Here is a 58,332-nt window from a genome sequence, read left to right on the forward strand (position 1 = left end):
ATAGATGTGGCGAGTTGACCGTCTGGTGTAGGATGGAGAACGCTCTCTCACTGATGTCGATATTCATTTAAGAAGCATTGACAAAAGCTGCAAGGATGAATATGCATGAAAAAAGAGGGAGATGGAGGGAGGGAGGGAGAGCAGGTTGGAGGGAGAGTGAGAACTCCTGGTCGCAGTCAACAAGCCCACAGTGTTCACTGCATGCTGATTAAACACTCAAGTGCAGGATGACTAAGTCATGTCAGACAACTGCAGGGTAAATAAGAGTTTTTAATTTACACTTTGCCACATCCAGGAGGTCGTCTAGTCTTAGTCATGGCTGCTGTTTCCACTTGCAGTAATTGGACTAAGACATTTTGACTGTGCAAAGCTGGTTATTTTTGGTTTTGCATGTCACAGTGAGTCATGAGTATATTTGGTTGTGGTTGTCTTCTTTGACACTTTCCCAGCAAGACTTAACTTTGACTTAATGGCTGTCATCTGAAGGGCTGGAAATCGCTAAAAAAAGACAAGGATTCAGGGGGAAATGATCTGGTTCAAGGTGAATTAATCCGGCGCATCAGTTTCAAAAATGTGATAAAAATCCAACACACATTTCCATCTTTTCACCGACGGCCTGCGCGGAAATGGATGGTGTCCAGAGTATAGTTCACATGGGTTTCAATTAGCGGTGTCTAAATGAATTAAGAGGTTTAAAGCCGTTGCTGTTCTAGTGGTGGTATTAACCTGGTGCTTCTCATTAGCCACCCCTGGCTGATAAAGAGAGTAAGGGGAGCGGCGGTGCAGACAGACACCTCTCGCTGACAACGGATGACAGAGTGGATCACACTGCCTCATGAATAGTAATGGTCGCCACCATGTCCCGCTCTCCCCCGTGTGAGGAGTGACGGATTCCTGTGTCAACAGGGCCCATGGCTAGGGAAAAAGGAGTGACAACTGACTGAGACATTCTGGAGGGAGGAAGAATGGAGGGGGAAGAGAAAAAAAATCCAGGCCTGACATGAAGGCACCGTCATAACATTGTTTGGCTGTCAGAGCCACCTCCATTTCCTCCCTGGGAGTGAGTAAATAAACAGAGTTTGCAGGGAAAGGAAGTGAGACTGGATTTTCGGCCAGTGGCCTTTGGGTGCGCAGAGAGGCGCTGGCGCGTCTCAATAAATCAGGCCGAGCAGCCGCTCTTAATGCACTCCCCAAACTATCGATAAGGGAAAGGAGAGGCAAACGCTGCCTTTCTGGGGAGTGATGTCACTGATAACCTGCCGGGCACACACACTTCCCGACTCACCAGGCCCTGGCCAATCGATAGCAGCACAATGCCTCACTTGGCAAATGCATAGGTGAGCAGAATGTGAAATAAGGAGCGAGAGGGGGAGTTGAACAAAGACCAACTTTCTAATGGATCCAGAAGTGGCAGCGCTCGCTGTGATGTCCAGCGCTTTAGACAGGCACCACAAAAAGCTATTCTGAGCAGAGTACTCGGACGTCACACTTCAGTCAACTTTAAAGCCCTGAAAGGAGGATGGGGTGGAATGGCACCTCTGCTCCCAATTGTCGGGATGTAGCCTTTTTGATCAAATCTGTTGTTTTTTGTCGTGTTCCGACACAGGGGAGGGGGGGGTGGGGGGGCTGTTGACTGAAATCTGTGAGCACAGCTGGGTCCCCGATATGTTCATTTGTTCCCTGTGAGCTCCCCTGGCTCTAGATAGAGCTTATAACCCATACAGTTGGTCCAAAAAGGGTCATAGGTCACACAGGTAGCCGCTGTGGGTGGCTGATCTAATCTGTCCATAGGGGCCAATTAAATATCATGTCCAACATGCTTTTTAGTTCAACACAGCCGACCATGGTGTTTTTAAAACCCCAAATCCTTCATCCCGTCTTACCTTTTCTAAACTAACCTCCACTATCTGTCACATTTTAAATCCCATACCCACGACAAAATTATCCCTCAGCATTTTCTCTACCACACAAGGAAACCTTGTCCAAATAATCCTATAAAAATAGCGATAAATGCATTCCTACCTCATGGTGTCTTGCTGTTGGTGCTTACTCCAAATGCCAAATGCCAAACTTTCCTTGTGGCAAAGTCATTGATTAGCCTTTGTCCTTAAAGTCCAATTTCTGAGCAAGTTGGTGCTCTATAGAGAGCATAGCAGAGCAGTCTCTCTTGGCACATAGGGCATGAACAGTTTTTTATTAGCTTCAATTTACTGAAAGTACACTTGCCCTCCAACACAGTCACTCCATATTTATTCAGATACTTGGCCATGGACTCCCTTACACTAAAATTCTCATTTTCTCTTTTTTCTGTTCTTTTTTTCTTACCCAACTGTCAATGATCTGAGGCCATCTTTCACTACTAGCTGGCAAAACTATAGAGAGAGAGAGAGAGAGAGAGAGAGAGAGTGTGGCAACTCTTTTGACCTAGATATGGCATGATTAGCACACCATTGACGGAACATGAAAAAAGTATCACAAATGATATATATTTTTAGAAATACTCCACAGGTTAATGGTCCATTAGAACCGACCCTGGACGACGAACCCAGCTGTCCCCCTTGACAGCGTTTCTGATCTTTCTCAACTTGCTACGACTGCTAGAGATGTCACAGCCAAAAAGTTCCCTTTTGTAAAAGAGCCTGTATATTAATATTGGATCTCCCTCCCACTAGATTTTTCTTATCACACATAAAATGTGCAGCGAGGCTGACATGTCGTGGCGCTGCGTGTCAGACAGCCCTCAGATGGAATGTTTTTCCCTGATCAAACTGAAATGAACTATATTTTCAGGCTATTTGTTGGTACAAATTCAGCCATTCTTCCCGTGGATGTGATACGCGACTTGCGCGAGCTGTCAAAGGCTTACTGGTAGGAGAAATGTGTCCGTGTCTCAAATGAATGATAAAGTGCATGGCAAGAGCTGAAAACTGATGCTATTTGGCAAATAAAATGGTAGCAGTAGTCAAAGATCCGTGGCCATTGAGCAATATTCTTATATAAAGCTTGTGACAGACTGCACTGACGCACACTCCATTAGATAATCTTTGACTCAATTTGTTTCTATATTTATGTCTCTAGTCATTTCAGTCAGTGGAATGGAGGCAGAATGTTCCTTTGAATTTGATTTTCACAGCAGAAAAATGAGAGGATGCTAATCTAAAATTTTAAAGACCATATTAAAAGCAATGCCAAGACATTTACTAGACTGTAATTCATCATATGGCATTAATGTAGGGTTTTTTATTATTTCCGCATTAGTGTGATCACTACACCCGGCGAATGAATCACAGCACTTGATCATAGGTGTTTCTGCACAGATAGAATGTTTTGGGATCGTGTGTGTGTGTGTGTGTGTGTGTGTGTGTGTGTGTGTGTGTGTGTGTGTGTGAGAGAGTGTGTTGGAGGTGGGGTGGGGTGGGGTGCAGGGTGGGGGTGTCATTATAAATTCTGAAAAGCTGAGCACGATTTCCGGCATCAATTATTCAAGTGTACAGCCTGTTTCTGTAATAGCTCTCCCATTGTCCGCTAAACGTCCCAAATCACCACAAAGTCGACATGGAAGAAGACCGAGTGCGAGCTCAGCAGGAAAAGACGGGATGGGGTTTCCTCCCATCCCATCCGTGAGCGATGTATTTTTATTTTTTTTATTTTTTTTAGGAGGCAAGTTGGCACACAATGACTAACCACCTCAAGGTATAACATCCCTGTCATATCCTTTAGTCAACTTCACCTGCCTAGAATACAATGGAGGAACGCTTGTTTAACTTGGAAAAGGGGCGACATTGGTGACAGTTGAACTGAGACTCACTTTTATATTTAATAATAATAATAATAGTTTGTGTCATTGAACATTGGGTGTAAATGCCCATGCCCATTTGTGTTTGTTGTGGGAATATAATGCATTAAGGACTAAGGATAATGCAATCATCATGCCAGAATCAGCTGTCCTCTAACGGGACGGTGACTCGACAACATCAATCCTTAATGGAAACTTCAGGTTCCATAGCACCATGTTTCGACTGCTGGAAGTTGTTCCATTTAATCACATTTAGTTCATACAATCAGTTTTAATCTTGTTTTTTTTTTTTAATCCACTTTGTTTTACGGCTAGATTTTAGACATTGATAGTCAACAGTCATATTTTATTTATTGCCAGTTTAACACGGAGGTTGATGTTCTTTTCAGGGGTTTTACTCTTCTCTGGGAGCCGGACTGCTCCTGGTTAAGGAATCAATTTGACTGGACAGCCTTACAAATTGCATAAAGAGACAAAGTTGTCCTTGGAGTGTGCCACATTTGATTGATGGCTCAACACACTTGCACCGTAAATCCTCCCGACAGAACGGAGACGAATCAGTCGCCTGCTTCTAGCCCCCCCCCCCCCACCCCCACCCCCCACCTCTCCCATACTATCCACCTGCCTCTATCTTCCTTCACTCTCCCTTTCCTCACCAAAACGCTATGCGATTCAAATATATCCAAAACACAGTCAAATTTCTCCCCCCTTTATGTTCTGACACAAATTGTGCAAACGTGTATTGGCAACACATAAATATGCTTATCAGACACTTTATATGTAAATTTGCAGTGAGAATTGAATGACAGTGAGTTTATGTTGTGAGGCTGTTACAAAATTTAAAAAAAAAGCCATCCCCTGTGTAGACTAGATGAAGCTGAACTCCAATAGTCTTTTTAATTTTTTTTTTTTTTTTTAAATCAGCTCTGTCGGCATCCCGTACGATATCATCATCTTGTGATGTGGAAAAACAAGGAGTCGGCAAGCACACTGTTTAAGCCCCAAAGTTAACAGCAGTTGGGAGATAAAACAGCCTCTCTCGGGGCTGTGCTGTGCTGTGCTGAGGAAATGGCAGTCTTCCCTGGGGAGGCCACACCACTGTTTGTTTCTGGAGAAAACACTACAGGCATCTTTTTAAAGCACCCCCCACTAATCAGAAGTGATCCGTTCACATGTGCTATCCACTTTCCCTCGGGAAGCAAAGGCAAAAAAATAAAAACATTTAAGTAAAGTCCTACATACAAGTGAACAATGTTGGGAAATAAACATCCAGAGAGCAAAAAAATGGGCTGGAACATGGGCTGGTATGGAGATGGGGAGCTAAACTTAGTTAAGTTTCCACCTTCAGTTTTCTTTCTGTGTGTGTGTGTGTGTGTGTACGCATCAGTGCAAGAAAAGCAGTTTGCTTCTGTAGAAGGTAAAACATAGCTTGAAGAAGAAATTAAACCCAACAAGAGCAAAATAACCCAGAATTGTCAAACAAAAACATAAAAAAGAAAAGAGATTTGCGGAGTTTCTACGCACACAGTAAGACAGACTGGGCAAACACCTTCCCTGCTTAATGAACACGTGACAACTTGATGAAACGATAGCGCCCGCGGCCTCCGTGGCAAATAGTCAAATGTGAACAAGTGGGTGGGTAGGTGAGTGTGTATTTTTGGCTGTGTTTATAAGAGTATGTTCATGTTGGTGCGTAGGCGCGTGTGCGGGCAGGTAGAACGCAAAATAAGCCATCTGTTCAGGATTCAGCTGAACGCTACCATTCCCCCAACCACTGCTACTTGACAGAGTAAAGGATTTGGAGAGAGTTAAAGTCTAAACTAGACACACGAGGGGGGAATATTAGATTCCTTCTGTTGCATGCATGTTAGTGTCCTCCCGATTTTCATACCGTAACAGATAGGTATAAATAATTAAGCAGCCTGTTCCCCCGAATAGCCGGAGAGCAAAAGAGGAGAGGGAGGACAGAGGAAAATTAACAGCGACCGGCCTGCTTGCGGCATTTTAGAGTACCACAACGTCGTCATAATTAGGTCCTCTCTCTCTCTAGGAATCACCAGGAATTTCTTCCACTAGTACAAATGGAATGCTTCCAGGAATTTTCCCCCTCCCTCCTCTCTCTCTCTCTCTCTCTCTCTCATAATTAAAATAGAGGCTTTGCTATCGCTTAGATGAAGGTGCAGTGTGCTCCATATTCCTTGTCACTTTAATGAGAGCAATAAATGCTATGCTCGCTTTGGCTATTTATACATTTTATGGCACAAATTGTGGCGTAAAGGGCACAAATCAGATAAATGACAGATGAAGGACAGCTGCGGCAACGTCCCTCCATTAAACGCTGCAAATGGCCAACTGTGGCCCAAGCAGTTAATTAGCCAAAGAGGGCCTAATCAGAGTTTTGGAGCCGTGGTCCTCCCCAGGTGACACACTAATAGGAGATGCTTGAGGAGCCACATATGCAATATGGAGTCTGGAAAGGTGATAGTTATTGGTTTTGGGGCTTCTCATAAGAAAGGCATAAATATCCAAGACGCAACTGTAGTTTGAAACTAGATGGAGTGCATACCTCCGCCAACACTATGCAACTGTTAAGATATGCCAGTTCCACATGTCGGATTTCTTTCAGTCTCCATTAGCAACTTGTTTCACATCAGGAGACGCACACACTTTCATGACTGGACCTGAAATGGCACATGAGATCTGCCTCTTAAATTCTAGCCACTTTCAAGCATTTTAGCCGATTATTACAATACCACATGTCCAAGCAGCTCTATATCTGTTCAGTTTCCATTAGGGCTGCCCTTCTACCACTGTGCCAAGTTTTGGAAAAATTGGCAAGGCGGATATGTCTAAACTGGAAAAGAGTTCTCCAGTGCCCCCATGTTGTTTGATTGGGCCAATATTGGAGGGTTTGCCTCTTCTTCTGTCTGCTGATTGGCCACAAAGTTTCATAGTGTTATGTGAATCTGTTCTGAAGTTATATGCCTTTTTGTGGGAACCCGTGCCCACTGCCACGCCCCCCTTTCGGCCAATCACTGTAAGTTATTCAGTTCTTCCTTGCCCCGTGACCAACCTTTCCACAAAGTTTGGTGCAAATCTATTCATAACTTATTGAGATATATGCTGCTAACAAACAAACAGACGGAAAGGGGAGAAAACATAACCCCCGTCCAACTGGGTTGGCAGAGGTAATTAGAGACCGGACTCATCACCATCACTGTTAGGTTTACAGTCTTTAATTGGTGTTGTGCTGAATAACAGCTTGCTGTGTTGTTTGAGAGACAGAAGGTATGGCTGGCATCACCTGGCCTTTTTCCTCACCGTACACCATGCGCAGTGTGGCAGTAAGACGCTGAAGTCAACAGGGGACAGTAGTGAGCACATGAGCCTCTTAGTATGAGGCAACAGTGAAACAGCTCCCATGGAGGCAAACCTTCACTGAGATAAAACACACAAACGCCTGAAGCACCCTGAAGTTAACCAGAAAAGCTTCTCTATGCATATCAAACAGGTCCCCCGAAATAAAACCGGCCGGCTCCTGTTACATAATCTACCAAATAATCAGCCAGCCAGCACATTCCACAGAGGAGAAAGCGTTAGAGGAAAGGAGGAAGACAGGAAAAGGCAAAAAAAAAAAAAAAAGAAAAAAGAAAAATCAAAGTCAGGTTGTCCTGACTGATGATGTGATGCTGTAAACAGGGAATCTTTTTTCTAACAATTAAAGAGTGGGGGGTTATTGATTTCCAATGGGACTCTCGAGTGACTTGCTGGCTGTCACAATGAGGCCCGGGGTAAGGTGACCATGTCTCTGCTCAACGTGATAAACCTGGCATGTCATCAGGTAGGTAGGACGCGGTGTCCCCCACTCCCCCCCCTTCATGCACTCACAGACTGCCGCCACAGCATTTATCCACGGCGGGCTATGGAAGCGCGGGCTGCTTCATTTACTAATGAAGTCGCCAAGGAGTTGGCCATAGCAGCTAGTACATACCACCAAAGCAATGACTGGATCAATGTTAAGAGCTTATGAGCACAACCCTTTAAGGTCCAGGTGCTCGCAAACATACAAATTCAACCCGTGTGACATGCATTTTCTCGGCCAAAGTCAGCGAGTGAATGAATGGCATCGCAGGCATCATGGGAGGTGGTGGCAACCAAGATGAGAGGTCAACTCCAGTCTTACTGCAGTGATAAACAACCATAAATCAGAAGACGAGCTGTCACTGGAGTAGATCCATCACGGGCCAACCTGCGGCGCCTAACACATGCACACACACAAACCCCCGTAGTATGGTGAGGAAAACAGAGAAAAGGCCTATGCAGATTGATTGGCCCTTTTAAATGAGCGGCGGTGGGGTTATGTTGATCGATTCCATGGATAATTGACTGATTCTGGTGTTGTTAGAAGTGGAGTAACGACTACATGTCAGCGCTGTGATGTGACACAGCCTGCGGGCGTCTTAAGTTATGGACACGGCTCGGAAACCCAAGAGGGAGTGGAGCACACAGCAGACGCCCGCAAAGGAAAAACTTTGAGCAGGGAAAAATGTTAGGAGGGGTGAGCAGAGGGGCAGAGTCCCGGTGTCCGCTCGGCCCTGAGCTCCTCGGGTTGCGTTAGAGTGGGCCAAGTCTCGGCAGACAGATCGGGGCATGAGGTCAGGACAGTGTACTTGCTGGAAACACTCAGGAGAAGATATGAGAGAGAGGGAGGAAGAGGTCAGATAAATTCTGAAAAACCCTCATGAGTCAAGAAAAAGCCTGTCCCTGATGGTAAGATTGAGCCAGCTTTATTATGCCAAGGAGGTGGCCACTGAGCAGAGGCAAGGACACTGACGAATAGAATACACAGCGACTTTTAATTATTCTTGGGAAAAGAGCACAAGCCCTTGGCTTGTTTACCACTTTACCGGAAACAACTTATGATTGCTTTGTAATTATCTCCTAGATAATGTAAAATGCCCCCCCTCGCTCCACTCCTCTCCTTTCTGTAACACACCATGCAAAGTGATCAAGCATTCATCATTTAGCCCAAATGTTTGAACTTTTATTGGGGGAGGTAGAGGGAGGCTAATGGATCATGGGCAATGAAGCAGCTCCAGCAATAACACAAATAGGACTTGCTGTCAAAGACACAGGCCAAGGCACGTCTGTGCCGGGATAATCAGTCTCTCTTTTGTCTTATACACTGGAAACCTAACCTTCACCCAAAAAGCACACGATTTCCCCTCTGTGTGACTTAATGAGACATTAGCCCTGCTAACAAATGGCAAACGTGAACATGAAAGTGACTTTCTAGGTAAAGGCTGTTTCCCTGACCATAAGCAGTCCCCAAGTGCAGGTAAAAGACAGAAACAACTCTGAGTCTCCATCTCAACAGCTTGCTGTGGCTTTTACGACAGCCCTCCCAGGGCCCGCGGGATGCCATGTAACGTCTTATTATCCCTCAAACAGATCAGGTAATCTGCTTTTGTTGTTGGGTATTCGACTGTGATAGAGACAATGCCGTTTGTCAAGTCAATTCAACTCTACAGGCTTGTAATTCTATTTAGGTGGAGCACAGCACTTAAAAAGCCGTTGTCTCTTCGCTCAAGATTATGCTGTCAGTTTGTATGTGATAGTTTATGGTTCATTTAAGGTATTTATTTAATATAGAAATAATTCAAACCATTGACTAATAGCTACCTTCATCAAGCAGTACAGAGCACTCCTATCATTTACCCTGAAGCTGGAAGCTCCAGTGCATTTCAATCATATTTTAGCCCATATTAATATGCATCTAGCATTTTTTGAAATACTGATGCCTGTGTTAAAATTGTTTTATTTTGTGCAGCACAGAGTGGGTCGGAGATACAGGATGAAAGACGCAGTGGTGGATGGATAAAGAAAGGAAGTGACGAGCGAGTGCGTGAAGGGGCCCTCTCCCCCCGCCGGGCCTCCCAGCTCAATTAGCTTAGCTCATCCAGGCTTTCTGCTGATGGGGGAAATCAGCAACTCCACACTATACCGTGCAGACCAGGGAGTCTAGCCTTTTAGTGAGTGTGTGTGTGTGTTTGTGTGTGTGTGTGTGTGTGTGTGTGTGTGTCTGTGCTTGTTTGACGTGCACATTTTGCATTTGTGTATCTGTGCGTGTCTGTGTATGTATGTGTTGCTTCTCTCCTCTCTGTTTGACTGGAGCCCCACAGTGCGCTCTGGAACAAACACCTGGACCAATTGGGCTACACTTGCAAAAAAACAAAAAAAAAACCCACTGATAATAATGTCATAAACAGTTGTGGCAAAGTGAATAAGTACAAAAGAGAAATTTAAGTTTGTCTGGATTTACTCTGATCAAAAAAATGAACTGGAAAGAGACGAAAGGCCAAAAACTCTGATATGGATTATGAAACTCCTGCCAGAGAGACTAGGAAAGTTAAATTCCAACAACTCAGTTAAAAAAGATCAGAACTTCTTTTTTATGAATAAAATACAGCTTGACTTGAACTCTCATTCAAGTTAGCTCCAAAAATGATGGGCTCAACAGCAAAGTCCCTAACAAAAAAGAACATTGATTAAAACTTTTTTTTTTTTTTTTTACTCCTGTGGCAATCAAACTCTCCATCGTCTTGAAATATTTTTTTACCACAGCGCTGTCCAAACAGTGAAGGTAGGTGGTCTGCATCTCAGATGCAGCGCATAAATCATTGAGATGGCCCCTGGACGTGCTTCCAGGATGTCCTAAAAAAAAAAAAAAAAAAGGCCAAGGTCTGAGGAGGCAGGCCGTTGCTATGGCACAGCCTCCTGACAGCGGTTGGAGGCTGGGGCTGGGACCTTTCCAGGGAGCCTTTCAGAGACGTGACGCACATGCGTGGCTCGCGGGCAACGGGATGAAAAAAAAAAGAAGAAAAACACGTGACAGAAATTGCTTGGCCAGCGGAACTCAAGGCCAAAATCTATTTAATCACAGAATAAGGACAGTTCAAAAAGCGGCAATGTAATATTTCCTGCATAAAAATTGCCCCTTGCCTCTCTTAGTGACCCACAGCCAGTGCCGACGACACTTTTTATGACCCAGAATACATTTACCATGAGAGCTCGGCGACCACAACCTCATTTCATCCAGTGCTGTAACTCTTCCCAGAAATTAATAAACCCCTCACACGCACTCAGTCTGCCTTAAAATCTAGCCCAGAATGCTGCAGTGCGCCAAGTAAACTAGCTAAAACAAACAAAATAAATACACCGATAATGGTGGCGATAACATCCGAGGCGAAATGAAAGGATGAAGGTCAGTAATTGGGAGGAGGTGGGGAGATAGAAGCATGGCGTGTTTTGTTTTTCTCCTGGCAGGGAGCGGCAGGGGGCCATCTGGGCGCGCGCGGCGGGCTCCGGGGCGGTGTAGGAGCACGTCTGTGCAGAGGTTAAGAAAAGCAATTAATCGGCAGCGGAGATAATCAAAGGAACCTCCCCCTCCAGACACCTTGGTGGGGGAGGAGGAGGAGAAAGAGCGAGAGAGGAGAGGAGCGGAGAGACAGACAGAGACAGAGATGGGGAAAATACTTGTTTACAGGCACTGCTGGCGCGATCAAAAGCGCAGAGGTTCAGCTCTGCCACCGGGGCCCTCCGTTTCAGGTGGAATTGATAACACTTCAGATGTACAATTCAATGTTTGAGAGAGTACTTTTACCTCCCGGTGAGAAGGCAAGGATTTTTCACACTCTAAGCTGCATTTCCTTTCATCTCAGATTTTGCAAGGTATCACCGGATTGTCAATGGTGAGGAAGACATTTTCCCACACATAATCAAAGCATATAGTCTGAAGTACCTGCACTCGCCGTGCTATGAAGTTGATACAGACAGCACAGTGCAAGGCGGTCCGGGAGAATCACAGTAAGCTAATACTGCGATTACATTAACTCATCTCACAGAGACACTGATAAACACTGGAAATTAGGCTGAAAGGCATTTGATCATAAAGAGTATCTCAACACTGAAACCTCCTTTTTTATCAGCTAAAATCCTGACATTAAATTGCATGTAACTAATTTTGTAGTTTCTCAGAGATTCAAAGCTTGTTGCTCCCTCTGGTGGTTTAAATCTCCCTGTGGAATTGCAATATTATTGTGTACTCAGTGGACATTAATGTCATAGACGTGGGAGTCAATAAACATGCTAACAAACCCATCACCTTTCCTTTGTGCCGACTGTCAAACTGCACCGTTGCATCTTTCAAAATGACAATGCAGACAGAGAAAACTGAGGATAGCATCACACTTCTCCTTCTCTGTACAATGTTCAAAGATGCTGAACTGCAGGGCCACAGTTTTAATGAATAGTGTTAATGTCAGACGCAAGCACATAACTAGGCGTTGTGTATTGTGTTTCTCATATGTTACTCTATTAAAAAATCTTACTGTCTTTCTTTCTGTTTCTCAAGAATTCACTAACAGCAACAGAATTGTATTTGAAACCCAAGGCTGTATCTTCAGTTAAAATCTTACTTATTCCCTTTTGGATTGATGTTTGAGGGCCAATTAGGCAAACCATGTTCCTCTCTACCAGTCTGCGCCTAAACCTTCGTACAATAGCCCAGTCGTATGATCAGTATATAGTGTGTAAACATGTTGCCGCAAAAAAATCTGGCAGACGGTTAGCAGGTCAGCGGTGAGTAAGTGGCGGCACTTTTCACAAAGTCTTGATTAGATAATTACCCATCCATATCTTGGCAATATGTTGCGAGGGAACGACATGGTTCTCATTAAACCGCCGACAGGCCCTGTTCCTGTGGGCTGCTATCAAAAGCAAGGTGTTCAGCAGGCACACACACACTTGTTGATTATAAAAAAGAAAAGGTGAGCCAACATGGAATTTAGATATACTCCTCTGACTGGAGTCATAAGAGATGGGAGTAGTAGGTTATAGGCACACAATGACAAGAGGTAAGTTAATTTTGGGGGCCTTCGACAGTTAATTAAGACTTTTTGGGGTGGGTGGGGGAGCTGGGAGGGCAAGACCTGCTATGTAGACTCTAATCTAACTGTACAAATACTGTAAATGTCAAATACCACTTTATTTTTTAGTCTTCTTTAGTCTATTCTCCTGCAGTTGGGAGAACACAATCTAGCTCTCTAGTGAAATGCAGGACTCACATTTATCAACAAACAGACATAGTTTATCTTTTTTTTAATTTCACCACTTTTCCACTGTGATGTGCGCCTCCACCAAACCCGTCGGAGCTACTGACTCATTACACGGGATTTGGAGTGCCTTGTATGGATCTAATACTGTACATAAGAGTGCACACAAAGCAGCTTTCATTTAACTCAGCCTCTGAGTGAGTAGTAACGTAACTTGAGCCTTGCTGTGATGAAACACGCTGTAGGGTGAAGGAGACACACAAAAAAATGCATTAGTCCTCACTACTTCTGAGAGCACGCTGTGTTACCTGCAGCTTTTTGAAACCTCTTGAATGATAGGCTTCGCCCTTTTGAGCCGGACTGCCGAGTGCTGGCACACTTTTTGTCGAGACAAACTGAATACATTGCTTTTGAAGAGCGACGAAGGCCGGGCAGGGATTCGAGTCTGGAATTTTAAAAAGGCATGCACAAAATGTGTGATGAAACTTTCAGCACCACGGACAGCAACCCTCAAGTAGGCTAACAAGAGGGGAGCGTGTGAGATGCAGGACACACACACAGAGAGAGAGAGAGAGAGAGAGAGAGAGAGAGAGAGAGAGAGAGAGAGAGAGAGAGAGAGAGAGAGAGAGAGAGAGAGAGAGAGAGAGACAGAGAGATGTGGTAAGGCAAGAAGCACGGAGTTCATTTGGTAATTAAGTGAACACATCATCCTTTTTCCCTCATGCATTTCAGTGATCTCCATGTCTGCTCTTTCAAAAGTGGAGGCAGTCACCCCACCACATGCACACACACACACACACACACACACTCCTGCGGCAAGACCCAGCTTTTCCCCAGTCTCTGTGTCTTGGGCTGAATAATGTAGGGCCTTTACCCAGCGCTCAAGCATGAGTGGATAATCTGGCCACAAGGACAGGCTGTGTCAACATTTCCCTTTACTTCCTTATTTATTTATTTACCCACCCGCCGTAGGAGTTAGGGAGGGGGAGAGAGGCAATGTGCATGGCTAACAACATGCTGGCCGAGCAGATGACCCGCTTTCTGAAGGTTCACTTTTTACAAGAAAGGGTTTTTAAGGGGAGCTGGCGGTCTGTACCGAACTGAATTTGGGAGACTGCGCACAAGCTTCGTAGGGAGGAGGCCATCGCTCTTTTGGATGATAGAAACGTACACAATCTCTAACTGCAGTATGGGACCTCCTGTTGAAATACTGTCACCTCAATCATTTCTTTGTTTATGTTATGCTAATTGATTTTGAAGGCATTTTCCCCCGATTCTAAATTGACTAACTGAGCATGGAATAGCAGTATGTGACAGATAGGCATGGGTTTAACATGCCTTTTGAACATTTTAAAGGTTTGTTTCCATCATTCGTGAACACTGAAGACCTATATTTTTGAACATCAATGAGCTATGAAAGTTGGAAAAAGCTTATTTTCCACGTCCAAGCTGAACACTTGAAGAATGTATGTGATTACACCTAACGCCTGTATCGCCGAGTCATTCCCCGGACTGAGGATTTAAGTGTCTTTGAGTTTATAAATGTGCGGCTAGTCTTCACAATTCATGTGCCAAGTCCATTTCGCAGTAAATAACAGTGCCGAGGCTTAATGGGTGCACATTTAAATGCCATTCACAACGACTTGCAATTGTGAATAATGTTTGGGAAGGCTTTTGTTTTCCGTGCCTAAATAAGTGTTACAATATGACTCTTAGCATTGCCAATCACAAGCTTGGGTTTTAAGAGCCTAATCCTCTTTAATTCGTGATTACTTGTAATTCAAAACAGTGGCCCGCTAAACCACGAGAGATTTATTGTTTAAATGTCCTCCTCCACTGTATTGCAACCTGGATACCGATAGCAGAGGAATAAATATCCTGTATATATATCCTGAGCTCTCACGGTGGCATTCAAGTAAATTACCATAAAAATCAGTGTACAAATATTTTGGCATCAATCATTGAACATAAATTGCTAAATAGCTTGGAGCCCTCTTAGCATTCATAGAGAATGATTTCATTGGCATTCTTGTAGCAGATGATTTTAGCCTCACACATTCCACAAATTAGAATGTGTGAATTAAGGAGGATTTCATACTGCACCGTAAGTGTATTTTAAAGGCAGAACTGATTAAGTTTGAGGGAAGAGAGATGAATTAGGTAATTATCTCCAGACAGACACCACTGCTCGGCTGCGAGAGCAGGGCCTCGACACTCCAGGATCAAAAACACGCCAGTAGTGCTCAGCGTCAAGTCTCTTTCAACAACAAACTCGCTTCAATCCAAGTTCGCTTTAACCGATTTCAGCACCTACCTGGCAACCTGTGGGTCTCAGGACACTGCGATATGAAAGAGTCAGTGTCTTATGATCTCAGCGTGAAAAGCATCACTCAGCCCACTGGATACAATCATATATTACAGATGATGCATTTGAGTTGCTTCAAAGGAATGCTAAGTTCCTGTTTGCCTCTAATTTATTGATAGAATTCCTGGCATAAGATTTATTTTGTCTACTAGGTTAATTCATTATTGATTTCAAGGGCACAGAGTGGTTGTTTGATCCCTCGCAGAGCTGTGGAAGTTTTCGAAAGGCAACCTTTTAAAAGTAGTTTGGAGACACTGGGACGCTTAGTCGGCTGCTTTCCATTTGATCGGGATTGTAATGTCAAGCAAGTTTGGAATAGGCCTAGTTGCAAAATACACACGAAAAAAGAAGGGGAGGGGGGTTAAACTGCGAGTCCAACGCCTTCTCACAGTCAATCAATTAAAGCAAAATTAGCAAGTTTTGTGAAGTTGCCGCGCGCTGTCTGCTGCCTCACATCATGTGCTGATTCGCTATGAGACTGGCAGGCTTCATATCCCTGCAAGTTATTACACTGTTTATTTGTTTAATCAGAGTATATGCATTACACACATTGGTCAGTCTACTGTATGCTTTGCCGTTTGCAGGCTCAAACTGGATTCATCGTGTTGCATAATCCTGCACAGGAGAGCTAAAGTCGCGTCCTACCTGCTCGTAGCAATTCTCCCAGGTGAGGTTCAGCAGGCAGGAGGAGAACAGCTCATCTTCTGTCCGCGCATAACCGTCCATGGTGTGGCCGCCGCGTCGGGGGAGTCAGTCTGCACAATTCTTCTTCTGCAAAGCGGCTTTCACTGCGTCTCGGTCAGTATTTCTTCCCTCGACGAGTCTCGTCTGCCCCGCTTGCTTCTCCGTCCGGCGCCGTGTAAGCTATCAAACGAACAGCGGCGGTGTGGTAGCTGCTGCTTCCCCCTGTCACGTGGGCGCCTTCTCCCAAAAACATAGTGGGATGCCTCGATTGCGATGGTTCCCAAAGTAGGGGCCGGGGACCACCGGGTGTCCATGAAGGGAGCGGGTGGGGGTCTAGGCGCTAGGATGTGATGCCCCCCCCCCAAGCTAAACGGAGAATAGTTTAATTTCACTGTTATTTCACTCCCGAGTTCACTGAGAGTATGACTGGTTTCACTCTCCCTGCTGCTACCTCACATACACCTACACTATAGACAGGTAACAGTCCCGTGAGTCATATCTAACAACTAAAATCTTCATAGATGTTATTCCTTGACAGTCTTATCAAATGGGAGCTGGTAGTCTGAAGTGGATCTAATTGGGAATTCATTGATTGGAGCTAGACTCTAGCATGTTTCTCAGCTAACACTCACCTGTCCACTTCTCATACTTTACAAACTTTGTGAAGGTGACTGACGATCGGTTTTGTTGAACTGCAGTCCTCATAGGCTATCCGGCTGAACGTCAACAGGTGTGCACACTGCAAACTGAGGTGGGGGCATGAGCCTTTACCCTGGTTTAGTTAAGCGACAGGCGGAGCTTTACAGTGATTTTAGAACAGCTAGCTTTCATACAAGGACAGCTGCTATAGGCTAACATGCAGCTTTACACTTTGGCCAATAACTCTTATCCGTAAGGCCAAGAATTTTGAATTATATGCCTGTTTTTCGCTGTTTCTCCCGCCAAACGAATCCAATTTCAACAAGATTGTGCACACAGTATGGACTTCCTTCCTAGATTAAGGTTTAAACTGCATTCCACTGGACTCGGAACTCGGAAAAAAACGACTTCCGACACGGAAAAGTGCAAAGGAACCGTCGTACAAGTCGGAGTTCCCAGTCGGAAAGTCGGACAAAATTATTTCCGCCTGAGTTGTCCGACATAAGCACGGCTGACGTCACAGCATCAATTTTTACTTAATAAAACTTGATTTTACTTGATATGTAGTTTTTGTGTTATGAAAACGTGTTGTAACAACTATGTAGTTTCCATTTGTAATGTAATTCAGTTGAGTTGTGCTTCGTTAGTAGATAGCAGTCTTTGCTGTATGAACTCGCCTGCTAACGTAACTAGAGCTGTCAGATAACTACCGTTAACGTTAATGGGCAAAGGCTGTTGCGTTCCAGAAAAGACTAGCCTATACCGACTAACGACCTCCGACTTCCAACGGAATGCACCATAATACACAGAGTTTTGAAAATCCAAACCATTTGGTCGTTGTGCACAAATGAAGTTGACGGTAAAGAGGCGGGAACAGGAAGTGAGGCATAAATTCCTAAACGCTTAATGATAGAGAAACCAATTTGGGATGGACCCTAAAGTGCGACAGACCACATAGGCTGCACTCCACTTCAATCTTGCAACGGCAATATATTTTTTTTTATTTCTCCTACAAAGTTACCTTAAAGGATTCCGGTCATGTCTAAACTGGGCCTGATTGTCCCAGCGTTTGCATCATGACGACATGTGTTCAAAATTTGGTGATTTACTTCACTTTACAGCTTTAGCTTCAGTTCACTGGTAGCGCTGCTCTCCAATACACACTCAAGGGCCAAACCCCAAAAGCGATTAGCCTAAATGTGTTTTACATGTTGGAACGACCACATCCAGAATCATTTGCAGCCAATTTATGAATTTAAAATCAACCATAAACCGGGGCATCCTGGGGCATCCTGGTGGCTCAGCGCTCTCAGGCGCATACCATGCAAATATATAGCGCCCTGAGTTCGGTCCTGGAATGGGACCTTCGCATGTCATCCCCTTCTCTCTCCCAATCTTTCCTGTCTCTCTCCATTTTGATCTAATAAAGGCGTAAATGCCAAAAAAAAAAAAAAAACCTAGAAAAAAACCCCTAGGAAATCAAGGCCCAGGTTGAAAATAAAATAGCCGGAATTATCCTTGAATTGCAACCAGATTTTACACAAGGCATATTTCAGCTGCTTACATTATCTTTGTATCATAGAATTTTGAAACAAGGAACGGAACTACTTATAATCCAGATGACCAACCTGTTTAATACTGGCTCTGGATTATTATAGAAAAGATGAAAAGTTAGGCCTATTATTAGCCTTGTCGTATTGAGCCACTCTGACTGTTTCAAAAACACAGAGATACTCATCCATCTGGGTCCAGGTGACCTAATAAATTCTGTTGATATAGCTATGATCTGCATAAAAATGTATTTCTTTTGTTTTTTGTTTTTACAGTGTAACAGGCTAAACCTTTCACAGACACTGAAATATTAGGATCACTTTCCTATACTTGAGTTCCACCACATTTTGCGTAATCCAAATCTCAATAGTTGTTAAGATCTCAGGCATGACTTTACATTGAAGAGCATATCATCACACAAAAACATACACATTTTTAGCTAAATATGATGGAGATCACAAGAACAATTGTAAAGTGGTGCAGAATTTTTTTCCCCCCAGAACAAAAACAGTACAATGTTTTATTAGAGAATTGATGTCCAGTCTACTGTCAGCTCATTTGGAGAGCTGTCTCTTAGCACGCCACTTATCACGATGCGGTGGGGAGCGAGAGCCGCACAGTCAGACGGGCCTTTTGTTCATCAGTTTTTCTTTGCTGGCTTCCTTGTTTGATCAGACGTGTTTGCCACGCATGATCTACACCCGTTTGAATTGTGGTCAATTGGCACAGCGCTGTGCGTTTTCTCTCCTGGAGAAATTGTCAAGGATTCACTTCAGCGGCGAGAGTAATGGAAAGACACTGAATGTTCCCCATACCTCACGTCCATGTATGCACCAAGAGAGTGTGCTTAACATACAGTACATCTCTCACTGACATAATTCCAACACGGAGAAGGCTTGTCAGCAGTGTCGATCCTGTATGTTGCAGAATAAAGATCCAAGCTCCACAATAGCCACAAAACAAAGGATTTTGCGAGGCTGTGAGCTTGCATTAACAATTTTCTCACAGCAACAATAATTCCAGGCCTATGTGATTACACAGCAATTTTGAGTGTCATCAAAATATCACTTCTTTTAATGATTGTGTTGCACATTTTAATGAAAATCTAATTTGCCGGAGGAAAATAAAAGGTGGTAAACCAGCTCAGTGCCTCGAAAGCAGGGAGGCCCCTGATCTCGAAGCAGGAGAAAAAGAATGATGCAAGCAAAATGAACAGCGGTTTGTTCTTTAGCCTTATCTCTCTGTCACCATCGACCATAATCTGTCCTGTGCTGTAGATTAATTTAAAGATTATGAAGTGCCATACATTTGCGCAGCGCAGGAGAGCGCCGAGGCACAAGAGAAATCACAAATGGTATAGCCAGCTTCGTTCAGGAATATATGGCACAGCTCGCCCGTATACTGCCGCCTGTATCTTCTCCGTGTGCATCCTCTGATCTGTTCCTTTTTCTGCCGAGTGACACATGAAAGCTTTTCACTGAATCAAATCAACAGCCAGAGATAATTCAGCGTGACAATGTAACAATTGCGTTAGTGTGATTTTATGTGGGGATATTTCTATCATTCACACGTATCTCATGGAGTCTGCAGCAGGGAAATTGGGTGAAAGTTCAGGGCAGCTACCAATCACACACGGTGTTGCGGGGAAATAAATGAGGTCAAATCAAATATTGTTTTTCTCTGCCTATAGGCATGTTGAGGCTGCATATTTCTGCACAGGTGCCTTCAGTAGTTGCGTGATTCATTTCAAACTGGCAGCCCATTTTAAACATGCAGTCTACATGCCACCTCTCCCCTACATAACCAATCTATCAAGCCTAAGCCGGTGGTTCGTGCATATACTCCCATATCACAGAGAAGGCTGCAAAGCAACTGTCATAGATGGCATGATTGAATTGTTCCCTTGCACTGTCACCAGAGGGGCTATTACTTCAAATTAGCATACAAATTCAAACCAGGACAGATGGATTTGTCACATTCCAGTCGCCATCTTCCTGGAAGATTGGCTGTGCTTGTGCTGTGTGATGGAGATAAGACACCTGTCTGGGCTCCAATTGGTGTTGGTGGTGGGGAAAGGACTGGCGTGGGATGGTGGGAGGGCTGGGTGGGTGGATGGATTTCCTGAAACGCTGAGGTGTTCTGCAATAAACTTCCCCACCCACAGCCTGAAATGATGATGAGGCACCATCCTGTACTCCGTGGGTGGTAGGAGATTGAGCCCTTGCCATCAGAGGTGGTGATTCACACTGTGTTTGAAAACAGGCTGAACAATACCTGTCTGATGCATTTGTCTCCGTTTGCTATTTTTCAGTGAGTTATGGTCAAAACCGACACGGGACGGTTCCTCACATCAGCAGAGACGAGGAGGATGACTTTGTCAGTAAGAGCTGTGGGAGCGATGATGAAACTTTATGTCAGTGCAGCTCAGCTCTACATATCCATGACCTCAAATGACTGTTCAGCGTTTTCTAGCTGATCATTGGGAAGGAAACTACAAACTTCTCTCCAACTCCAGTTATAGTAATTCCATGTTTTAATGAAAATCAAAGGATTTCCTATGTATGAACATCTAGCCCTTAGAGATAACAACATGATATGGGCGATTTGGCACAAGAAATAAAACTGCATGCTTTCATCGTGTAGCCTCACATCAGACACTAACAAAATACAACTTGGAGGAATAATGATTTTCTTTTGTAATTATGGCAGTGTGAATCAATGGGAAGTATTGAGCATGAAAAAATGTTCTTACCTCAGGATCAATTCCATATAATTTCCCGATCAGCTCAAACTAATGGGTTTTCTATTGGCTTCAGTTTAGAGGACTAATCTCTCTGGCACCATTTCATGGTTCTGTGTACGTTCCCTAGCAAAAGGCCATCCACTTAAAAACTTGTCTCCCAACAGTCCAAAAATATTAAAGCGCACATGCTAATTTCCTGACTTTGCATATTGCACAATCTGCAGCCTTAATTTAAAACTCCCTTAGCAGGTTTAGTATCTCTGCCTCCCTACTTCCAGACACTGTAGATTGTGCAAAATGCTTACGGTTTAAATTCTGTCTGTATCCTAGGTCAATGCTATGCACATTCCTTTGCAAATACATATACACTCACCAAGCACTTTATTAGAAACACCTTACTAATACTGGGTAGGTATCAACTTTTAGCTCAATGTAAACCGGCTACCAAAGTGACATCCGCCTCAAGGTTCGATGTGTTGTGCATTCTGAGATGCTTTTCTGCTCCCACAGTTGTAAAAAGGTTATCTGAGTTACTGTAGTCTTTCTGTCAGCTCCAACCAGTCTGGCCATTCTCCTCTGACCTCTCTCATCAACAAGGCTTTTCCGTCCGCAGGACTGCCGCTCACTGGATGTTTTTTGTTTTTCACACCATTCTGTGTAAACTCTAGAGACTGCTGTGAGTGAGAATCCCAGGAGATCAGCAGTTTCAGAAATACTCAAACCAGCCCATCTGGCACCAACAACCATGCCACGGTCACTGAGATCACATTTTTTCCCCATTCTGATGCTCGATGTGAACATTAACCGAAGCTGCTGACCTGTATCTGCATGATCTTATGCATTGCACTGCTGCCGCATGATTGTCTGATTGGATAATTGCATGAATAAGCAGGTGTACAGGTGTTCCTAATAAAGTGCACGGTGAGTGTATACTTTCCTATAAAATTGAGAGATGTAGAACTGAGCAAAGCCTGGTTATGCTTACTGTATACCTGTACGCAGAAATGTGGATAATAAGCAGTTTAAGGAATCCCATCTTTTGAAGGTGATGTAATGGTGCTATTATAACAAAGCGGGGTCTTAGTTTTGAATACATCACTGTGTCCAGTGATATAGTCAAAGCTCAAAATGCAGCAGATGAAGAAAAGCATTGATGTGAGTTACAGATTGCTGTGCTTACTTTAAAAACTATCACAGGGTAACCTTAAGGGAATACTCTGTTCACCTGGAGATTTAGCATAATGCCACAGGCACATGGGTGAAATAAAGTCACCAAACTCACAAAAGTAGTTGCGGCTAATGAAGGAACAAATGTTACCCGAGAGAAATTCACCTGCAACAGCCAGACAGCATAAATAAGGAAGCATTAAATCCCAAACGCATGCAGCACCTGCATGTTTTTTTGTTGTTTTAAAGCATAATCCACCATGGGAAACCGAAATGCCAGCGTTCATGCCAGTTAGAGGCTTCCGTCCTGAAAATTGCTGGGATTATTATGGTGGTCACCACTCCCAGGCACACCCGCTAGGCAGTCCGACCTGCCCCCCACCACCACCCCACTTCCATCATAGCAGCCACCAGGGAGCCCTGAGGGGTGGTAGGACCCAGGATGCTCCCCAAGTGGGCTGGCCCTCTGCAGGTCCTGACTGACCTGAGCTCAGGGGAGGGCCCCCCCCCCCATCTTCAGAGGCCTCTCATGAGTCCCGTTGTTCAATTCTTCATGGAATTCACGCGCCGCCACACACAGCCAGCGCTGCTCATTTGGGCTGCTGACCCACAGAATGAGAGGGGAACGCTTCCCAGGAAACTTTGTCAGGGCTCATCCAACTTTCTCACAAGTTCGGTCTTGCACAGTACTTTTCCAGCTGTAACCGGACAAGAAAGTAGTGTTTTGACTGTAGTAAAAGAAATCAAATGTTTAACTTAATTGTCACTGACCATTATTCTTGGTATTTTCTAATATGACTGCATTACTTAGTATCAGTGCCTCTCCAAAGTGGAAGCTTAGCTTCCACTTTGGAGAGGCGCTGCCACAAAGCAATACAGCTACAACAGGCTCTAGCACAGCAGGGATTTCACACAGATCTTGCTCTGAAACATTTGTAATTAACATTCCCCCTCACTCCAACTGGTACAGAAGCTATCAATATCCCTGTAAGAAGATTTAACTTCTTTCAAAAACCTGGAAGCTGGTGGGATTTGACAGGTCGAACTTTAAGATTGCTATATGGTGAAGTGAAAATCATACACAGGGATAATCCAGTTATTCTAAAATTGACACTGAAAAAAACATAAGGAAAGCTTTATTACAAAGTCAGACGGTTTTATTAATTTGAACAGTTGACAGGAAATGTGACCAATCAGTGCGCTCCTCTTAATATCTCCTTGACACGAGAACATTCATTATGCCTGCATCAAAATACAAGAAGTTCATCCGATCAAAACCCTCTCCCCATAGACTAATACCTTTTAGCAATGTAAGCAAAACAAATAGGTAAAAATCCACCAAAGCGGATGCTGTTTATTATGGATGTTTGCTCTTCATTTAGCATATTAACATTTTCACAAGTTTTAAGAGGAATGTCGATGTCTACACGAAGGGTCATGCTTCAGACAGAAATGGTCAGTGACTGAATTCCTGATGACCAGTCATTTACAGTCCATTCCGAGTAGTGCTTCACCCTCTTAGTTTCACAAAACAATAAGAACTGGCCCTCAAACGCAACAGGAGACGCAGAATTCTTCAAACGTTATGAAAATAATACATTACACGCAGTGAGACAACAATAGAATTCAAAATGAGGTTGTTGGAAATAAAAATAAAAAAAAATAATAAAAAGAGTGCTCAGATGAAGAGTTCAGATTCAACTTTGTACAGATATTGAGGATACTGTTGCAATACATGCTAACATCTTAGTACTGAGAGTATTCCTTGGTTGAGAGTTTTGCAATGATGCGCTCCAACTGCCTCTTTGCTTCACACTGGGGGAAGTTACTCATCTCATAGTACTGGGGGGCGACTTTCACCAGCCTAGGAGAGGAAGCAAGTAAACATTAGTCACAAAAAGTGTGTCTTGTGTGTTTACTTGTGGGAGAACGCCGTTCTGCCACATTCGCACAGTGACAAGCACAGGCCCACCACATCTGATGCATAAATGTGCAAGTGCACAGAGGGAAAGAGAGAAGTATAGGGAGGCACTCGTGCGGGCACATTTACCGACGCACACAATGAGAAATACACAAGCACTTTAGACAGAAAGGTGGATTTAAGAAATGGATTTTTACCAATACACATCCTGTGCTATAATCCAGGGCGAGCATTCAAACATGAGCCCAATCAGGTGTTAAAAGAATGAAGGAGTAACCCACAAACCGTTACGATAGCGGACATCAGGCTGTCATAGATCTACAGGACCGTCAAACCATTCACTAACCACAGAGATGCTACAGGGTTTAGTGCATGACTGCAGGTATATCATTGTCATGAAGTGGGCATCCCCCCCTCCACCAGTGTTTTGTTCAGTTAGCCCCCCCAGCAGAAAAAACTGAAACCCAACTAAAACTATCTTGTTTGTTGTTTGTTGTTGTTTGTTTGTTGGGAATTTTTGGCTATTTCTAGTGAACACCAATTGAAAAATTCATGTAAATAGATTTTAAACCAAATTTCTTATTTGTTTGCATTACAAAATACCTGTTCTGAACTTCTCTCATTAATATCTTTAAAAAAAAACACCCCTACCAAAAATACTCAAACTAGAAGTGAAACTAAATAAGAATTTAACGAAACATTTAGAATGTAAAAAAGAAAACAAACTAGAAATACCAAACCCACGCTGAAAACCAACTAAAAGTATAATAACGCGCACACAGGTGCAGGGCGGAGGGCAGGGGGTGGGATGTGAACCCCAGTGAGGGGCGGAAAATGGCAGAAAGGTGCAACTTACCACTCTGGCTTGATGTCGGTGCACGTGCGGATGTAATTCTTGGTGGTGAGCACAAACTCGTTGTAGAGCACCCACTCGGGCTTGTGGTCCAGCACAGTGGAGGGGTGCAGCTGGACCACTTGGTTGTCCTTCACCGTCAGGTAGTGGCCCGTACGCTCCAGGTGGGCGATCTGTTCACAGCACAGGGAGAGACGAGGACTAACTGTCACTACCGGTAACGCACATGGACGCCTTGTAATGCCTACGCGAAACAAAATCTGAGATGTGCTCGACAACAGGCTCGGTGAAATATCGCCCAGATTCAAAAAAGGTATTACGCAGCTCAAATAATGTTTTCCAGAAGATCAAGTCTGATGCGATTAATGTCAAATAAATGCAGAGTCAGCAAAAGGTGAGCATGACGGTGGAGTCGTAGCAGTTGGAGGGGCTTTCACACTTGGCGTCCTCTGTCTCAAACACAAGGTGGTTCTTCTGCTGCTATTCCTTCTGTGGCCTGCATGTCCCCGCTAACATTAATATGAATACCAATCACGTGTCATCACCACGTCAACAGCCCCTCTAGACAGTAAGAGCAAGTCAGGTTTTGCCCTTGTTTTCCTATCGTTTGTCTTCCGGCTGTTTCTAAGGTCCTTGAGACTTGAGATTCTTCTGAAATGACTCCTTGTACACAAATAAAACCCTGATTCTGGCCGACCATTTTGATGAAGCATCTGTCTTGACTGACATGAAGATTATTTTGTTATAGGAAATAGGATCAATGGATGTCACTTAACACAATAGGTTAGGATTACTGTGGTTTTGTCGTTTTAATTAGTTTTCATTTTATTGTCAATTATGATTTCAATTTCAGATTAGCCTCCACTTGCAGGGTTGTTAATTTTAGTGAAGTTCTCACTTCAGAAACTTTTCATTTTAGTTTTATTTTAGTATTTTGAGCAGCAAGGCACAGCAGAGCATATATAAGAAGGTAGCTATTCTATGTGGCCAATCCAGTGCTGCAAGAGAGATGGCAAGTCCCAAAACTGACTTAAATTGTAGCTGCTCGATTCACAATCTGTCAGTGTATTGATAACGATAATTCAATACGGATAAAATCCACTCTCTATGGAAGTCATAGGCTCCCATTATTTAAAAAAAATCATTAAAAACAGCTCACAGAGACATACTGCTGCCTTGACTGACGTAATACATCATGTTGAACAGCCCAGGCAAACCTGCAGTAGAACAGACAGGAGCAGTTTCTGACTGGCTATACATCAGTGAGTTTACTCTTTTTATGGGCAATAAGAGAAAAAAAATCTAATTACACCGGTGTTGTCCTTTAAACTTAACTGACCCATGTAAATCCAAGTAAATTACTAATGCTTTAATGACCAAAAGCAGCATGCGAGACTGAAGACATGAAACTTATTTGTAACTGGGCAGTGAGAGGAGCGGTTTTTCCCTACTTTGCAGATACTTGGTTAAGCAGACGGTGGCTGTTGTGATTAACCAAGGCAATCAGTCTCAATAAAGACCTTTCCAAACAAAGACATGAGCTCAAACGCCCTGAAAACTCGAACACGAGCTGCAAATTTGTCTCCAAGATAAAGGTTAATGTTGACAAATATTTAAATATTAATGCCATAATTCAACTTGTCAGGTTGCTTGTTTCAGGTACCCCCGAAAAAGGCTTCTCGCAAAATGCCATTTATTTCCTTGCACAAGGAGCAAATTGGCTTGATTTCTTGTTATGTGTTTAAATCAAAGTGGCTGTGTGTGCGCACACACTTCAGAGGAGGCTATCCATTATAACAAATATCTCAGTTACAGTTTTAGTCAGTACAAATACTTTGCATACATTTATTCACAGCATTAACCTAACAAGTTTCTTTGTCATTGTTGAGCTTCATCAATTGTACAAACACTTCAATGAGCATCAGAATAGTAGTGGAGCTGGATATTAAGACATTACACCTACATTTTCTCAAATAACAGATCTAGTTCGCCATTGTGTATCCTCCACTCATGTCCAATAAAGTTACAATTCCAATAATGGATGATATTTATTATAAAAAAAAACAGTGATGGTCTCAACTATTATTATACAGGTTAAACTTTCCTACTCGTATATAACAAAGGCAATATGCTTTGGTGAGCGCTGGTGAAGGATTTCCCACTGACCTGCATGAAGAAGCCAGTGACCAGGGCTCGACGGATGTTGGTGTAGTAGTCTCTGCTGCTGAACTCTGTGCTCCGCCGCGGCAGGTTGAAGCGGTCCATGATCCTGGACAACTGCTGGCGAACATTGTCTGCTGACATCAGTGAACGGTAGTTGACGAAGTTGTCATAACACCACTGAGTGGACTCGTGGTCTGTGTGAGGGAAGGGTAGATTTAAGGTTAAGACATCATTAAACTGTGAAATAATTCTGTCTATTCTGACTAACTCAGTGAAATGTGTGTGTCCACACACTAGGGGGCACGTACTTTGTTTGAAGGCGTGGTAGACGTTGAGCAGCGTCAGGTGGTCTCCGTCGATGTGGGCAAAGCGCATCTTGGACTCATCAGCCGCCTTCTTAGCCTCCGTGGGCCGGACGAAGCACTGTGGGACTAAACAAGGTTGGTATGGGCCCCAACACAGCCGCCCATAGGGATGAGTTAAGCAATTCCCACAGAGAGGAACAAGGCCTCAGCTCAAGAGAGGCACAGAGCACTTCACAGGGCACACTGTATGGCCATGGGTGCATGTTGGAAGAGGGAAGAAGGGCCGAGAGAGAGGGAAAAGGATGGGCACCAAGAGCTAGCTTTCTCCTATCATGAGGTAATAGGTTGATGTGCTACATATGGCCCTATGCTGTAGTAAACCTGCGAGGCCTGTCTCTCTCAAGAGTCTCCCTCAGTTGTGGTGCAGACTATCAAAACAAGCATCCTATCCTGGACCTGGTACTGAGGCAAGGTAAAACTCAGACAAAGGGGTTACTCAGAAGACACCGCCTGGCACACCAAAGCACCCTCTCCCTTCCATGAACTCGCTCTGAACTGCTTAACGTCAAAACATGCTTGATTGTGCCTTTAACAGGTGAAAGCCGAGTGTTTAGCGAGGCTCGCGCTTGGTTGCTGTCGCGGGACGATTCTCCGGCGTACTTTTGCTGCTTATTCTAATGAACTCAACAAAAACCTGGCTTCCTGACACACCTTCTGTAAGTGCATACTATGTCCAAACGGCTAGTTAAATCCATTTTCCCCCACTTTCAAAGACCCTCTCCCTCCCCTTCAAAGGAGTCAGATTCATCTCAATGAGCAGCATTCTGCTTTGGCAAGCCTAAATTGCAATTACTGCTGCAGCACATTGGTGCTGCTCAGACTACACACAAACAATTTGTGTAGACACGCAGTTTTTTTCTTTCCTCACAAATATCAGCTGACACCACTGGCTTCACCCTCCTGTTGCCATGTTGTCTGTAAGTTCAGTAGGTTCACATTACTCTTGGTCAATGTTGAAATTCAACTTCTGTGGTGTGACTTGCTTATATTGCTGGGCTTGGTTTTAAGTGACCCACAATATGTAAAATATCACTTGTTAAATATCATTCATATGAGTGACTGATAAAAGTGAAATGGACTAGCTTGGGAACACACTACTGTGACCATAAATGGGGCAACATGTCTGCATAAAATCCTCATGTTACATCAACACACCTAATCATGGACCTAATTTACTGGGCAGTTCAATTATTTTTTGTGAACCTTAAAAATATTGGCTAATATCAGTCAGGAGGGATCAGAGAAGGTAAATACGCATAAGGACTTATCAACAAACTGCTCTGGGTGTTTCCCTTGAGCTCGTCAGTTATTTATCAAGCAAGGTCCATGAGCACAGCAAACGGAATGAGTAGCAGCTCAAGACCCGCGCCGTGGGCCACAGCCCTGAGCATTACCTGACAGCATGGCGGTGATGGAGAGGATCTCATTGGAACAGTTGAACTCGCAGCTGGCGATCACCATTTTGGCCAGCTGGGGGTCCAGGGGAAACTCTGCCATCATGGAGCCTAGCTCAGTCAGGTCGCCGTCGTCGTTGAGTGCCGCCAGGTAGTTCAGCAACTCCAGCGCCCGCATCAGCGTCTCTGGGGCTGAAGAAAGGGGAACAGGGGTGGATGGGGTATTGATGGCAAAGGAGAATCAGAAAAAGATTAGGCCACAAAAACAGGCGATTTAATATATTCTATATCGAGGCTGTCAGAACGAATTTCAAAATCTGAATTTCCCCACCTGCCTGTCGAATGCATCAATAAACACATTTTTATTTATTTTAAACAGTCGATTGATAGCCATGGACTGGACAAACATACAAACGACTGAGATATCGCAATTTGCAAAACTGGTCATTTGTCCAAACAGCAACACTATAGAGCATGACCAAATGTAATGTGATACACTTTCAAACCCCTTCACAAATATGTATGTTGAATTTGATTGCTTTAGCATTACATGTGTAGGTTTGCTCATCTTCGCTGTCAACTTCTTTGTGTGTCCTGGCCACATGCATTATTGCAAAGCGTTATTGCAAGGTTGGCCTGATGGTGGCGCTATGGAGCACAACCATATGTGGTCTGACACACTCTGAGGCCCATCCTAAACATCTAGCATTAAACCTTTTTTTTTTTTTTTTTTTAAATGCTTCACTTTGTGTCTGACTGTGACACACAAACAAAGTTGATGGCGACACTGCGCAAACACATTGGAATTTCAAAAGTCTAGCAAAAATCTAGGAAGTCCAAACAGGTGTTATGTAAAATTCGTGGATTGGATCTACATGGGGAGAAATAGTGTAAAAGAGGTTTTGCATAAAATTCAAACTGGCTGAAAATTATAAAGGCAGAATTGAAACCAGTATATGCAATGGATGTTGAATGAAGGAATCTGCTTATTATAGCATCACCATCTGGCTGATCAGGTTTTTTTTTTGGTTGATTTGAAACTTATACACCAAATTTGATTGTTCTAGCATGAAGCAATTAGGAATTATACCTCCCTTCCTGTTTGTGCATCATAGTCATTAACTTTGTTCGTGCATCACGACCAAACAGTTGTAAAAACAAAAAAACAAGCCATGTGTAAAATCTGGTAGCAACTAAATCAACTTTGTGGGAGAAATAAAACAAAAGTCCTATTGCAAGGCTGGTCTGACGGTGGTGCTGTGGAGCACAACAAAATGTGGTCTGACGCAGTTCAGTACTCATCCCAAACGCGTGACGTTTGGTTGCTCTTGCACCAAGAATTTAGGAATTAAGCTTCACTTTCTGTTTGTGTCTCTCACAATGAAACGAGTATGTACAATGGATTTGTCTTGAGCCGAGGAATCTGAGTTGATTCCATGCCATATGGTTCAGGAGTTATTAGCTAAAACATAAAGCTGCAGTGTTTCCTCTGTAATTGTATGCAGACATGGTGCTTGGGGGGATAATTCTAGTCTTGTCCCATATCTGTCACTGTTTGGGTCCAAGTTATGATTAAAGTTGAGGTTGAAGTGCTAAAAATGTATTTAAATAAAGTAAAACAATTACTTCTAAAACAATTGGACTACACTGTATTTAGTTAGATGATAGTGAGACTAAATTACAATACTAATTTTTATTTCATATTTTCTCTAGCAGTGGTGATCATTTTCTTGCTGTGGTGGTGCACCACTGCTAAATGAACACAGAGCAAACAGAGCTGCGTGTTTTAGCATGTTTTTTTGGGGGGCAGATTTTAAACCTATCCACCAAATCTGGTGGTTCTGGGACTTGTGATCTTGGAGCTCAAGATTGTTTTAAGAAAAAGAAAAGCAGCACAGGACAAATCCTACCAAAAACAGGGTTCTAGCACCTGCGGTGCTTGGACCCCTAAACACACAAATGCAAGTTGAGAAAAGGCCCAGGCACTTAGAGGGAGACAGGGTGGGAGGTGGGGTGGCAAGGAACATGAGGTGAGTCAGGAGGCTCTTGGTTTATGATGGCCAAGTTACACTAGACAGCAGCTTGGTGGAGAGGTAATCATGGCAGAGAAGCTCATTTTTCATCCTCCGCTCAAGCAATTCTAAACAACTAATGCAATTACAGGGGAACCTTCTACTTAATGCTTCAACACAAAAGGCTCCAAACGTTTGGTTAAAAGATTTTTCCTCCAGATGCAATTATTGACCTTTGGCTCCCGAGAGCTGAAGCCTAATGACCAGTTGCATGTTAACTGAAAATTAGCTCCAAGGCTTGGCTGCGGTACTCGTTCACTTTCATTTCTCTCAAGTGGTCCCAAAAAAAATTCCATTTCAAACAGCAGGGAGGCATTTTCCTATGATGAACAAATATCGATTTGGGGCATCAAAGCTACTTTTTATACAAAGTGAGTGCCAGCCACATTACTTACCACACCAACGGCTTGTGTAGGGCTGAACAAAGGTGAAAATCTGATTTCCAAGTACTGGTAACATGATGAACCAGTGTGGAAATCCAATCTATACACGACGCACCTCATCAGAAAGAAACTATTGACCGCCTCAACACACAAGAATCCGATATATTAACCAAGGGCCAAATCAATGAGACGAAAGGCTAAAGGTACATTAAACCACATTGGCTTTGAAATGTACTTCTCTGGAAATGTCACAAGGCAAATGAATCCCACCCAGCCAAGTCCTTGTGTAAATCGCTACTGATTTCTTTTGGATTTTCCATTTGGTTGGCTGGCTGCTCACACTGTCGCTCCTGTGCTTATTGAGCGAGGAGCAAGGTGAGCCAAGAGAAATAGGCCAGTGTTTGAGCGTTCCACAGTAAGAGGGAAATCAAGGTTCCCCATTAAGATTGCGGCCAGGCTCAAATGAAAAAGCCACTGGCATTTGTGGCTGATATCCTTGATCATCAGTATGAAGGGGACAGTTAATGAGAGGGCAGTAACTCAACTCAAATCCAGCTGATTTAAGACCGTTTGGCATCCATACAGAGGAACAAAATAACTGAATTGTTGTTGGCCAAGCAGTGCCACAATCAAACACCACCACCTTACAAGAGACGGGTTTCATTTGTGCCCAAGAAACACAAATTCAATCCCTCAACCCATTTAGGATGTTGACATTCTAATTCACCGGGCTCAGCATTAACTCCTCTTGTTTGTGTATGCCTGTTTGTGAGTGTGTGTCTAAGAACCACTTAATAAAGCTGATGTGTGAACAGTCCAGCTGGTAACGGTCCAACTGAGAAAACCTTCAAAAGTATCTCAGCATCTCAGACACAGCAACTGAACTGTCCCTTCACTCAAAGGGTGGGCCCTTGACACAGTGTATCAAAATTGATCCACTGTAACTATATATTGTGGAGGGATTGTCGAGGAAATCTCACAACCAGCTTTTCATCCTTTGTGCCAAACCAGCTACAGCTTCCAGGGTGCTGAGGAGCTAGTTAGTAGGAGACCGAGGTTTCTCCATGTGGATAAATAAGGTAATCATCCCCCTTTCCTTTATCCCACTGTTCCCAGTTAGACTCAGCAGCAAGGCCATAGTGGTATGTTGAGGCTTACCGTTGCGTTTTGTGAGGGTGGTGGTGGGGGTCAGTCACGTTTCACTGGAGGAATATAAAGGGAAGGCAATAGCCGAGGTGATAGCGGTGCTATTGATGTAACCAATTTCATTCTCAAAATGGCGTTTGCCACAGCGGATGGGGAGAGATGGGTTTAATCTCGGAGGTGAGATGAAAACTATATTATGGCGAGAAAAGGGGGAGGGAGAGTGAGGTTAAGGATGGGAAAGGATGAGGAGGGGGCTGGTTTCCTTGGGAAAAAGTGGGAACACACACTGGGCTGGAGAGTGCCTTAGCTTGGCGTCTCAACGAGACAAGGCACCTCTGTTTTTTGGCCTAGTTCCAGCCTAGTGCACGTGTGCGGGGAATAAGGAAGTGAATGCAAACAGAGACAGCCACATCATACAACTGACCAGCCAGAAATGACTACCCCACAACTCAACTGTCTTTTCTCTCTTTGAGTGGCAATAAACTCAACCTTAAAGTAGGTGGTTCATGAAAACTGCAAACCAACATGCAGTACTGTGTAGTCCTCTTTCAGAGCAGTTACTCTCAAATCCCCAAACATTCAGTATGCAGTATTTGATATTTGCCAAGATCATTTTATCTTTGCTTATTCGTTTTTCCCAAGCTCCCAAGTGACACAGCCAACCCAGATTTGATATTGCACATCAAACAACCACAGTTGAACGAGAGGTTTGTAGATTCATAGCAGTTTGTAACTGCATTTCTATTGATACGGATGACACCGTTATCAAAATCAAGATCTTTATATTATTTTATAGTAAATATTTTTTTATCTGAATTAACAGTGTCTTACTTGGGATGCAGTTCAACTGCAGCACTTGGGGTCGAACATACGAGGGTCTAACTTTGCGATGCAAAGATTCATATTTTGTGTTATATTGGATGCAAAGAAAAAACACATATGAAGTACATTGGTACATACAGTCATGAAATGTATTTTTCTGAGTTAAGAAGCCTCCTGGCCCCAAAATGCATACATGCATTCATGCTAACCTGGTGGGTCCATGAAGTCGAAGTGTACCAAGTCGTCAATGCCCAGTTTCTTCAGCTGCAGCACCACTGAGCCCAGATTAGACCTCAGGATCTCTGGGTACGTGTTGTCCTGTGAGTAAAAAGGTACAAGAAAAAACCAAGGAACAATTCAAAATGAATTAGTCAGGGTGCTTATTATCTCCTCATGCGTCGCTCATATGTCAACGTGAACAGAGACTGGGAGTCTAGGGCATATGAAGGGCTATTTAACTTGTTTAAAAAATTCCCTTTGCCACTCAGCGTGACGTGAAAGTATTAGCCTGTTAAAGTGGAGGACTGGGCCTCCGCAGGTTCATTTGTCACAGGGTGGCTGTGTCACTGGCGCAGGTTATGAGAAAGGGCTGAGGCAGAGCGGTGGAGAACCAAGCTCTTAGAATTATAATTCAGCAGAACTGGAAATCGTGGAATTATAGGAGAAAATATTGCATAAGAGAGAGCTTTCTAAGCTATAAGGCTGCTCTGTGGGAATAGAAATTGCTTGTGGCATTTAAGAAATGCAGATATGAGAATCAATCACATGTTTACACCTTGTAGAATTTCTCTAAGTTGTCATTTTCAAAATGCCTTGTTACTAACCTGCATTTCTGTCTTGTAAGCTTTTTCTGTATAAAGGCGGAAGCACTTCCCTGGGCGTGTCCTTCCAGCACGACCTGCCCTCTGCTGGGCTGAGGCTTTGCTGATGGCAGTGACCAAAAGTGATTCCACTCTTATGCGTGGGTTATAAACCTGATGGGAAAAAGGCAACACTGATCACCGTCATTTCACATAAATAAAAAGAGCTAAATAGTTGGTTAGGGGGATATTCAAACCATGGTGATGCAGAAATTGTTAGAGGAAAAAAGAAAAACAAGTAATTTAACACATACTAACATACACAGTAGCTAATACAAAACAAACGTGTGCTCACACACACACTACGGCGCACATATATAATCTCCAATTGAGCCATGTGTATGACTTGGCTGCAGGCTGGAGAAATGTCAGAGGAATAAATAACTGGCTTTTCCATCTCTGCCGCTGTCAGGTGCGCAGCGCTGTGTTTATCTGGGGATTCTCAGGCAACAGAGGCAGATGATCGGAGCAGATAAAGAGTGGTGGGGGAGAGGAGGGGTGGGGGGTGGAAGCTAACCTTTTGCTTGGCAAATCCAGGATCAATTACAAACACCACACCATCAATGGTCAGGGACGTCTCAGCAATGTTTGTTGACACCACGACCTGTGGAAATGAGAACAGCTGGGTTCAGAGATGATTTACCTGGGGGTGGGGGTCGGGGGGGGGGGTGAAAGGAGCTCAGGCTCTGCTGCTGGACTCTGCATTAACATAATTTAACTTGATTTTATTTACGGTTCTGAGTTATTCAGCAATTCCATTCCAATATACAATCATTCAAACACAGCCAGAACTCGCCGATTCGGACCCTTCAGGAACTGAGGTGGTTTCATCTAGTGAAACGTTAAGATTACTGAAATGCTGACCTAAACTTGTTCAAAATATAAATGAAAAGCATGATCAAGCATTCAAGAAATCACAGTAATTCCTTTGGCAGCTGAAAGCATGAGCTAGAGGGAGAGGGAGAGGGAGAGGGAGAGAGAGAGAATGTAGACAAACTAGGGGTGGTGTTATCAGCTTTGCTTACACCCGAAAAAACACATTCTCTGAAGTGAGCCAGTGGCAAACTCTGAGTGAATTAAGTTCTAGAGATGCCTCTATGGTGCATCGCAGACACGCTGTCTAATGCGACCCAACAGGGGAGTACCACAACAGTTGCTGCAATCAAGTCGAATGTGGCATCAATGTACTTGTGGAGAGAGCTGCCTTGCTGCTCAGCGTCCAATCCAAATGCATTACCTCTGCTCTTTTTGGAAGTGGGGGGGGGGTGGAGGGTCTGCTGTCTGCCCTCAGCATGTTACCAGTCTTATAAAGATGTCAGCTTCTCTCTCTTGGAGAGCCTTTCCCACAGCTTTTCAAAAACAGCGCGAGTAATTGATGTAATAGTTTCTCTTAGGTGGCCTGCTTTTAAATATAGATCCTCGAGGAATCCATGTGCATATCCAGCCCATGGAAAATGCTGGTGTGACAAGATGTTGTTTTAGATATGAATGTGAATCGTGTTACAACAAAAGGGCAACATTCATTTGGATTTGTTTGCAAAATGCAGATACATTCTGCCAATGAAGCAGATGATTCATGCGTCCCAGGGTGCAGGTGTTATGAAGTAGAGACTGCACCCACTAAATTTGAATCCCTCACACTGAAAGGGTGCTCAAAACCCACTTTGTAATGAGAACCAAGGGAGGATCAAGAGAGGACCAAGGAGGATAGCTGCAATCATTACTGTGTGTTTGGGGGAGGTGGGGGTTGAGTCACAGCCAATGGAGTTTGAATCTGGAGCTGGTTTAAGCTGTGTAGCTGTGTTGTAAGCTTCAAAGGGAGGCAACATCTTATTTTGTGCGAGTTTCCATTTCTGGGTAAAGGCAAATGTTTGAAAAATTATGACATGCTTTAACAGATTTTCCACACAGCTAGCACATGGTGATACAGAGTTTGGAGGACCTGAGAATGGAGGGGTGGGAGGGTGTCGGATGGTAGGGGGTAGGGGAGGGGGTTGATGGGGTAACTCAAATGTCAGGGTGGTATGGGAGCTGATCAAAGCAGCGGGGCAGGCATCAATGTTTATTTTCACTCAAATTTAATAGTGCGCCGACAAATACTGCAAGAGGAGGAAAGGGGAGGGGGAAAAAAAACTGAAATGAAAAGCTGTTTGGATGGTGAGAGCAAGGCGAGCGGGGAAGCTGTGGACCCGCGCCGTCTCCCAGTCCCAGATCTTTTTCTATTACAATTATCCCCTATAGCAAGGCTGTCTATGAGAAATGACAGCTGAATCGGAGCAAAAAAATCAAATGAGTCACATCACCCTATGGGTCTCTCGCTGTCAGCGTATATACAAACAGAGGGAGGAGGGAAAGGGAAGGAGAGGAAGACAGATTTGCAGCTGCTCTCACGCGAACCTTGACCGCCGCTGGGGTGTGTTCCCCTTATGTAAGAGTGGAGCCCGACTGGCCAGAGAAAGCCTTTGGACTCAGTTGTGCTTGAGCACCATAGCTCTTGAGACTGAGGCAGCCGGGTCATAGTCTGCTGTACTGGGAACTGACACTCCAATTTCTTGGCTTTGTATGCAAGCAGGCGTTAAGAAAAATGCCTCACTACGCTTTTGAAATCTTTAACTTGCTCAATAACCGGCAAGACAGGAAGAAGTTTGTATGCTGTTAGAAAAAAAAAAAATATGAAAAGGCACTTGACCTCAACACATACACGAAGGGCTTATATATAAAAAAAAAAAAGACAGATCCATGCAAAAAATGTTGAGCAGGCAATTTGTTCATCAACAAGACTATGTGTACACAGACTAAAATAAGCATTCCTTTGGTGGTAGCTGTCCACTTTCTTGGTAGCCTTCATGATGAAACATTTTAAAGCACAAAACCAAAACAGTTCTCTGTAGTCTTGGCTGATACAGGTCCACAGAACCAATTTTGCACACTTGACACACTTTCTTTGTAGCTGTGCCTCTCTAGCTGTCTTGAAGCTGTGAGCCTTAGAGACTTTTAAATCCCACCTTTTAAGCGAGGATTTCTCTCCAGCCTGAGAATGCCTGACCGTTTAGTTATTAATGCCGGGGAGGGCCTTTTCCCCTCATTCAGCCCTTGACCTCGAGTAATTCAACTGTCAAAAGAAACATTCCTTTGTATTCATGCAGAGGAATGAAGAGATGGCAAAAAGCGGCCATATGAAATTGATCAGACAGCATCTAGCAAAAGGTTGTTTGAGTTGTCTCTAATGTTCTTCTTAAATGAATGACAATCCAGATCTGACTGACATGAGCATCATATGGCAAATGTGATTTGCTAAATTTTGAAAGATAACTGAAAATAATAAAGCCTACCTATGACAGCCAAGTCAACGGCAGGGTTTAACCAAAGCCAACTGCTTGGTTCAAAGCTATTAGCTACACTCAGTGGCCCATAGGTGTGGAGGAATCACATCTTTGTGAAGTCAATGAGCCACGCTGTCGCAGTCTGGAATCAAAGTGGCTGGCCAAAAAAGACAGGCCAGGCGGTCAGGTGATGTCTCATAACAGACACTAGCTGCCAGCCAGCAACTTCCCCGGGAGGAACGAGAGGCACAGAAGCCCTCCAAGTCCGGTTCAAAAAGGGGCTAGGTGAGGTCGCCACTGTCCTGTGTCAGGAGTCAGTCGATGCCCCAGCGGACAACACGCATGGCAGCCCTCTCACATTTCATGATCATATGGGAGAGCCTCATTGACTGCATCGATTCTGAAGGCTTATGCAGGCGAGGGCCATTACACAGGGCACAGGCCGGCTCCTTCCAGTCTGTTGCTGTACTGGGTAATCCAGGCTTCTTCATCAGTAATATCATTAGAGCATCATCTCTGCACGTTATTTCTGGGTTATTAACCTGCAGGGGGGCAAGTATGATGGCTAACGCAGGCCATCTTTCACTTGCCCTGCTGGGAAAGACAGCCTTGTTGACAAATAAAGCCTTCCCCTGATTGGTAAAATGGAGAACGTGCTTTGAGCAGTCTGGACGCATCCACATTAGCAGCTCATTGAAATGGATACTAGGAGGGATCGTCACTGACATTTGAGGGAATAACCAAACGTGACAATGCTGGAAAACAAACCTAGTACTAAACACAGCCCATTTGTTACAGACAATCTATGATACGCTGGAAAGCAAAAGTGGGATTATAGTCTTTGTTAGTAATTACAGTGAATTGCAGCTTTGGCTCTAAATGATTAAACTGTTCAAAAATGGGAGATCAGTGGCTTTCCTGGAGAAATGGAGAGATGACGAGCTAGCGTGTTATGTTAATTGAGGGGTGCTTAATGCAGTCGTTGGCATGCGTGGCAGCAGTCATGGTGGACCTTAATTCTTTTTCACTACTTCTTCCTGGGCTGGCCTGGATGATATCGCTGCATATTTCAGTTGATGACTAGCTCAGTCGGTCCTGGAGGAGGAGCACATTCATTTTAAGCACGCCACTTCAGATGCCACTCCCTGCCAATTCAGCAAGCTCTTGACAAACTGGTCTTGAGAAAAAAGGTGTACATTTTCGGAACTGGGTTGACAGTTCAGAGGTCATGGTGTGACCACAGCAGTCTGTCTATTGCCTGTTTTAACTGTGGAAAAGCAGTGGGAAGAAGGAAAAAGCTACTGAAAGACTGTTCCAGATGCTCGCCAGGAGGAGGCAGCACTACCTCCACTGCTGTTTGAGCAGCACACTGTCTGAGGAAAATTGCAAATTGATAGCAGTTTTACCAGTAGTCCTATTACACTAGACCGCCGTATGTAAATCCATGAGGACCTTGAAGGTGCCATCTCCAGGGCCAAGTAATATTCAAACCAGTCCCTGCTTAACCATGGCCCTCTTTCATGTCAACATCCCTTTGAACAGCATAGGCAAACACTAGGGATGATGTTTGAACTTTGCAAAAGATCCCCGTCTCTGACTCTGGGTAATCAAACTACAGAGAATGTTGAGCCTCTTTTAAACACACACACACACACACACACACATACCACTCACACAGACAGCTGGAGGAGATAAAACGATAAAACCCGAGACAGGGAAGGGAAGGAAGGGGAGGGCCAGGGTCAAACGTTTGATCCACGCTTTGTGGGGGACCCCTCAGCGTGCACAGAGTTGGAAGAAAAAACTTAATGACAGATTTGACCCCCAATTGGCGTTTAGTAATTCAAGTCAAAATCATCTTTCTTTCTCTCTCTCTCCCTGTGTGTGTGTGTGTGTGTATGTATATACACATACAACTTGAATTCTAAAGGCTGCAAGAGGACCTCATTATTTCAAATCATTCAATGATTTTTTTACTGTTCATATGTCAGCCTGATCTGCCTCAATTAGGGAGGTGGCAGCGATGAGTCATTCATCAACACCTTCCCAAATCAGATGTTGGGGGGGAATGTTTGCTAATTCACTGGCAGTGATGATATTCTGATATTCTGTCAGATCCCTGGCCAGCAGCGTGGCAGCACAGGTGGTGACGCTACTGTGGTGATGAGCCCATTTGAATAGAAAGCGTTGCACAAAAAGCCGGACTTGTCCAGTGTCTGTATCAATAAGAGGATCGTCCAACGCTCTTTTGGATCACGTGATCAAAGTAGAGTGTAATGGAAGGCTTGTTTGTTTGTTTGAAAGACAAGTCAAGTCCTGTTTTTGGTCAGCTTCTGTAATGTGCACCTCTCACAGGGTTTGAGGAAAGGTCCTCTCAGAGCAGCAGCAGAGCCTGCGCAAATGTAGTGGAGAGATAAAAACGACTGAGAATGCAGTACTTTCCTTAGGCTCAGAGGGCGTGAGTAATACCCCAGTTATAATTTAGAGCAGAGAATCGCATGCTGACAAAAGCAGCATATGTTGTGTGAGTCAGTTCTGCACCAAAGCTGAGGGGGGGGGGGGGAAGTTTTTCCAATCCCTCCCTTCCAGCTCTCTTCCTTATCCACCCACCTTATTCCCCATCTAGCCTTTCTACATCACCCCTCTCAATTTCTCTCTCCCACTTACCCTCTCCTCCAAACTCCCCACTTCAATCACTCTCTCTCTCACAGTGTTTTTATAGCAACAGGGCAGTTATACCTTCCTTCCAATGGCACCATTCGGTTTATGGGGTGGGGGTGGCTCGAAGATCCTTTGCTGCTGCTGCGGGGGCAGCGTGGAGTACAGTGGGATGATTTTGATGTCGCCGACTTCAGGCCCCAGGTCGTCGATCTCCCTCTTGATTCGCTTGCAGGCCTCGTCAATTTCCTGAAAGATGGAAGCGCGTCAATTAATGCAAGCGTCACTTGTGTGCGCAAACAGTAACAACAAATAGGTTCTTCTGAACAACACCTGGAGAAACAATGGAGGTGAATCTGGATGATAGGGGGAGGCGGCCGGGGAAACGGCGGTTCCCTGCTACAGTACATTTGTTCTGCCTATCGCTCCATCTGACGGAGGAAATTAAACCTGGACTGCAGTATGCTTTGCTGAGCTCCCCGTGGCTCTGTTGTCAAACGCAGCAATCATGGAAAACATGGACGCGCACGCTCAGAAGGCACACACACACACACACACACACACACACAGCCAGACACAGACACAAACCGGGTTCATTATTCCACAGTGCAGTATTGTAGGGGGAATGTGAGATGAGACTGCAGCACTGATGCATAACCAGCGGCAAATCATGGCAGATCAGTTTAGTGAAGCTGAACGTTCTAGAGCCGGTGGGCTGGCAGACAGACAGAGGACCTGAGCAGCGACGGGAATAAGAAAACATGATGGCAGACTCGGGGGCTCGGGCCCATTCTAACCTGGCCTGTCTGAATAAAATAATCAAATGCTCAAAATATCTCTATATAGGCTATTCCGTAAGTACCCCCTGATTAACCCATTAACATAGGAATACGGTTTGTTTTATTTCCACCACACACACACACACACACACCCTTTTAATCTGTACTACACTAATTAATTAATTAGTAACTAATACTTACACTACACACAATTTTTGGTATGGCCCAAGACAAAACATAACAGCTTTTCATTTTTAAGTAACTCCCACTGCCACTGTGAAGGGCCATTTTCTTTGTTGTCCCCAACAAAAATGTGATTCTCAAACACCAGTTACTACATGCGCCACATCACAGCCTGTATTGTTGCACCACCTGCAGGCCCATGGGAGCAATGCAGTAACATTACAAGGTTGGATAATGTCACATGGCACTGAAGAACAGGCACTTTGATTCCCCAACATTTTATTAGAGGTTGTGGACAGATAATGGGCTACTGTAAAACATAGATACATCAAAGCTCTTCATGCATACTTTCCATTATTTAATCGGGTCAACAATACAACTAACAGACCACGAGCCTACTCTGAAATCTTTGTTCCACTCTCCCTAAAAACATATGGCACTGAATCTAGTTAAAGCATGACTGAAATTGACATAATTTGTACCGCTGCATGAAGCCAATAACACTTGCCTTGACATGAAAAAGTGCTACTGTGATGTTTCCTGTTTTCTCTCTGGTTTGGAAGAGTGTTAGCAGCCCCGTTTGTCCCCTTGCTGATCGCATTAAGTCAAACCCTGCTGATGGCCATGTGCCTCTTAATCAACACATTGACAAGTGGAAGAGGGTAAATCTGAATGGATTGGTAAAATTAGCCTGGGTATTAATAGCCTATCAAGCCTCTGGATGCAGCAGCTGCCATGAAAAAAATGGACCTCTTTGCCAAAGCGCTGGGAGCAAGCTGGCTGTCCCTTCCTATGGGACATGTAGAGTGTGTGTGTGTGTGTGTGTGTGCGCGCGCATGCTCGCACAGGGGCAGTGGGCCAGTGTCGGGAACCTGTCCACCAGCACTCCCTGCGACCCCAGAAGCGACAATCTACAGCCAAGCTCATAACCAACACATTAAGGCACTCCCCTTGACTAGCAAACAACACCCCGCCAATCCCTGTGTTTTGATGTTAGCTGCTGAGGGGGAAGCTTAAATATTAGGACTTATCTTTGCTCAACAGCTGTGATAAGTTTCGACTTTCTTGTTTTGGAGTTTGTGCTTCAGTTCTGTTTGTTTGTGGCAATGAAATATCTCACGAAAAACTCTAAGAGGGAGGAAAAGAGCCCTGCCCTTTTTGAGTCAGATAAAAAGGCTCTATGGCTTTGCCGTAGATCTGCCTCCCGATCATTAGTCTACATCAAAGTTGCTGGGAGACTGAAGAGGTTAAGAAGCGCTCGAGGGCGCGCTGCAGCACCCTTTGAACACCCATCTCTGCCAGACCTACCTCACATTAACTTCTTTAACCCAATTAAGGGGGTGGTGGGGGGGTGTTAATGAACTCGCTGTGGGAGCGCTGTCAGTAATGCCTTGGCTTGACACACAGCGCAAGCCGAGGGGGAGGGAATGGGGGGGCTTGTATATACACACATTAAAAAAAATACACCCAACTCTAAACAATGTTTAACACATTACCCGCAAACCTCCCGGCCTTCTCTGCACACACTCAAAGGCGAGGCTATCAGCGTTCCTGGCCGTCCGAGCAGCTGGGACACCACTAAATCTAAAATCAATTACCAGCCCTCGAAGGAGACCACTTCAAACACAATGCCCTCCATGACTTCATCCCTTTCGTAACGAGCCACATATTGATCCCGCATTGGCAAATGAAAACGGATGTAGGTGTACTGGCGCAACAGTCAAGCCGCTGGTGAGTGATGAATAATCACAGCTAATAAACAAGCTGTCACTATGTGACTGGGAAGGCCAGACAAACAAGGATACGAGTTCCTTTTAAGGATTCCTTAAAAGGAAATCAGGAGTGATGTTCAGAAGTATGAGGGCACAGAAGTGTTAATACTAAAATAAAATCCAACAAGTAGTTTAAGTCCCCAGAGGAATTTGTGTTACATTGACACCAATTTAGTTCTCCTTCTCAACAACAACCAATCAGCTGGCCTAAAATACCATTTTGTGAGAATGGTGAGAGTATAATCATAACAGCACAGGCACTGTTGGCTCTGACAGGCTGTTTCTCCTGCCCCGTGATCGGGAGACTGAAACATTTGTGTGTGCTTGTGTGTGTGTGTGTCCACCCAGCTGTGACCAAATTCATCATTTTGGGCATGAACCTTGCCCTCCATTACACATCAGTGGACAACATTTGCAGGAGGGAAAAAATAATAAATGACTTAATTTCAGGGATTCATGGGGAGGGCAGAATCTGGGTCACTCCTCGTTTTTTTCCCCTCCCCTTGCAAATCCTGGTGGTTTCCAAACACAGGCACAGCCACATGCATTAAACATCTCTATCAATCTAAGGATTGATCATTTATGCTGTGTGCGCGCGTGTGTGCACGTGCGTTACTGTGTGTGTGTGTGTGTGTGTGCGTGCATGAGAGAAAGCAAGAGAGGAAAGTTTAGGCAATGAACACTACTCAGGAGAAGAACTAAGAAGTTAGATTAGTATGCAAGATCAAACTTCCGGGACTTGTGTCAAACCTCTGTACAGAGTGAACAAAAACCTAGAGGGAAATAACAGTGTCATAGAAAAAATCTAATAAAAATGTGTCTGAGAAAAGAAAGATCAACATGACTGAATATAAAAAGTGTCATTGTAAGTAAATGCAATACCTCAAACATGAGCTATATCAATAAGCGCCTTCCCCCCCTACAACCATCACAACCTGAATCTGCCTCCCAGCCTGAAAGTAACTATAATAGCAGGCCATGCTTGCAACAGCACTTTTCAAAGTGAGCTTCCCAAGTGGATGCTGTAGGACAAAGTGGGCTGCATTCCACGAAAAAAAAAAAAAAAAAAATTCTTCAAAAAACTATGGAGTCGTACCTCTTGTCCAGTGAGGAAGAGCAGAACGTCTCCCACATCCTCCTCACACATGTGGAGCTGTATGACGGTGCGGATGGCCGCCTCCAGGTAGTCCCTTTCCGGCTCTGGCGTGTAGAAAATCTCCACGGGGTGCGTGCGCCCGGGGATGGTCAACAGCGGGCAGCTGTCGAAATAGACCTGGAACTTACCGGCGTCCAGCGTGGCACTCATGACAATGACCTGAACAGGGGAGGGCAGAGGAGAGAGAGAGAGAGAGAGGAGAGAGAGAATGGTGAGGGACAATGTATTCATGTAAGAGGAAAAAAGATGTTAAAAAAAATGTGCAGAATGTGCAGACAGCCAAGTGTAAATGACGGTGGTTATTATGGGAGTGGGCACTCAAGTGAGGAATGAGTTGGCATTTGATATGGCTCGATGATGACAGTAATAGGGGATAAGGACACATTCAAAGTGTACAAGGGTGCCACCAAATACAGGATGACAAAGTGGAGGAGGGTGCAAAAAGCTACACAGGATGGATAGTGCTTTGGAGCAGAATTTAGGATGAGGGCACTGGAGCAAACCCAAGATGGTGGATATACTGTATAAGCTGACATTAAACTCAAAGTCCCTGACCTATACAGAGCCATGACAGTCCTTCCTCCTGAGGTTGGGTACACAATGTTCTCCCCAGAGCCCATTAGATGGAGCGCATTAGGATTCTGATGGGAGGCACGTCTCCCATTTTCAATCTCAAACATTTTCAGGGGCCAGCGTCGCGGCATTTCGCTTTACGCTCTGCGAGACATCATAATTGCTCTTAATCAAGGCAAATTAAACTTTCAAATTTGGGAGGGGATGGGGATGAAGGAGGTAGAAGGGTGTGGGTGGAGGATCATTCCCAATAACCTAGACCTCATTTAACAGTCCACGAACAAAAGTCTAACCTTTGATTCCACGCTGACAAACAACTAGTCATTACCCATCTGCTTTATGAGAATTACGTCTGGCACACTCTGCCTATAAAAGCTGTAGCTGCCTCTGCACTCCTTGCCACGCCAGCAAGTCGGCTTCTCCCCCCCGGCTGATTGGCTTAAAATGGGCTGACCTGAGGAGCAGTCTCCACTGCCGCTGCAGAGGGGACTAGCTGTGCATTTCTGAACCCGACGACGACGTTTCTCGACGGGGGGGGGGGGGGGGGGGGGGGGGGGGGCAAAAATGTGACAAAAGGGAGGAGTGACAGAAGAGGGGCACGCAAACACTGGCTGCCTCTTAATTTATTCAAGGGGGACGTAATATTTAGGGCTGTAACAATGTGTTTTGCTGGCATTAACTGGGGCATAATTGTGGATACGACGGACTACTATCAAGACTTTACAAGACTCACAGACAGAGTTTAGAGGTGAGGCGGTTATCTAGATCAGGGGGTCTCCAATCATCCAACACCAGGTGATTTCACTGATTAGCACACCTTGAACCAGTGAGGAAGAACTAATCAGTGACATCACCTGGTGTAGTCTTCGGTTGGAATGAAAACCTGCATCCTGTCGACCCTCCATGGCGCAATTGGAGACCCCTGATCTGGACTGGAAACTGTAAAAGTGGGTACTGACTAATTGGCGCTTTAGCACGAACTTGCACTACCTTCAAAAATAAGGCACCCGCTATCCTACGATTACCATGTCTAATCCTGTGACTAACAAGTGAAACTGCACAAGGCCACCAAAGAAAGACCTTTTCAGAACTTTGAGGGAACTGAGTCCATCTATGTTTTTTCTCAAAGAGCAAAGATAGTCAGGGCAAGCTTTTATTTTGTTTTGATCATTCAACACCTGACATGTCCGTTTCCTGGGACCAGTGCCGGGGTTACCTTGAGGTCAGACCTCTGGCGGACCACCTCCTTTAGGACCCCCATGAGGATGTCAGTAGCCAATGTGCGTTCGTGGGCCTCGTCCAGGATGATGACACCGTAGCGCTCCAGCAGGGGGTCGTTCATGGCCTCACGCAGCAGCATTCCATCTGTCATGTACCTGGGTGATAGAGGAGAGGCAGCCAGGCGGTTACTGAGACAGGTGTGCACATAGGCTTCGTCATCATATAAAGTCAAATGTGAACAATTGAATTATTTGATTAAAATCCTGATTAAGATCAAGGAAATTAGCAAATTCTTCCCCTCAGTGCTGTGGGCTGCACTCCTCTACACCTGTGTGCTATCAAACTTCATCGCGGTTTACGGCATCATTTTCTATAAATCATCTTTGTTATTTATGGAGCAGTATCTAATTAACAAAAACAAGTTAATATTTCCCAAGTAGGAAAATGTAACCTTAACTCTAAATTACCACACCTTAGCTGCAAACTTTCACTCCCACAATCTTCTACTCATGTTCAGAAAGAACTACTGTGTCTACTCTTTGACTGCTCATGTCAGCATCTGAAGAAAAATCACCTTTGTTTTTCTTTGGGACATATTCTTTTGGAAATTCATATATTATCTACTAGGGGTGTCCTGATCCAGCAACCCCCCTGATATCGATTCAGGCTATTGAATTTTGAGTATCTACCAATACAGAGCACCAATCCAATATTTTTGTAATTAATTTAAAAGTGTGTATTTTTTTTAAATCACACTTTATAAAGTAAAGCTCGGACCACTCCAGTGTGCAGTGAAACTCGGCACTGACATGGGGCAGACGTCTGAACTTCAAATGTCTGTAGTGAAACCAACTGTGGTCACATCTTTCAAGCAATCCAGACAACAGTGTCTGAGACGCTCCATTAAACAGCCAAAGCCCACATTTTCCACAACCAAGAGGGGCTGGTCATCCAGTGCATAATGATCATCCTTATTGTTTTAGCTTTTTCACTGTCGTGGGGCAATTTATCTATTTTTTCCAGTGCACTGTACAGTACAGCTTGGGCACAGACTTCTTCTGAGCTACTATCTGTAAGAACTCGTTGTACTCCTTCAAACAGTGTTTCTTCAAGTGGCCGGTTAAATTAGTCGTACTGTAATTAGCTCTGCTGCCTCCACCCCTCGAAACACTTGCCTTGCAAACAGTACAATTAGCTGTTTGACTGCTTTCACTCTCTGGTTTAAAGTAAGTCCAGACTGCAGACATAACTGCTACCCAGCTGCTTTCAAACAGTGCGTCGCATTCTCATAAGTGATGGACGACGCTTGTTTACGGCAAACACTTTTCTATGTTAATTTGCATTAATGGATAATATAAATGGATTGGAAGTTGATCGAACAACCTGTAGCGGATACCTCAAAATTCACCCAAATTGGCTCCAATTCCAATACTTGATATCAGATCGGTGCAACCCTATTATCTATCAAAAGGTAGGACTGTGTCTCACACTAATAGGTGCACTTTTACAATGTGTTTTAAAATAATTTTTAGTTAGCTAGCTGTAGCCTGTAAAAAAAGGACTGTGTAAAATCTGTACTTGTACTTACTTGAGTATGGTCTTGGCGGAGCTGCAGTCCTCAAACCTGATAGAGTAGCCCACCTCTTGGCCCAGCATGACATCCATCTCATCGGCCACCCTTTGGGCGACGCTCATGGCCGCCACCCTCCTGGGCTGGGTGCAGGCCACTGCTCTCTTGGGCCCCGGTATTGCCCGTACCATGTCCACACACCACTGGGGGATCTGAGGGGCAGCAGACAGTGGTCACTCAGGCTTTGATTGACCCAAAGAAACTGCATGCAAAAATCAAACGCCTTCTGTCATTGATAGATGTTTCTACAATAGTCTGCAGTGCAAAGCAATATGTAACATGCTGTTCCTTTTGTCATAACTAGCTTGAAGGCCTTTTTAAAAAGGTATGCACCTGAAAAATCAAATTGCCATTTTTGATAGCATATAAAAAAAGACAGCAGGCTCATTTGTATCAAGCTATTAATTGTGCAGCTGGGGGTGTTTCCAGAAACTGAAGGTCATCTGAACAAAGGAAATAAGGTCATAAAGTGATATTTCACTTGGATGGAACATTATTATATTTCAGTAGGCACCGCCACGGGTTTACGAGGAATTGTCACGTAACATCAGGCCACGATCTATGTTCAGACTTTTTCTGAAACGTATTGTTAGCAGCGAATAAAAAACAATCAAAACCATTTCTTTTCTTATCATCAGGGTTCACATCACCAAAGTATTTTTGGTAATTGTATTTTTAAACGCAAAGGTTCACCCAATTAAAAGCAAGTAAGTGACATGACAAAAAGGCAGCCAATTTTGGTGGATGAACTCATATGTGTATCTACTAACTAAAAAGGCATTCTACCAAAAGTACTACTTATTGGAAGTTCCTAATAACCACAGTACCGGCCATCTCCTGCAAAGCTGATGTCTATGACACAGCCACATCTCCCAGCTTTTTTGCTGATGGTACTCTCACCTGGTATCCCCTTGCTCAGAGTTAAAAAGCCTGCTAAGATTAAAGATTAATAAAATTTGTCTTACTCCCACTCTATTAAGCCTGGGGTTCAGATGACTGTCCATTGACACAAATCTTACAAGTTGACACAAATCTTACCAAGACTCACCCAGCGATTTACTCACATCTTCTGTCTTGCAAATTAAGAACAAAACACCAACCCAAATCGTTCAAGAAATTAAATAACGGAAAATGTACATGTTGTGAATCAACTCCAGATAGAATCTCCATCTGCTTAGAATGCACTGTGCATTCACTATGCCCTGCTTTCATGTGTCAATACTGTGTAAATTTCATCAGTGATATTTGAAATTCAGTCCAATTTGACGCAGTCAGTTCACAGTCAAATATAATTTTTTAGGGGCATTTGACCGCCCTGTTGCATTGTGTGTATTTATGTGCTAGTATGGGAGCTAGGCTAAAAGCTCTGCCTTCCTCTACCTGCGTGGTCTTCCCAGAGCCCGTCTCTCCCACCAGCACGAAGCTCTGGTTGCGCGCCAGGATGTCGTTGAAGCTCTCTTTGTACTCCCAGACGGGCAGCTGCAGCCGCTTCTTGAGGATCTCGTGGAAGCGCGGCGTGTGGGGCAGGTTGGTGAAGGGGTTGATCTGCTGGTGCATGGCGGCTTGCTTCAGGAAGCCTGCAGTGGGGTTGAGGGACACCGCGGAGGGCTTCACGTCCCTCTCTCTGTCCTTGTCGCGGTCTCTGTCGCGGTCCCGGTCCCTGTCCCTTGACCGCTCATCACGGTCCCTGTCGCGGTCACGCCTGTGAGGGGAAGGTGTGAAAGGTGACACACACACTCACGCACACACTTTGGAACTGACCACATCAAAACAATCTGACCTAGAAACGGTCAAAGTGAAACCAGAATTGGAGATAGGCCTACACAAAACTATAAAAAGGCACAACTTTGAGCACAAATGTTAAGCCATGTCAAGTTCTTTTCTTCAAATCACATGAAAAGGTTACTGCACATTCTTATTCACAGTGGCGAAAGACATAGCCTAATCAAGTGTAGCATGTAAAGGTCATGAAGAAACTAATTGTCTACAATGCAAATCAAGTAAAAAGGAACAATTTTTCCTATTGTAACAAGCCATATTCCATGGCTTGTGACCATAAGGTGAACTGTTCAAATCCCCACAACAGCTGGGAAAACCTGGGCTGGAAAACTGAGCACAACGTTGACTGTCAGGTCAACGTGCAGCACCAAACCCCCAGTTGTTGTAGTGAAGTTGCTCAGTGGCCAAATGTAGAAGAGTTGTGAAGAGTTGAAAAAACATGCATGCTCTTGGGATAAATAAAGGCTAAAAAGGCTAAAAAAGTGAATAATATTACCTGGCATATTGGCCTAAAATAGCTGGTAATATCTTGTATCTTTTCCGTTTGAAATACCACTAAATTTCAACTTGGAAATGTATCACTCTTATATCCTATGACAATTCTGCATTAGTTAACATTTACTACTGTCTTCTATGGCTAGTGACTAGAGAAGATTCTGTCCCAAACATGTGACAACAATGTGCAGCGCCACAGAAATGAACTGATGATTAACTTGGCGTTAAGGGTGACTGTGGTAATTAGAACCGCGGGCTACATTTCCTGGTTTGGAAGTGATTGACACCAAACAGCTTATCTGGCTGTGAAAGTCTCGATTTCCTTGCCTGTAGGGGGAACTTGCAGTTTGCACATCAGTGTTACAGAGATACCAGAGACGGTGTTTGGCTCTGTGGTTTTTACATTAGAATGATGTTTGAATTCACATCTAGCATAATGTGATATTGTATGCATCAGCATTGTATGTGTCCTGCCAATATGAGACTTGAACCTGGGTCCACTTTTCTAACCACTAGGCAACCGTACCGCCCAATGACTGGTCTAGGGACATTAGGACACACGATTACCCTTTGCTAATACCGAGGTTTGATTTAACAGCAAAGGCTAACTGGCACTGGTACGCCCACAGTGTTTATCTGCGACGGGACGTGGCAGTGAAGTTTGACACCGCTAAGCGGCCTGGGCCAGGCCAGGGTGACGGCCGTCCCATGGCCGGCTTCAACACAGTGGTTTGGCTGTATAAAGCGTTTTATTAACGCTCCGTACCTTACCAACACAGGGATTTTATAGTAGCTCACTGTGGCTTGTTATTTGACTTGGTGTGGTATGCAAGTTGTTAGCTCCCTGATCCAGGAGCCCCGCGCTAAGCCGCGGCTAACATGTAGCCACGTGCAGGCCAGCCAGGAGATTTGATTTAACTGGCTAGCTAAGTTAGCTACAATGGTTACTATTTGCTAGATGGTTATGGCGCAAGTTTAACTGCCAACAGCGGCCCTGTTCAATTTTGTGATCTTTTCATTCGAGCCACAATGAATTCACGGACCCATGTGTGTGACAAGACTTGACACTAGGTTAGCTTAGAGTTAGCATGGCCAGTTAGCAGCAGAACAACAACAAACAGCTTGCAGGGCGCACTGCAGTGTTGGAAAACTACAACACCGCACCAGCTGAACGCTTTTAGCTACATACCCATCAGAGGACGATCTCTTTTTACTCGACGAATGATCATCACCCAAATCTAAACGATGTCGTTTAGACATCTTGCCATAGGAATGCGTCCAATACAGTGAATTAATAGGCCAGTTTATGCCATGCAGCTTCTCTCCAAACCGCTAAACACCGGCAAAATGGCGACCGGAAGCTCTTACCTCATCATTATTATCCTTGACAAAATGACTCGAAAGCCGCGATTTACTTTGAGACCCGACGAGCACTTTGCATGAAAACAGTCCCAACCTTATTGAGCTCAGCACATCGTGCTGTCAGTGGAAGCGCATCGCACTGTGTGCAGTTAAACTGCGGTGGGTGGGATGCGGGTGAAGATGCAGGAGGTCCGCTGCCTCTTGGTCGGGTCGGGACGATGTGCCCGCCAAACAACACAGGCGCTACTGTTGCCTCGCCCCCTTTATTCCAGGCTTCAGTCCCACTGCAGCAGGCAGCTCTGCGCTTTCATACTGGCCATGCTGACACAGAGCATGGTTTAGATGGGATGTTGTCCCAAGGAACCCATCTGAGAATATTTTTGTTGTTACATATGACCTGGTGCAGAAATGCATAACTGTTTTAACAGTAAGTGAGTTAACAATGGGGACAGTGAACCCTATCAGAATAGTCATTCTTGTATATTTTAGTGTGCTGATACTCTAACGAGTGAAATAAAATTTAAATTAAATAATATATATTTTTACTGGGGGGCCCCTTGGAACCCTCTCATGGACCCTTGGTGGTCCTGGGACCCCACTTTGGGAACCAGTGGCATCAGTGTGGTCTAGGATGGCAACAACTTTGAGACATTATATTATAGAGAATAGCTTTCACAGTGCAGGCATTCATGTAGAAAATCACATCAGTGATTAAAGCAAAGTTCTCACAAAAAGATTCTGCATAGCCTGTGTTATTCTTATGATCTTTAAATTGATAGTTTACTCTTAACTTGAACAGATGAACAAATTTCTTTCAAGGCCAAGGAAAGGACAGTCAAGAATTGTGTGTGATGTAATCAAGCAACATATTTAGTAGCTGCTCCACTGTTTCTGATTTGTCCCGTGTCTATTGATAAGATTGCAGATTAGAGTTTTGCTTGTCTTGATTCTGTACTGTTCACAAAGTCCTGTTGATTGGACTGTCCTGGGTAGCAAAGTCTATGTGAATTCTGTTTGAGAGTGGCTTCGACCTTTAGATAAACACAAGTAGCTATGATCTATACTCAGAAAATGAGAAAAATATATTAATCGATTGCAGCATTCTGGAAAAAAAAGCAATCAGAAGCCTAAATGAAGGGAAATCATTTCATAGTAGCATGTTTATTGTGCTGTCATTACAGAGAAAGTGCATCTTACCTGTGAAATGCAATGTCCCATCTGCTAATCTGGGACCATGGCTATAGTTGCCTAATAAATCTTTGGTCATGAAATTTGATCCAATAATAAGTTGCTGATTTTGCCGCACCAGTTAACCTTTTAACAAGAGAGTTCCACTAACTTTGGCACATTTCTCACGTATAAATATCTTCACACATTTGATAGTGGAATATCTGTCTTGGTATTAGTATCAAGACCTACAATGTCTTGCCTTTATCTTATTTATCAACCTCCACAAATAAATTACTGTAATAGTAAATAAGTACTTGTGAGAACTTAAAGATTCTTTCCCTTGTACAGTATTTGCACAGTATTTAGCATTTAGAATTGATATATGGTGCTACTGAACAAAAATGTATTGTTTTCCTAGGTTTACAAGAGCAACAAAGCAATTTGATGCACTTCACTATGACTATAACTTGAATGCATATTTAAAATTATTTTTGATCACAACAGCCATTTAGATCGTGGGGCTCTGACAGACACGGACAAACACCTGAGCAATGTGGAAGGTGCGAGCACCAGAGAGCGGATGGGCATGCAAAATGTAGTTCTAGGCTTTGTTTGAAGGGCTTAAAACCCATCTTTCAACCTCTACGATTATAAAGTGATGAATAATCTGTCACTGAAGACAATCATTGCCATTGACACAGGTAATTACACAGCCTGGACATTGCTAACAAGCTGCGTAATGGCAAATGGCTCATTGCTTATAACTGGGGGATTGATGGTGATGGTTAAGGAGAAGTCAACGTTACAACAAAGCCATATTAATGCTCTAATATTCAAGGCTAATTTTAAATACTAGCTTCCCCCCCCCTTTCTGTCTGTCTCTCTTTCACAGGCTATTAAATAACAGTCCAATTGTGTGTGAAATAGCTCTGCCAAACAGAGCTGCAGTGCCGACTGTGAGAGAACGGACAATACTGGGGACGGATCAGTTGGATTATTGCACATATGAACTGAACTGAACCTCCAATTTCCAGCTTTAAACAACTGGACCCTAAACAAGTTAAAAGGCTGCAATATGATGATGACATATCTTTCCATAATAGAACACAACTGTGACCCAGAAGGGGTGTTTTGTTGTTGTTGTGGGTGTTTTTGCATTAGTGGTAGCCGCTCCATATATACAGGGATGCACCCATGCACCCTCCCTTTCACTCCTACCAGCCCAATGAGCAGGTAAGACACCGCACAGGTACGTTTACATAACTTGCTAGACTGTGGTCATGTTGAGAAAACATGAAAAGGCAGGGGAGAAACATTTTCACATTGTCAATATCATTCCTTCATTTCATGCAATAGTGGAGGACTGTATGAAACAAAGTCACACAAGGAAAATAACATCAGCTGATAATAAGTGCTTGATGAGCAAAAGTAACTAATGATGTGGCATACAAACGGAATATGCAATGTCATAGTTTTGCGTTTTATTGTGCTTTTCTTGTGCTTGTTAAACCAGCCAGTAGCATTGCTGCATGGAAGCCATGTTGTGTGTAGCTCTGTGCTTACCTTGTGATCAAATTCAGTGAAGTGATTAGAAGTGACTGTGTGATTGGATGAGTACTGCACACAACCCTTATACATTAGATAACATGCATTGAAGTCCTGCAACAGTGTGACCACTCACAACTGTGGATGAACAAGCTGATGTACATCTAAAGGTAATTTGTATGTTGATCATTCTGTAGTATGTTTTTGTCTTGTTTTTTTTGTAATGTAAATTAGAGACAATATGAGTAATGTGCTTTATTATTGTGAGGTTATGTAGTTTCCATAACCTCATTGCATAAGGGACATCATTATGTAGTTGAAGCAGAAATACTGAAAATTCAATGTGTGGGCTGACATAATGTGCTAATATTGCATTAATTAAGGTCTCTTGGCTACCAAGGGTGAGGCAGTTGGACAAGAGAGATTCAAATGTGCTTGGAATGGAGGCTGAGAGGTTTTGGGAAATATGCTTATACTTGGCCAAACGTTTTGATGTATCTTCAACCACAGATTTGCAGCTGAATGAATTTCACTGCATAAATCAACCATTCCAACAATTACACAACCTCTTTGGGAAACTGGGTTTTGATATCTGAGGCTCTTCTGTCGCATTTCCAAACTCAACATTCCATAGCACGAGTAGTTCACATGAGCATACAAATGCCCTTTTTTTATCATTGTTAAACTGGTTTATGTTTTTTTTCCCCATTCATACCCTTTTTTTTTTTTTTTTTTTTACAGGATTGACTAACAGGGCTCAACATGTTTACCCTCAGCTATCTGTTGTTTACTCTGGGTGTGCTTAACTTCAAGGGAGCCTCTGAAACACAGGGCAAAGTGTCACTATCAGATGCTCCTACTGAGGTCAGTGACTACAATGGCAGCCTGTATGCTACCTGTGAGATGAAACCCAGCACCACGTTGCCTCTGGGTCAACCACAGATCTACGGACAGGTCCTATTCAAACAAGTCTACCCAGCTGGCCGAATGCAAATCATAGTCAACCTCCGGGGCTTCCCCACCAGGGAAAGTGAGCGTGCTATCCACATCCACCAGTTTGGGGACTTGAGTAAAGGCTGCAGTGCAGCTGGACCCCACTTCAACCCCTTAGGGCAAAACCATGCCAACCACCCAGGGGACCTAGGCAACTTCGGTTCCAGCCGTGGTCGGGTCCGCGTGTCGGTCACAGCCAAAGCCACGTTGTTTGGGACTGAGTCAGTGCTGGGGCGTTCAGTCGTCCTCCATGAGAGGAAGGATGATATGGGCAAAGGGGGGGATGAGGAGAGCCTAAGGAGTGGGAATGCGGGCCAGAGAATTGCCTGCTGTGTCATCGGAGTGAGCAGCTCCAGCTTGTGGGAAAATACAGCGGAGTCTAGCTGGGAAGATTCTGCTGAAGAATGAGTTCTAATCAAGAGCACTGCTCACCCAACTTCAGTGGCTTGTTTTCTTATCTAGAAATCAGATGGCTAACAATGCACTCTCAGTAGAGAGAAGAAGTGCTGTTGCGTCATTTGAGAGAAAATGTTAAGCTGCAGTGATCTGATGCTATAAGACTCTTGAACTTTGATGAAATACCAAAGTGGCTTACTTTCCTGAATAAATTTATTCATTAAAATATTAAAATCTACTCCTGTGCTCATCTTTGCCTTGCAATAGCTGTGCAATATTACATAATGAAGAGATTCCTGTTTTGAGATGTAAGGAAATACCCGTTCAAACCAAGTGAAATGTAACCAAGACAAATACTCTGGTAATGAAAAACAGGACACTTGGCACAATGATGAATTGCAGTAGTTTGTAATAAACCAGCGTTATTATCTGGGTCTGCGGGTTAATGACGATGTTGGCTGCATTTGGAAGCATTAAAGGTCAGTACTTATGGAAACCATGGATAAGGTACCAGAATGTAACTGTAAATTGGTTCAAGGTTTAAACCTTTACATCTTAAAGCTTTTCAACTTAACACAATTCAGTGGGGTAATCATTAAGTTGGGGCAGTTTTTAACATACAGTTTTGTATCAAAGTATTTAGACTGGATTTAAAATTCAACTTATAAATATCAAATATCTAGGCTAGGCATTGTGCTGGCAAAATACTGTGAAATCTGAATCGGGATAATTGAGGACCACCTCATCAGTCCAACCCTGATTCCCCTGCTGTTTGCGGACAGTGGCATCAGCTGCTGCTGCCCCATCACTGATATCACCAGGTCCTGTCGGCTCTTATCACGCCGGCCCACCATCTCCTATCTTAATAGAGATCTGACTGTACACCGTGGCTGCGCGCTGACCCCCGGCACGGCCTTTCTGCTTATCGGCCGTCCACAAGCTCTCGCTCCCCCAACGTCCGGCCTTGCTTGCCAGCAGGGCCTTGGGAGCCATGTTGTTGTTGTTGCAGTCAGTTTCAGTTTTGCCTCCAGGAAATTTGGAAACTACTGAGGTAGGTCACAAGGGACAAAGAACCATAGGCAGCAGGGCAGGCAGTGTACTGTAATCTGTGATTGAACAAACTCCTACATCAACAAGCGGATTGATGACAGTCACAATGTACTTTGTGCCTTCACTCATCTAGTTTGTGTCTATGCTCATAACCTGCCAGCTGGATTTTGCTTTGATAAAAGTAAAAAAAAAAAAAAGTGTAGAGAAATAGAAATATCTTTCAAGGTAAGCCATGCCCATGTGGTAAGACAATATCATAGTGTGTCATGTTGCTAGTACCTTTATAGGGCCTTCATGCAGTGGAGTAGAGATTTAGGCTAAAGCTAACACAATTTACCTGTCTGCAACTGACTATAATGTCGGTATATTTGACTCATGAAGTGATGAGAAAATGAACAGAGTAATTGCACAGACACTGAACCCATATGCCTGTGCAAACCAAACAAATGATGCAATTACACATTGAGCATCTATGATACATTAGAATTATTACCTCTGCGGGAAACAAGCAGGGAACAAGATGACTGACACATTTCGCCCCGTTTTTTTTTCTTCTTCCATTATCTGAGATAATAACAGCCTTGTCAGCAACGGAGTGGAAAGTTACACTCTTCGAATCACGGCACCGGGGAGCAGACCTGCAGGGCTCGGTGAACTCGAGTGTCTCAGAGGCACCACATGATAAAACTCGGGTAAGCGTAAAAAGCAAGGTGAGCGAATGAAGCGCGGGTCACAAGGGCATTGACCATCACTGGCAGGGGCGTCTGGTTGGTATAGTAATTAACCCTGCTGAGTGGTTGGCCTGGAAACTGCTGGCTTCAAGTGCCCCTGTCCACCCCCATCCCTCAACTCTTTGGAGGACCCAGAGATGATGGGGTGTCAAACCCGTCCCACTCCCAGCAGCCCCCTGGCTCTCCGATCACACTTATTAGAGCCGGCGAGCGTTGTTGTGACCCGTCTGGGCCACTCCACTATCCAGGCTCCAGGGCAGGATGAGTGGGGGCTGGGGATCAAAACAAAGCAAGCTGATTCTGAGATAAGATTAGTGGATATACAACCCATTTCAACATCTAAAACATGAAAGGGTAGCAGCTACAGCAGGTACACAGCTACAAAAATCACAAGGCACACACTCGCACACACATACAAATTATTTCTCCCTTGATCTTTCTTTCAAACACAAATATAGAGAGGCAAACACACACCTGAGTGGTTTTAGCTGCGCGGGGCCCACCGGAGCACTTCGCAATGCACATTATTACTTGCCCTCTGGTGGGGGATGTCGCTGCCACAGATAAAGGGCTAAGATTAGTTTTGGCATGGGCCGGCTGCTGTGACCGTAGCCTCATTTTTATCCGTAGTGGTGATGATTGGCTACAGCAGCTCTCGACTCTCCTCTTCTGCTCTCTGGGGGTCTGGGAGGCAGCCTGAATCTTTCAGCTGTCGGACAAGACCAAACACTGGCCAATGAAATCCTGGCAGGTAACGGTCAGAGCAGAGGCGCTGTGAGGAGTTACTCCCTGTGTTACGTGGAAGTCTGAAACTCATCTCTTCCTTTCTCTTTTAGCCCAGCTCCCTCCTCTACTTGCACCTAATGTTTTGTCTCTGTCCCCCAAATGCCTAAAATGGGACTCAACTTAAAATTGCTGGATTTAGTGGTCATACTTCAGTTATTGGTGGCCACACATCTTTTTGAACACCTGCCGACCTGCTGACAAAAACATTCTTTTGATTGTAATGCAAAAACAAGCAGAAGATGCATGTCGGAAGAAGACTCGGATATCCCACAGTGCAAAGTGGCAGGGTGTGACAGACTAGTGGGGGATGGTCCAGGGATGCAAGGTGGGACAGAAAAGAGAGAAATGTCAACTTCAATCCATGTCACATGTCTAACAAGCCCACAAGAGCAGCTGATACTGCACCCAGACCTTCCTAAGTATCACTCTGCTGTTTTGGCAGCCGTATCCCAGGGACACCTTGTGTGTACCCTGTGTCAGACAATACATCTCACTGCCGTATTCTTACTTTTCTAATAGAGATGCAAAGCTCACTAATTTGTTAAAGGCATTCACACTCATGCAAAGGCTCAAAAACTGGCCAACATTATGAGGAGCCCAAAGGCACACTGGCATCGTCTTGCAATTTCATTAGCTCAGATTCCATCTGCTTTATAAACTTAACAAATTCCTTACAAAAAAAAAAAAAAAAGA

The 58,332-nt window shown here is 44.1% G+C and overlaps 2 protein-coding genes across 5 annotated transcripts; one reads left to right on the forward strand and one right to left on the reverse strand.

The window, feature by feature from the left end:
- Positions 1–23,210: 23,210 nt before the first annotated feature.
- Positions 23,211–51,191, reverse strand: dhx15 (DEAH (Asp-Glu-Ala-His) box helicase 15). 4 transcript variants are annotated; one of them, XM_071541133.1, is made up of 15 exons: positions 50,796–50,934; positions 50,174–50,179; positions 48,713–49,034; positions 47,291–47,484; positions 45,698–45,857; positions 43,849–44,067; positions 40,100–40,267; positions 34,555–34,641; positions 34,002–34,151; positions 33,387–33,495; positions 28,755–28,946; positions 27,304–27,426; positions 26,999–27,189; positions 24,836–25,005; positions 23,211–23,922 (listed from the first exon to the last, which is right to left on the reverse strand). In XM_071541133.1, exons 1-15 carry the CDS (start codon positions 50,864–50,866, stop codon positions 23,805–23,807), a joined length of 2,280 nt encoding a protein of 759 aa, XP_071397234.1. In that variant the 5' UTR covers positions 50,867–50,934; the 3' UTR covers positions 23,211–23,804. The 4 variants fall into 4 exon arrangements, with proteins under 4 accessions (XP_071397234.1, XP_071397249.1, XP_071397241.1 ...); XM_071541148.1 differs by lacking the exons at positions 50,174–50,179; positions 50,796–50,934 and adding an exon at positions 51,063–51,191; XM_071541140.1 differs by lacking the exons at positions 50,174–50,179; positions 50,796–50,934 and adding an exon at positions 50,975–51,164.
- A 3,228-nt stretch (positions 51,192–54,419) lies between these two features.
- Positions 54,420–55,084, forward strand: sod3a (superoxide dismutase 3, extracellular a). The gene has a single exon (XM_071541113.1). It carries the CDS (start codon positions 54,446–54,448, stop codon positions 55,082–55,084), a length of 639 nt encoding a protein of 212 aa, XP_071397214.1. The 5' UTR covers positions 54,420–54,445.
- The last annotated feature ends 3,248 nt before the right edge of the window (positions 55,085–58,332 follow it).

The sequence above is a fragment of the Centroberyx affinis genome, unplaced genomic scaffold (assembly GCF_046629955.1).
Source record: "Centroberyx affinis isolate AG114_WGS23_722 - 3 ecotype Tasmania unplaced genomic scaffold, CSIRO-AGI_Caff_v1 ptg000215l_1, whole genome shotgun sequence".
Taxonomy (NCBI): domain Eukaryota; kingdom Metazoa; phylum Chordata; class Actinopteri; order Beryciformes; family Berycidae; genus Centroberyx; species Centroberyx affinis.

What these genes read in the sequence shown, in the direction of transcription:
- dhx15 (XM_071541133.1), bottom strand. Translation starts at nt 50,866, where the DNA reads ATGTCTAAACGACATCGTTTAGATTTGGGTGATGATCATTCGTCGAGT. An exon ending in GCCAGAGGTCTGACCTCAAG is followed by an intron (nt 44,068 to 45,697) that starts GTAACCCCGGCA and finishes TCCCCTGTTCAG; the next exon opens with GTCATTGTCATGAGTGCCAC. An exon ending in TCACTGGCTTCTTCATGCAG is followed by an intron (nt 25,006 to 26,998) that starts GTCAGTGGGAAA and finishes TGCTGTGAACAG; the next exon opens with ATCGCCCACCTGGAGCGTAC.
- sod3a (XM_071541113.1), top strand. Translation starts at nt 54,446, where the DNA reads ATGTTTACCCTCAGCTATCTGTTGTTTACTCTGGGTGTGCTTAACTTC.